Source organism: Periplaneta americana, chromosome 13, assembly GCF_040183065.1.
Source record: "Periplaneta americana isolate PAMFEO1 chromosome 13, P.americana_PAMFEO1_priV1, whole genome shotgun sequence".
In the NCBI taxonomy this organism is placed as follows: domain Eukaryota; kingdom Metazoa; phylum Arthropoda; class Insecta; order Blattodea; family Blattidae; genus Periplaneta; species Periplaneta americana.
Window position 1 is genome coordinate 47510337 of NC_091129.1, and position 72089 is coordinate 47582425.

Sequence of the window (72089 nt, forward strand, 5' to 3'; positions counted from 1 at the left end):
GAATGGAAGTTGAGTGTTGGCTATTGTGATTGGGTTGTTCTGGAGGACCCGAGTCCGGAGTTTTGAGCGGAAGACGCATATCTGTGATTTGTCTGTGTTGACTGTGATGCGCCACGTGTTGGTCCAATTTAGATATTGCCTGAGTGTTGCGTTTAGTAACTTCCTAGCGGAGGGGAGTCGGGGGTATGTTGCCCAATTTGCGACGTCGTCTGCATATTGTGCCAGTCCTACTAGCGGGTTATTAGGGAGGGAAATATCTGCCACATAGATGTTATACAGAGTGAGAGATATGACACTGCCTTGGGGGACTCCAGCTTCTATTCGGAAGGTCCGAGAAAGTTCGTTCCTTCCGAGTCTCACCTGGCCTGTTCGGTTCGATATGAAGCTGGAGAGCCAACGTGTGATTTCGTGTGGCAGGTTTAAGGATGTGAGTTTATATTTTAGGACATCTATCCAAACTGTGTCAAAGGTTCTCTTGGCGTCTAAGGCAATAAGGATGCTGTAGTGTCTACGTGTATAAGCCTCTTCAATGGGAGTGAGGACTCGTATCAGCTGGTCGTGTAGCTGCGCTCCCGGTCGGAATCCGGCTTGAGTGGTCGGGATTAGAGTGCGGTTGCGCATATAGACGTGTAGTCGTGACACGATAACTTTCTCCATTGATTTGGCTAATGTTGTTGTCAAACTGATCGGTCGGTAGTTTTCTTGGTCAGACGCGTCTTTGCCTGGTTTAGGAAAGAGAAGAATGTGAGAGTGTTTTGTGGCGGCGGTACGATCATCCACTCCTCCTCTTTATCTTTCTTATATTGGCTGCTTTCGCCAGGTGGACGGCACATTGGAAGGATTGGGTGTGCGCAGTGGAAGACTTTTAGAAATGAGTAGTGTGAATTCGTAAAACAAATATAATTAACAATAATAAGTAACAATATACATAAATGGAAAATGAAATAACAATAAATATGAAATAGGTGAGTGAAAATAGGACAAAGTAATCTGAAATGATATCCCCAGGATATGTAAATCATGTAAGTATCACAAGGCTGAGGCCAACACACTTATAAGTGATAAAACAATCTAATATGGCCGTCTCTCGACAATCAGTGACTAACCTATTAAGCATATGTTCATGAACCACTCTCTAAATATATATATATATATATATATATATATAAACTATCTGAGTATGAATCTGAACACAGCACTTTAACTTAATACATGATCCATTCAACCATAGATACCACTCAATCTGAGTAACCAAACTATGGATACATGTACATTCAATAAGAGAGAAACTCTACCCAGCAAAGGCATTACATGACTGATCACTATACATTACCCATTGCACATATTGCTCACATAAACTGTGCAAATAGCACTAACACAAATCTCTGCATTTTACAAAATGAACACCGAACGGAGAGAGAGAGATGGAGACAGATGCACGTAATAAGTAACGGACGATAATTCCAATCTCAACGATCATTTAACTAGCAACAAAACTCGACGCACATGATAACAAAATAGCGGCGAAGGAAACCAAATAATCAAATGGAGCAGGGATTACACTAAAACAATATGTGAGACCGTAACCGCTGCTTTATCACTCTAACCGTCTCGGAACATGAACTCACGTTTCAAATCAAATCTCATTACATAATTCCCAAAGCCATTTACCTCAAACACATATATCTCACAAATATGTTACTCAATGCAAATACTAAAACTTGCCCCCAAGACGTATCACTAGCAAGCGATATTTCAAACTACGATCCCCTGAAATCCCAAACACACACGACGCAATTTAACTTCTCCACTGATCTATCTCCAACACGTACGAAGCCCGAGTCACGTTGTCTATATATGCCACGTACCAAAATCCTAAGTCTTGTTAAATGTTTCTGCCGCGTACGAGAGCTTGAATCTGAGCCAACTGTTTCCGTGTATCTCCCGCGTACGAGAGCCTAAGTCTTGTTAAGTGTATCTGTCGCGTACCGGAACCCGAGTGAGGCTCCGTGTATCTCCATTAAAACAGGTAAACTCTCTCCCCCTCTATCCTCGTGAGACGTAATGAACCGGCCAATAGGGTTATTTGGAAAGAACAAATGAAGGGATTAATAGCGCTATCCATACTTTGACGTCTGAGAGCGCTCTGACGGATGAAGTGAGGTACTAGGTGAACGGCCGTGGTCGTGGGCACGGCTCAGTTTCCAGCGCATTGGTGTGTGTCCTAGTGATCTGAAGGGATGAAGGAGAGAAATATGTTTTTAAAGGGTGCACAATGGATTGTGATTGTGGATCTGCTTTTCATTAATTATAGTGTCTTGTTGTAATTGTTGTTTGGTGATGTAAAATTCTTCCGCACTATTTATTAATTTGACGTCGGAACATGTATTTAAAATTTTGAAGGTGTCTTTTCTAGGCCCTAATTTGTGTCTCGTATCCATTAAATGGACGGCATATTTAGATTTTCTACGGTTGTTCTTAAAGTCTGACACATGTTCACTGTACCTAATTTTAAAATTCCTACGGGTTTGACCTATATATTTATTTTTGCATGTTGTGCATTCCAAACTATAGATGTCATTATTAAATATTTTATTATGTTTATGGATATCATTGGCTAAATTATTGTTAAGTTTATTGTTGGGTTTATGTGCTATATTAATTTTTTCTTTTGCAAAAAATTACTTAATCTGATAGAATAATATTTATTATATGTGAGTGTTGCATATGTTTTGTGAGTTTTTTCTTTAATAGTAGTATGGGTTGTTAATTTTCTTTGCTTTATTTGTCTCTGTTTATTCTGAATTAATTTTGTATTATATCCATTCTCATTTGCCATTTTTATAAAATTTTTGCGAATTTTCCTTACTTAATGTTATGTACAGGAGTCTATCAATCACAAAATTAAACATAAGCTTAGTATACGCGGATACACGAAGGTTCAAAACACGTTACACTTGGTTAGTAGAAAGTAAACACCCAAGCCTACAACTACATATAGTTTCATCGCTCTGTACGTAAGTAAATTTTGAATATTCCTTTTGACCCCTTGTCAAGTCTTCCATTTTTGTAATATATAGTCTTTTTTTTTTAATATTCGTCGACCAGCAAACTTGCTATCCAGACCACTGTTAAATTATGGAATATGACATGCAGAATATCATGCTGAGGTTGGCTCTAAAGGCTCCTCTAATTAATTTAAATTAATTAATCCAACATTTTTGTGAATTATGTGAAAAAAATGATGATTTTCTGTGTTAAATTTATGAAGAGTCATTAGTATCACTAAGAAGGATGTCTTGAGGTAGTTTCCTTTTTAAGTCTAGATGGCTGACAAGATCTTGCTCCAATGTTATATGCCATAGCTCCAGGAACACCAGGAAGTTTGTTGAAGAAAGATTTTGACATTGAATGGATGTACTGTTCTAGTGGAAGAATTCCCGATTCTTGATGCAGTTGTTGATTTCTTACAAACCAGGGGGCATTTGTTGCAGTACGCAGGAACTTGTTCAGGAGAAGCTGTAGGCGATGCATGTGAGTCTTATTTGCAGTCCCCCACACTGGCGCTGCATAAGTTAAAAGAGGTCGTACAAGCAAGGTGTAGAGTAGCATTGAACAGTTCAGTCCAATTTGTGAACGTCTATTAACCAAAGGGTATAATTTTCGAATTCTAGAAGAGGTTAGTGTAACAATGCGAGTTATATGGGTATTCCATGTAAGTTTCGTATCTAATAATATTCCCAAATATTTGACAGCTTCTTGACTAGAGAGCCATGTTACTTGTTCATTTAGAAGAACCAAAGGAGGTGGATTATGAATAGGCCTTAAAGAGAAGACTTTAGCTTCTGTCTTGGTAATGTTGAGTAGTAATCTCCAATCAGATAACCATTTAGACAGCTCCTGTAAGGATGTCTGAAGAGTGCTGATTGCAGTATTTAGGTTACTATGAGAATAAAAGAGAACTGTATCATCAGCATACATAGCTATGTGTGACGGTTGTAAACATGGAATGTCATATGTGAAGGTATTGAAGAGAATTGATGACAATATAGATCCTTGTGGTACTCCGGCTAAAACTGGACGAAGCGTTGATTTAATGCCATCTATACGTACTGAGAACTGACACTCAGATAAAAAACTTTTCACGACACGTGTGAGATAGTCAGGAAAACCAATTGTATATAATTTTAGCAATAAACCATCATGCCAAACAGTATCAAATGCTTGGGCAATATCCAGAAACACAGTGGCAGTATACTGTTTTTCTTCAAAGCCTTTTATAATTGATTCAGTGACTCTTTGCAATTGGTGTGTTGTAGAATGTTTTGGACGAAAGCCAAACTGAAAATCTGGTATTATCTTGTTTTGGAACGTAAATTTACAAATGCGATGATGAATAACCTTCTCAAACAATTTCGATAGCGTGGGAGTAAGCTAATAGGTCGATAACTTGATGGCAAGTGCTTAGGTTTGTTAGGCTTATGAAAAACAATGATTTCAGCAAGCTTCTAGGCTCGAGGAAAGTACCCAATTAAAAGGGCAGCACTGAAAATCATCGTCAAGTAAGTAAGAGCTTTGTTGGTAAGCTTCTTTAGTACAATGTTGGGTATAAGATCATGGCCTGGAGATTTTTTATTTGGAAGCCTTTGAATGAAGTGAGACAATTCTTGTGGAGTAGTATAGGAAATTTTCTCTGGGACAGTCGGTTTATTAATATTTTCTATAAGTTCTTTTTCAAATTCAGAGATAGTCTGTTCATTTTTATTCTCGTTTGGGGTGAATACATGTTGATAATGAGATGCAAGAAAGTTACATTTCGACTCTGTGTCTGTGGCTATTTGAGAGTCTAACCGAAGTGTCGGGATGACTGTTAGCTCGCGTAGAAAACGCTTTGTAGCGTACCAAAGAGTATTATCAGCTTCAGATAGGGATGATAAGTAAGACTGATACGACTGCAGGCGATTTGTTCAAGATTTGTCTTGACTAATCGTATGAGATAATTCAGCTTCTTCCGCTGCCATGGTTGCCTCTCTCGTTGCCATTGTCTACGAATACGATGTTTTTCCTTCATTAATTGGAGTATGGAAGATGGTAAGTAGTAGCGCGTTAATGACCGCTTGGAGCACATTGTAGAATAATTTACACATGAGCATATTGTGTCCGTAAAATGTTAAACATTATTGTCAATATCTGTTGCTGTTAGTGGATGATATTCTGTGACTAACATTGAGTCTAGAGTCAACTGAAATTTATCCCAATCAACAAAACCATTAATAAGGCGTTGCACTTTAGGTGATACATTAGGAGACAAGCGGAAAGTAATCAACACTGGACAATGATCTGAATCAAGTGCTGTAACGATGCAATATATGTTGGTAAATGCATATTCTTTTGAATTCCGATGTCAAGTATATCGGGAAGATAGGCGGGATTATATGGATAGTTTGTTGGTTCAGTTGGTGCGAGAATATGAAGACCAAGGTTGTTAATGCATTTGTAAAGACGATGTCCATTTGGTTTCGTTACTCTGCATCCCCATGATGTGTGTTTACAGTTTAGATCGCCCACAATAAGTGTTGAACCGACTGAGGGAAATAAAAGAGCAAGGTATGCAGTATTTAGCAGATATTTTGGGGGCTTATAAGCACAATATAAAACAAAATCATGGTTATTTTGACACTTAATTTTGATTCCGACTGTTTCTATATCAGACGTAGAAGGAAGGACTTGATGATGTGTAATATTTCGTTTAATTAAAATGGCAACACCACCAGATGCAGTTGAAGCATTCCTATCATTTCTATATATTTTATATCCTGGAACAGTGAAGACTTCGTTTGGAAGAAGGTGAGTTTCTGTGATGCAGGCTATCATAATATTATGTGTTGACAAAAAGGCAATCGGAGAAGATCGTTTCATTCTAATACAATCAGCATTCCAATTGATTATAGTGAGTTGATGAATAGAAAATTTATCATTTGCTGCCATTCTGGAAGTAAGGTGACAGAGAAGAGATAAAGTAATCTTTAATTTCCGACAAGTGATTTTTTTAATTGGGTTATTTTACGACGCTTTATCAACATCTAGGTTATTTAGCGTCTGAATGAAATGAAGGTGATAATGCCGGTGGAATGAGTCCGGGGTCCAGCACCGAAAGTTACCCAGCATTTGCTCGTATTGGGTTGAGGGAAAACCCCGGAAAAAACCTCAACCAGGTAACTTGCCCCGACAGGGAATCGAACCCGGGCCACCTGGTTTCGCGGCCAGACGTGCTAACCGTTACTCCACAGGTGTGGACAATAAAGTGATAATGTGCGGAATAACCTTAGAGAGTGGATCAGTTAAGAGACATGAAGTGGAAGATTCTGGAGCAGGTTGACTTATAGGGCGACGGTGACTCTGATCAAAGGATCCTTTCACTGCATTTGCATACGTGTTAGATCGAGAACTTTGCTTGAAATTTTGACGTAGATGGTTGAGACATTGAAGGATTTACTTGATGTTGAGAATCTTCTGTGCGTTGAAGTGATGGTTGCGAAGATTCTGGAACATGAGTCCGTTTTCTTGTCTTAACTGAACACCAAGCGAGAGTTTTTCCTTCAATTATAAGTAGTGTTCACAGCCTCTGTAGTTAGCTGTATGTTGTTGTTGATAGTTCACGCACTTAGGCAGTATTGTTTTAGGATTAGGGCATTGAGAGAAATGATGAGGCTCTAGACATCGTACGCAGCGTGGTTCGAGTTGGCAGTAGTTCTTAGTATGACCAAAATTTTGGCACCTTGTACACTGAGGAATCTCTTTGGATTGGTGTCTGATTTCGACTTTATCTACACTGTAAAATAGGTGACTGAGATTTAGTATTGATTTACCTTGGTCACTGTTGTCTAGTTCTATTGCACAAAGTGAAGAGGGCTGTTTGTTCTTTCATAGGAGTCTCGTTACTTTATGAACTGGATAGTTAAGTTCTTCAAGGGCGAATATTATCTCTTGATCACTGAGAGAGTAGGGTACATTTCGAGTAACAGCAGAATATTTCTTTTCAGAGGGATTTTTATAAGTATAATATTGCTGACATAATTGAGTCAAAGTAAGTAGTAAGTGATCGAAAATCATGGGATGTCGATGGGTATACTTTTATGATTGAACCTTTCACCTCTGTATGAAATTCTGATTGTACATAATTCTGTATGCTTTGTAATAAGAGCTGATAGTTCTCAATGTTCTTTAAGCAGATAGGTGGAATTTTTTCCTTTTGAAGTGTAGAAGTAGTAGAAGGTTCCTCCATGCTGTCTTCCGTAGCTAAAGACTGTTTTGAGTTGGAATGTTGGTGTAACATGTCATATTCTGTGTTATTTCTTTATTTGAAATTGTGCACGGCCGCTTATTAATTTGCATATTAGAAAGGGTTGCATTCAGATTAGATACTGGAGAAGCATTCTTGTTCGCAGTATTTAAAATAGTAACATTTTTACTTCCAAGAGGAGTGAACTTTACATGCTTAGCAGAAAGAGATTTGAGTGATTTTTAGGTAGCTGCATAAATATTCTTTTTTGATCTTCTTTTGCTTGTAACTAGGCACGAAGGAAATTCTTACAGAACCTGTGTCATTTCCATAATTATTAATATTTATATCGCTACTCACAGTTTCCACTTTATCAACCACAGTATGAAAATCATGTTCAAAAGCGCTAGAATCTAAACCTGAATAACCGGATTCATTTCCAGAAGAACCACTAATTTGAACTGTGTCCATGCTTGAAGAAAGTTTTTCACGCACTCGCACCAATGAATAATAATGTTAATTTGAAAACTAATTAAACAATTATTTTAAGTAATTAAATAACACTATAACAAAATAAACAACAATTAACACTAATATTGACATTTCAGGTTGAAATAATCACAGTTAAATCACTCGAAAAACCAATACTCTATCTAACACAAGGCACATACACCCAATCACCTCGACGGTTCGCGTGCGAATATATAATATATAGTCTAAACGTGTGTTGCAGATCAGGCTGAATATTCGACCATATTTGGTCACCGGGATGCAGTTTATTCAATTAAACTGATTACATGTACAACAAATACATCCCATCATTTCAACAACCTGTGTACGGTGTTGATTTAGATTTTTCGCATATTTTGTAAGTAAATTCATATCTTCATATGGCATTTCAATATATTTCTCTATTTTACCTATCATAGATATATGTTTGTTTTTCAGATAGGAGAGCACAGAACACTTCACAAGAATTTGACTCGCTCCATCGAAATAATCCAGTTCATATTTGCTTTTACGACTCTACATTTAGTAATACCAGGTTTTATTATATTTCTAGTAATTTATTGATTTTACTATGATCAGCACATTGATTTCTACTCTCTGTCTGCTTCTCTATTCACTTTCAACAAGTTATTGGCAACAGTACAATATATTTAGGACATGAATGTATTGAGATCTACTTTGTGTGCTAACATCGCGTATTCAGTATTACTTCATAGCTATGCAATCTTACGTCGTTTTAATTTGTTTTTAATTTGTGACAAAATCTTTTTAATGTTGTTTTGGATGATTAATATTGTCACTATGTCATATTTTACTCTAGTTAGGTCATTTCCAAATGTAAAGCAAAGTTTTTGTAATTTTTTTAGATGGATATCTGTTATATCTCGTACCTGAAGAAGACGTAAAAAGGGCGAAAACGTTAGTAGTAAGACTAAATAAGATGTAACACATCAGTGTTTCTTTTATAATATGTAATCAATGCTCAAGCCATAAGACGGAATAAATAATTAATAATATTTTGATATACGTTATCTCCAAAACTGTTTGGATTCGTGACTGGTTGAAAGAAGAACTGATAGTACGTCTTATGTTCAAGAGACGGAATCAAAGTTTGCCTGTTAATTGACGTCGAATTTTGATATATTATTTTCTCCGGAGAGTTATCGAAAATATATCTGACAAAAGTTTACTACATTTTATACTAACCACAGAGGATAATACGCACGGTATAGAAACGCCCACTACGTTGGCCATTAGTCACCGTACTATACCGAGCCGTGTGAAACAAAAGACAGTCGAAATGGTGATACTAAGTTCGCGACTATATTCTTAAATAACTGACTCCACTAGTCTAGTTCAAGTTTTACGGAATATAACGGCGATGTTTTGAATACACTGAAAGAAAATGCAAATGTTGTAAAATGTTATAGTACGTTGTATCAGAAAGAAATAAAGGGGAAAAATTTGGGGTTCAGGGATTAGGGGAGTTAGGCCTAAAATGACATACTTGGGTAAAATGACATACTATGTGTTTTGTGAAAACACTGTAAGCTGAGTTTGAATTTACAGCTCTATAGTGCACAGAAGTGGAAACAGTGGTTACATCCAAATTTCAGCAAGCGAAGGCGCTTTCTAGTGAAGCAGGTGCAACTAAAGGAAAAAAATGCAACACGATATAATATTGTTGAGGTATGTTATGAATTTTTTGTCCTTTTAAGCTTCAGATATTGCTGAAACAATGTTCATGACTGAAAACATGAATATTTCCCTCTATAGAAAGCATTACAATATCCAAACTCATAAAAAGGTTAGGTCGTACTAGCACTACTTCTTATTCTTCTCCATTCCGGGTAAAATGACATACCACCTACTTGGCTAAAATGACATACTATGTCATTTTACCCAAGTGTATGTTTCTGACTGGAAATGAGAAGCCATATATTATGGGCGGTAGCGATATGCAAAATTGGTGTCAAATTTGTTTACAATGGCTGATTAGTGATTACTTCTGTAAAATTATGTAATATATAGTGGCATCTCTCTCATTGCTCGACTGAATTTTTCGTAAAGCTAACTGATTTTAAAATAGGTGAGATGGGGATGTCTTTAAAATATATAAAACCCTAAAGTTTCTAAAATAAATCTATTTTCAATATGTATATGCACTGAATTTTGTTACTCTGATTCATCCTCTTATGAATGAGCTAGGGTTTGCGAATCTGAAGTTTACTTGCACCTACTTCACCAAAAAGCGGTTTTGTGAAAACATTGTAAGATGAGTTTGAATTTACAGCTCCATAGTGCACAGAATTTGGCAACAGTGATTACATGTCATGTTAGCCTTCCCTCGTCACTACACCCACCCTACTTGATGTGTCTTTCTTCGGGCCTTTGAAAACATATGATCAGGCCGTTACAAAGTGGCTGAAGAACCATCCTGGATGGGTGATTACACAGTTTCATATTGTGGATCTATTTTCTGAAGTATATGGAAAAGCTGCAACCATCACCAATGCATTGGGTGGATTTTCTTCAACAGGAATTTGTCCACTCAATTCGGACATATTTCCTGATCACTTATTTAGTCCTGCAGCGTCCACTGACAGGCCTCTAACGAATGCAGTCCCTACAGACGGGCCAAAAGGTGCAACGCAGAATAGAAGTTCAACACCAAGAAATGCAAAAGAAGATATGATAGATCTATCACCAACAACTGCTCCAGCAGCGGAAACGTCACAAATGAGGCCTTTACATCATGTGACACAGCAAGAGATCTCTCCGTTTCCCTCTGGCACTAGATCTGTGGCGAGAAGAAAGAGAACACATAAAGGGTCCCAAATCGAGGATCTCTTTTATTAACCAATTAAAATTAAAGGAAGCTGAGAGAAGAGCTGTAGAAGAAAGGTGTTCAGCAAACAGAAGAAAAACACAGCTTCAGTTTGATCTAAGCAATGGGGACCAAGATGAAGACAGTGACTTCGATGGTGATGTTGAGAACGATGCAACTTGTCTGTACTGCAATGAATTTTACGGCCAATATAAACCAGAAGAAACATGGCTACAGTGCAAGAAATGTTTCACATGGGCACACAATGAATGTGCAAGTGTATCTAAGAGAACATTTTTTTTAACTATGTAAAACTTAACTTAAATGTGTCATTTTATCGTACTAACTTGGGTAAAATGACATAGTTTGTCTATTTTCAAACATACCTTTCAGTTAAAGATTGTCAGTATTTTCCACTTTCTGTTGATCTTAATATATGTGTTAATGTTGTAGTATCAGTTATATATAATTGACCAAAACAAATTTGGTAAGAATACATATATTTTTCAAGATTTCCTTAAGGTATGTCAATTTAGGCCTATTTCCCCTATTATTGAAAATGAATGAACGTAAATTATCTGTTAATAATCGCCAATGCGTTAAGTATGTAATTATGACCGCGTTGCAGTTTGATTTTTGGTCTAGAGAAAATATCTCGTCATATAACATTTTTCTACTACATACGAATAATATTTAAATTAAACACTCTATGCTTAAGGTTACAAATTATTTAAGTACGCCTATAATTTGATATAATTTAAATTATTACGTGGAGAAAGAAATGAAATATATTTTAACTAATAAGATTTGTCACGTGGGGTTCGTGACAGAAACAGTTTGGCTGTGATGATAATTGCGCATGTGCGGACTTCGTTAACTAAAACCTAAACTAACCAAACCTAACCTTCGTATATGCAAGATGTGTAACCGGAGAAAGAAGAAAATAAGAAAAATAAGAGTATCTAATGCTAACGTCACTATATTTGAAAGATGTTGATATTGATAATTAGCAACGTATTTCTAATGAGAATATACATCAAAATCATTTGAAAAGCAATATGATCCTTACCTATATTTAATAATATTAAAAAGTCTTATCACTTTCCGTGTGTCTAATATAGACCAATATATGTATTTTCTCATCAAACCCTAACTAACATTGTCGCTAACAGTGGTACTATCTATCAGTAGTGTTCAGAACGAAGGAGGTACAAAGAGAGGAGAAAAACCAAATTTCTTCTTCTAACGACCCCACAGGGCAACGTCATCCCACTAAGTTGGCGACATTTTGTATTTTGTTCTATTTGGTCGTAATCGTAACGGCACTGTTGAAAGCTACCGTAGCTAATTCTCCAATTTAGCGCCAAAGAGATATCACGTCTACTGTGAATCTGGGATTCTGAAAAATACACAACTGACAAAGAAAAATGCTACAACATACTTTATAGATATAAGCAAGGCATATAATAATAATATCGGTTTCTATAATCTGAAGTCGATTATTAAATGGAAGCCTATATGAGAAAAATTACATACTGCTATAACAAAAAGTTTCCAAAAGTAATAACAAGGTTTATGAAGAATCTAATCAACGATGACAAGCCATACCTCTCCACCGAGAAGTGATCAGGGTTCACCATTGCCTCCTATTTATAGCACTTGGCAAAAGACGACATTCTTAATGAATTATTGAAACACACGAATGCTGGTAAATATGGCTATAGCATCCAGTCTGATCTACTAGGCCTAAGAGGCCTAGATTTTGCAGAGAACACTCTTTTATTTGCAAAAGAACTTACAAGAGCTTTAACTGTTCACCATAGCTCAACATTTATTTAAAAAATTAGGTCTAAATTTAAACTTTTATAAGAACAAGGTATGGAAATTAACTACAATGAAGCCAAGTTGGTAAAGTCAACGCTATAATTTTCAATCTTGAACCCATAACTTCAAAGAAAATATAAGGTATATATATATATATATATATATATATATATATATATATATATTTGTTTTTCAATGATAAAATAAATAATTGTTTAGGAAGCAGGGGTTATTATTCAACAATTAAATCATAGATCATTGCATCTAGTCTCAACTCTATTATTACTCGCAGATATAAAATTAATAATGTGAACTCTTATATCTCTCCAATATTAGTAATAATAATAATGATAATAATAATAATAATGGTAATAATAATAATAATAATAATAATAATAATAGTAATAATAATAATAAAACCCGTAACCCCCTGTGGGGCAAGGCCTCCTGCTTGGGCAGGGTTGGCTCAAGTCTTGACCATCAGAAGAGTCGTCCTGATGGTCTATTTACATTCCTAGTTCTTTGTCCACAATTTCACTAGCACTGGTTGTTGCCCCCGCTCAAAGTTGGTTGACTGCGTCCTTCCACCGTGTTCTTTGGCGACCTATTCTGGTCCACAGTCCTCCTAGCTGCAACTTGAACTTGTCCCCCATCTGGTCCTCGGTCGTCCACGGTTTCTCCAGCCAATTCTTGCATCCCACAGTGTCGCCGTGTGTGCCCATCTGGTAAAATGAATTCATACCACGTGTCCTCCCCAGCGCCATTTCATCCTATTAGCGAGTGTGACCACGTCCTCTAAGCCGCTTCGTCGCCGTACTTCTTCGTTTCTGATTCTGTCCTTCAGGCTTATTCCGAGTATTTTCCTTTCCATTCTTCTTTGGCATCTTCCTAATTTTAATACCTTTTTCTTGGTGAGTGACCAGGATTGCGCTCCACATTGAAGTACAGGTGCAATGCACCTGTTGAAGTCCTGTCTCTTGTTCTGCAATTTCTGGCTCTTGTCCATTAGGATGAAGGACAGACTCCAAAACTTTCTCCATGCCGGTGCTATTCGTCTATCAATTTCTTTATCCATGCTGTTCTGAAATGATATGGTCTGGCCAAGGTAAATGTATTGCGTGACAAATTCGATGTTCGCATTGTTGACGATCATCTGCCCTTCTGCGTTATTTGTCAGTACTTTGGTTTTTAGGCCTACTGCCATGCTTTTTTTCGCACAATTCGTTCAGCATCTCTTCCAATCGTTTCCTGGATCTTGCAAACAGAACCACATCATCAGCGAAGCGTAGATTGGTCAGTTTTCTTCCGTCGATAGATATGCGACCCCAAAGATAACTTGCGAAAGACCTCCTCCAATACACAATTACAGATCTTCGGTGACAAGGGATCTCTTTGTCTTACTCCTCGCTGTATGTTGGTGTTCCTTCTGTACCCAGTTTCACTTTTGTTGTGTTTCTTATGTATAGCACGCCAAGCAGTCTAATATATTTGATTGGAACCCCTGATTCTTGAGTCCAATATTAGTATATTCCCTTAAATCAATTGCAGCTTATAAATTACCATCGTCTTTCTGAAAAATATTGATTTACTTCTGAAGTTTATTTTTGAGCAAATTCTGGATTTACATACTGACATTCAAGATAGTATGATCTAGCCTACAGCTCACCGACTGCCGAAGAATTAGGATTATTTAAGGCAACGCGACATTAATCCAACGTTTCAATGAGTGCATGACATTATGAACGAAGAAAATTCTTATGTCAACCCTGTTTCAAAACTACTTTCAAAATCTGTTCAATGTCTCTAAAACTTAGACTATCTATAAATTATTTACAATCACATCCATGTCAGTAATTTCTAATAATCTTAAGAGATATTCTAAGAAATGAAGAATACAAGAAGTCTTGTGTATTAAAACAAAAAGGACAAAAGAATTTGAATTATTTCAAGATTATTTTTGTTTTAAATATTCCTTTGTATTCTAAATGGGCGATTTACATAACTTCCCAAGCCAGAATTTCATATGTTACCGATCATTTTCTTCGTGAAAATTATCCAATGTACTCTATGTTGCACGATGATATCTCCTATATAATAGAAATTGTACGTTATCGTGCTGACTTTATTTCAGACTACTTCAATGTGCTTAGCCCATTTAAGCCGTTCAATGTGAGTTCTACGATTACTTGTACTTCATCAGAAAATAGTTGCATTCCTGAAGGGACACGTTTCCAAATCTATATGTGTTGAACTTCAGAACGATCTCGAAAATCTCGAATTCTTGAAAAACTTGTGTTTTTCGCAGATGTTACTGTGCACGTGAATGTTCTATATTTTCTAATTATTATTAATTTTATTTGTATGTTTTGGTGATAAATGACAAATGTCCACAAATCTAATTTTGGTTTATTATATTAAGCGCATCACAACTTGTATATCTCCTTCATCATCAATAAAACTATAATTGAATTCTGTAGATTCAAAAGCTCCTATATCCACCTTCATGAATTGAAAAAAATTGACAGTAACTCATAATAAATATAGGGAATTTTAAACCTTAGACTAACTTTTAACAAACATTTCTTTAAAAATTAGTGTGTTTTTGAATTCAAACTACATAAATCATTTGATTTCATTCTTAGCAAGCATTATGTGGGCATAAATCAATTATGAATAAATGGGCTTTGTGGGCTTTTCAATCTGGAGGATTCACTTAAGAGATGATAAGTCGCTTATGGAGTTCTCTAAATTAAATGTGCCCTTAGAGATGTAATAAGTTGGCCAACCCTGAGCTAGTCGGACTTTAATTTACATACAGGGCAAAAAATGTACGTAATTGAGACTTCACAGATTATCGAAAGATAAGAGTAACATGAGTGCGTTGCGTGGAAGGTTAAAGAATTACAATAGCTAATTATTTCATTCTTCTCTTTATGACATGCAATGTATTGTTGTTCCCTGTCTACATAATAAACTTCTTTTTGGCACGAGGTGTGTAGTTAGTGGGGTTAACATCTTGTTTGTTACAAGTTACCTGACAGGTTTTTTCCGGAGTATTCTCCCAATCCAAAAAGAGCAAATGCTGAATATTTATCGGCGATGGACCCTGTTTTATGGTAATTGGTTTTAAATAGGCTACATTTTTGTTCTTGCCATAGCATTAACAAACTCTGAAATATGAAGATACAGAATTAAGTGCAATGGGAAAGATATTGCTCATGTAATTGATGCTCCAGCATGTGCAATACCTCATGCTACGTGTCAGTAGAATGTTCTTTCTTGACAGATACTGTATACTCAGAAAGTAACCTTGTCTCTAAGTCGCACTTCTCTGTTATTTCGCTGCACTCTGGTAGCGCAGTAAGGAACGAGCAGACATTCATTTAAATGTGTTTAGAACTTAATAGTATAATATTGCAATGAGTGTGTTTAATGTGTCACCATTACTTTTTTAGTTGTGAAATTTTTGAAACTGTTTAAGAGGTTCTGATTTTTTTATAATTTCCAATTGAATGAAACACAGCTTATTATAATTTTTTTCTTTTTTAATCATTATACCACATAATTATAATAATTACGTATTAGAACATATTTTTTAATTTATGGCTATAGAGCAAATAGAAAAATTATTTTGGGCAACTACTAAATACACATAGGCCAAATAGAAATGATCGGGAGGAAATTGAAATAAAAACTGCTGAGCCATTTATACCCGAACCCACAGTTTCTGAAGTCGAAACTGCAATAGAAAATCTGAAAAATTATAAGTCTTCAGGTATCGATGAAAGTCCAGCAGAATTAATACAAGAGGGTGGAAGCGCATTATCTAACGAAATTTATGAGGTTGCACTTGGTATCTGGGAAAAGGAAATTGTATCAGAACAATGGAAGGAGTCCATAATCGTACTTATCTTTAAGAAGGGGGAGAAGGCTAACTATAGTAACTTTCGAGGATTATAACTATGGTTGACGTCGTACAAAAGTTTGTCCAATATTCTTTTGAGAAGATTAACTCCGTACGTAGATGAAATTATTGGGGATAATCAGTGTGGTTTTAGGCATAATAGATCAACTATTGGTCAGATATATTGTATTCGACAAAGTATATGATTACGTCTCGTGACGAGAATATTGTACGAAATGGAAATATAAAAACTGGAAATTTATCTTTTGAAGAGGTGGAAAAATTCAAATACGTGGGAGCTATAGTAACAAATATAAATGTTACTCGGGAGAAAATTAAACACAGAATACATATAGGAAATGCCTGTTACTATCCGGTTGAGAAGCTTTTATCATCCAGTCTCCTGTCAAAAAATCTGAAAATTACAATTTATAAAACAGTTATATCACCGGTTGTTCTTTATGATTGTAAAACTTTGACTCTCACTTTGAGAGAGGAACATAGGTTAAGGTGTTTGAGAATAAGGTACTTAGAAAAACATTTGGGGCTAAGAGGGATAAAGTTACAGAAGAATGGAAAAAGTTACACAACACAGAACTGCATTCATTTTATTCTTCACCAGACATAATTAGGAACATTAAATGCAGACGTTTGAGATGGGCGGGGCATGTAGCACGTATGGACGAATTCAGAAATGCATATAGAGTGTTAGTTGGGAGGTCAGAGGGAAAAAGACCTTTGGGGAGGCCGAGACGTAGATGGGAAGATAATATAAAAATAGATTTGAGGGAGGTGGGATAGGATGATAGAGACCGGAATAATCTTGCTCAGGAGAGGGACTAATGGCGAGCTTATGTGATGGCGCCAATGAACCTCCGGGTTCCTTAAAATTCAGTAAGTAAGTGAGTAAGTAAGTATGTAAGTAAGGAAGGAAGTAAGAATGGGGTTGAGGATCTAGGTAAATCGGGTCTCGGTAAATTTCCGAACCTTATGTGTTCGGTAAATTAGGTCCGAGACCTAGGTCTTGGGTTTTTCCAGACAACATTCTCAAATTTTTCTATCTCTATCAGTTTGATTATTTCTGACTAATAATTATTTTTACAAATTGAAATACGTTAATATGTAAAGGAAAATAAAATAAAAAATTAGTAACTATAGTAAATATTTGGATATTTTAATGAAGTGAACAAATTAAGGAAATATGCATAAACGAGTATTCCAATACTGTATAAACACCAAAATATTGTGCTTTCAATTCAATTTGATAGAGATCTCACTGACGTCTGGGCGCTTCCTGTAACACCATTTGCAATTAATCTTCGTTAAGCCTCAGAGAAAAAACGTACTGTATTGCATTAGGAAGGTGGAAGTGGTGATAAGTGGGAGAAACAAGCCAGTGTTAGTAGTAAATGGTTACAAGTTCTCATTCCGTAAGACTTTGAGGAATGGGCATCAACGATGAACTTGGTGAACTTCAGCATGTAAGCGTTTTATTAAAATTAATTCAGATAACATTGTCGTTGAAAATTTCTAAAATCATAATCATGAACATTCCGCCGAGTTAGCTCCGTAGTAGCGCGTCTGCCTCCAGGTTAACTGGCCCGGGCTCGATTCCCGGCGAGATAAGCAATTTTCATGTAAAATTACACCTCAGGACTAGGCGGTGCACAATTTCTAATCACTAAATTGCGCACCAATATGCCTGGCTTAAATCCAAAATCTCTTCGCAGTGCATTTGAAGAGCAGGCATGTATGACTGTTGATAGTGCTTTATCGTCGGATGGGGACATTAAAACTAGCAGCCCGCTTGGTGCTCTTCGATAGGATTAGGCTACGTGCCGGCACCGATTTTCCCTTTGTCCCTTCATCACCTTCATCGTTATCCCCATCCATTCCCTAGATTGTACTTACACCCGCCAAAGTGGTGTGCAACTCGAAAATGGGTCACAGTCCTGCCATCTATCCGCAGTATGTGGAACCGGAATCACGCAAGTGAAGTGGGTAGACATTAGACACACACATATAATGCACACAGGTTATGTTAACATGGAAAAATCTCTCTTCACTTCAAGAAGCACAGTTTTGTAAGTATTCCTGCAACATAATAATATGCAACAACAAGTAAATGGAACTTATGCACATAGGGTAAACTAGGGTCTGTTGGACAGTCGGGCATGTTGGACACTCCGTATTTTAACGTGTTACCATGCCACTTGTGGGCACCACATTCAGCTAGAAGTCAATGACAGAAGTAGCTCCAGTCGTGGCTACTTCCGTCATTGACTTCTAGCTGAATGTGGTGCCCACAAGTGGCATGGTAACACGTTAAAATACGGAGTGTCCAACATGCCCGACTGTCCAACAGACCCTAGTTTACCCTATTATACTTAATAAAACTGAGCACTAATACGCAATAAAGTAATATATTTCACAGAACTCCATACACTCAAATAAAAAAGCCCGACTCTTCTAGTGACGTCACACAACCCACGGCCTGGTCTAGATCGAGAAGGCATTGCCAGTAGCAACAGTGCTGCGTTGCCGCGTACGGACATTCGTTTACGCCGCTTGTAAAAATAATACGTACCCTCGGACAAGTTTTTCGTGACAGGGTATCTATATGTGTTTAGGTTGAATGACATTATTTTTCTGAATATAGAATTTCATTTCTAAGCTAAGCGGTTCGCATTTTATGCGTCTTAAAGCGTAGGCCTATCATATGAATCATGGTTTTATGATCTTTCACGAGTGATATTTATACAGCTGCTTGTCGATAAGAAAGTACCAAGACTATTAACCATAAACAGTAAGTGTCTACCCATTCATAAATATAAACTCCCGAGAAAAATAGTTTTATGAAACGAGAGCCAAGAATGTCAATTCTATTTCTGTTTGCGTTGTGTGTTGTGTTCAATATGCTTTGTGTCCTTCAATGAAATCAATAATTCGTTTGCAATAACCATTTTTTTGTGTGTTGTTATCAGTTTATTACTTTATTTGTTTATTAGTAGCATAAAATTCAATTATGTCGTTCAGCAAGGCCAGTACTAGTGAAAGTAATCGATCCAGTGGATATAGTAGCAAAGTTCAGAAAATTGTATTTAGTGTCTACAGTTTCTGCAGAAAATATTCGTCCGGATAAAACCGTAAAAAATTAACTTTTATTAAATGTCAAGTACTAACTGCCTAGACGTGTTGAATAAGTTTATCAACAGTGCCACATGTATGCAGAGAAGTGCAAATAGCGGAAACACAGGGTGCTAAGAAATTGTTTGTCTCGCCTAGAAAACATATAAATGTACCTAAAAGAGTGACTTTCAGAAAGACGTTGTACGACGCACCATTTTTTAATTCTATGATAGAAGAGAATTTCCCACAACTAAGAAATTAACCTTTTGCTGAACGAAAAAGTAGGTTACAGTGATTCTGTTTCTTTCACTAAGAGATTACTGAAACAACTCGGGTTGCGACACAGAAAAACTGATGGACGAAAATTCCTAATGTAACGAAACGACATATTTGCGGCTAGATGGAAGTTCTTGCACACAATGCCTCACATCAAGAAATCAGGCGACACTCGACAGATATTTTACTTCGACGAGACGTGGAAGAATCAGATCATACTAAAAAATGTGTTTGGAAGGACTCATCTGGAAATGGGGATCTGAAAGTGCCTATAGGGAAGGGAGCATATTAATTATTTGTCACGCACGATAAGCGAAAACTGATAGAAATGTGTGTTTAGGTCTAAAAAGACTAGCGATTATCATAGGAAATGACGTCAGATTCATTTCGTGATTGGTTTTTAAACAAATTTTTTAATTTTTTAAAAGAAGTGTAAATACAGCACCATATGTTCGCTTAAATAAAATACCCAATATGTCCAACACAAAACACGAAATCATAGAGTGGCTGGAACATAGCCTAAAGGGGAAACAATTTATTGTGAGAGGGAGGAAGAATAGGGATAGAAGTTCGACAGGAATGACCATTATGACCTACAGTTTTCTACATTTACTAGCAGCATTTAGTAAACAACTGTTCTTAATACATGATAGCGGATCATATTTGGGGAAGAACGAAAAAGTGCACAAGATTTCCTGTTGATATCCCAATGTTAGCATAAAAAGATATGATATTCAGGGACACTATACTGGAGCAAAATCAGTGCTGCGAGTAGTTTGGGATGGAGATAAATGAAACAAAACTAAGACGATGATTATCGAAAGTAAAATAATGAAGTTAACTTGTGAATTCGAAATGAGACTGTAGAACAACTAACAGCAGATACTTGACATATAGAATACTATAAATAGTAACATGAGATGCTTCCAGAAAGTCGAAAAAGGAGAGTAATGGCAAAAGAAGTTTTAATAGGAATAGAGCTTCTTGTGCGGACTTGTGGAGAAAGAATAAGGTATAGACTAGTGAAGTGTTTTCTTTCGATTGTTGCATTTTATGGACAGAAACATGGACAATATGATGAAGAAAAGCAACTAGAAGCATTTGAAATGCGGATATTGAGAAGAATGGAACGCCTGAAATATACGGCCAAAATAAATGATTTTGTGCTGGAGGAAGTGGATGAAGAAGGATTAATGCTGAAAATGATAAGAAACAGTAAAAGAAGTTAGCTGGTCATTGGCTACGAAGAAACTGCCTCTGAAGTATGAACTGGAAGAAATGGTGAACGGGATAAAAGTTCGACAGAAATATGAATTATATGCCATAGAATAATGAGATATGTGGATTTTAGGCGGAGACTAAGAAAAAAGCGTAAAATAGGAAAGATTGGAAAATTCTGAGTTTGCAATGAAAGATCTATACTTAAGTAGATAACAATGAAAGAATAAATTAATATGAATATTCGGATGTTGATGAAACCAATATACAGCTAAGCAATTATATTTATTATGCCTAAATCCTATATCCCTGTGGCGTGCTATATACATATTAGCCCTGAGGGTTTTTAGCGATACACTCAAGGGAATGTTTTTATAATACGTGGGTGCGCGGACAATAGGGTATAAGCCACAAAAACTTAGTTGTGAGATAATTTCAAAAAAGACTTTGAAGAAATATGTGGGATCATTTGTACAGATTTATCCACATGGAAATTAAATAAGATTACAGCTCTTTTCTAGTATCTTCAACTTATCAATTGTGTTTCACAGCAATGTTATGGTAACGTCGAAAGGACATGGGGACCCTTTTTGCATATTTTCATTAATTGATTTATTTACTTTTTCACATAATACTTCTCATTTTTAAGTTATAATAAATTGGTTAAAATAAGTTGATTGACACAAAATATGTTATTTCAATGTAAATCACAGTAGTATAAATACACTGCAATATGTTTCAGTTGTATGGTGCATTTTTTCATATTATGATTCATAATAATTTATGAATTTTTAAAATTTTAAACAAAACTAAAACAATGACTTGGTATTCAATTATATATGATGCAAACCTAAAGTGAAAGCGTAGTTACGTTTTTAGTTGCAAATGTCTGTGAAAGAATTTAGTGTACAAGCTTCTTTCGTTTCACCGGATAGATGCAGAAAGCGACAGAGGCAAACAGGAAACTGGAAAAGAAACAGAATGCACGAGAAAGTTAATTAAATTGAACCTCTTAACATGACCTCAACGTTCGTTTACATTCGTTTTTATGTACACCATTTCACTCATTTGATAACTTTTACTATTATTATTATTATTATTATTATTATTATTATTATTGTTATTATTAGTATTATTATTACATACTTTAAGACTCTAGAGTAGATAAGAAATGAAGGCAACCCCAGGAGCTAGGCAGGAGCGAGGGGGCGTGGCAAGTGACTTCACAGGTGGGCGTGGCAAGTGACGTCAGAAATGGGCGTGACATCATGGGCGTGGCTAAAGTATGACGTCACGAAGGGGGTGGGGGCTTAAAGTATGACGTAGGATAGGGGCGTAACTTAAATTACGTCATAAGAGTTCAAGGTTAAAGTGTGACGTCATGCGGGTATGTAATGGCATGACAAGTTCATACATGTTTATCTCCTCAATGTGGGGGGCTTAAAGTATGGCGTAGGAAAGGGGCGTAACGTCATAAATGGCAATCTAAGAGTTCAAGGTTAAAGTATCACGTGTAGGTATGTAATGGCATGACAAGTTCATACATGTTTATCTGCTCAATGTAATGTCTGCTATGTGTGCAAATATTATGCTGATTCATATCCGGCAATTGTTCTCGGGTGAAAGACACAAGTTCATACATGTTCGAAAATCCCATCTGCTATGTGTGCAAATATTATGCTGATTCACTCGCACTGCTATGTATGCAAGGTCACATCCGGCGAGTGTCCAAGAATTAATCTATCACACTTAAACACATACATTCTTTTTCTTAAGATTATAATGTAATGGTAATTTAATTGATTGGGGAATGGGTGTTGGAATGTGTGACATAAATGGTTGTATAAAAAATTAATCTAGCACACTTGTAAATTAAACAGGATGTGGCTGAAGTTGGAAATGGGGGAGGGGGGTATTAATTTGCAATACACACGGCATAACTTAAAGTGTGACGTCATTCACAAGTGCAGGTTGGGGTGTACCGTAATAATTTGAATTACATATGTTCATATAAGTTTGTATAGTTGAAATACACAAGTTCATTCAAGTTTGTATAGTTGAAATACACAAGTTCATACATGTCTAAGATTTCATCTACACAATGATGTGATTACGCGTGCAAATATTATGCAATCTCACATCCGGTGATGCAATTGCTGCGTAATAATAAAAGCATGTTTTTGAAGCACCTGCAACGTGTCATATTACACAAATATTGCATAATGCAAATAATATACCAGCTGTTAATTCACATCCGGTGAAGACGCAAGTGCTCAATAATGGCCAGCTGTCCAATGGATGTCCTGAAACTGGTTGTACTTTAAGCCTATTGTTGAGTAATTGATAAAATATATTAAGATTCTAATGTACTGGTAATTGAATTGATAAATAGTAATGGGAAAAGGAAATTGGAATGCGGGAATTATTGATGGCGTAAATGGTTGTACTTTAAGCCAATTGATAAAATAAATAATCCAGCACATTTGTGAATTAAACACATACATTCTTCTTCTTCTTCTACTCATTATTATTATTATTATTATTATTATTATTATTATTATTAATATTATTCGACATAAAGAAGATTAAAGAGTGACGAGCCAATTGTTGAGTAATTGATAAAAAATATTAAGATTCTAATGTACTGGTAATTGAATTGATAAATAGTAATGGGAAATGGAAATTGGAATGCGGGAATTATTGATGGCGTAAATGGTTGTACTTTAAGCCAATTTATAAAAAAATTAATGTAGCACACTTGTAAATTAAACACATACATTCTTCTCATATTATTATTATTCCAGTGTAATACATTTTGAAGTAAAATTGAGTGATTTGTTTAGCGTATTTAATTTAAGCCATACATTATTACCAACATTAAATTCATCAGAATGTGACATTATTATTTCGTAATGCAATAATTGTAGCAGATAAATCAATGTAGATGTATATGTTGTGTAATGCATAAGTGTGCAAATATTATGCAAGCTTGCTGAATCACTTCCGGCGACGATGCAATTGCTGAGTAATGATAAAAACATGTTTTTGAAGCACCTGGAACGTGTTATATTACACATATATTGCATGATGCAAATATCAGGCGATTGTTCTCGCAGCGTCTTATGTTACACAAATATTGTATAAGCGCTTTCTGCTATGTGTGCAAATATTATGCAAGGTTGCTAATTTTACATCCGGCGATGAAATTGCTGAGTGAAGAAAAAAAATATATTACACTCTATTCGTACATGATATTAGATTAAAAAACAATTGCAGAACATGACATTGTTATTTTATATTATTATTATTATTATTATTATTATTATTATTACTATTATTATTATTATTATTATTATTATTATTATTATTATTATTATTATTATTATTATTAGGGTTTTCCAATTTAAAATATTTTGAAGTAACATTTATTGGATTGATTAATATTTAATTTAAGCCATACATTATTACCAACATTAAATTCATCAGAATGTGACATTATTATTTCGTAATACAGTAATTGTAGCAGATAAATCAATGTAGATGTATATGTTGTGTAATGCATAAGTGTGCAAATATTATGCAAGCTTGCTGAATCACTTCCGGCGACAATGCAATTGCTGAGTAATGATAAAAATATGTTTTTGAAGCACCTGGAACGTGTTATATTACACAAATATTGCATGATGCAAATAATATGCAAGCTGTTAATTGACATCAGGCGATTGTTCTCGCAGCGTCTTATGTTACACAAATATTGTATTGATTACAAGTAAATAATAGCTATCTGCTATGTGTGCAAATATTATGCAAGGTTCCTACTTTTACATCAGACGATGAAATTGCTGAGTAATGATAAAAAAACATGTTTTTGATAATGACCTTGGAGGTAATATGGCTGGATGATGAGGTGAATTATTTAGAAGTGTAATGAAACAAGTATTGCAGTTTGGAATAATTGACATTGAACAAGTTTAGACAGCAGTTGGAGGGGGTCAAGATGATGAATAATACGCTCGAATTTATACAACTATTACACTATCATATATTTTATAATACAAATTTTATAAAAGATCTTCGTCAAAAAAACTTTGGTAGTGTAATAGCAGCCATAGCGTTAATAATGTCTCACAATATTTATTTTTTATTTTAATTTAGATTATACTGCACCTCCAGTCTCGGTTTGAGCTCAAGAAGAAGAAATCGCACAATTTAAATGCTCTGAGTGTAAAAAACAGTGACCATGATGAAGCGTCGTGAATGTTAAGCTTGATTATGAAGAATGTTCGAATTGTAATAAATGTTCTTTTTGGAAATAGTTTTGCACTGTAATTTCTTCTATGTCTTAACTATCCATTTCCATCCCACATAACCAAAGGGTTGGGTTCGTTTAGAGAATTAACCTATAAAACTTTCCTTTCAAATATTACTAATCCTTTTGCAATATTAAGAATTAGTATATTGGTTTTCAAATATTAATAATCTTTAAGAATTGGTGTATAAGTTGAGATTATTCTAAACATATATGTTACCAGAATATAACATAATTCCAGTGGTAGCTTATTGATTTGTTAGTGGTAGATTTGAAATGTTCATTACATGTTTGTATGATAAAACCTGAGGATGATTGAGAGAATGTCAATGATTAAACTGAATCTAGTCATTGGGGATGGGGATGTGCTTGGTAAAACAAAGTAGTAACAACATAAAATTATGCGTATATATTTATTCATAAAAAGAGGCGGCACTTTTACAGTAAATTTCTCGGGGTCCAATTCCATAGCAATTTTCGTCATATGACCACCAGTCGTACTTTCTCCTGTCTTATGTTTCTTATTAGTTTTAACTGAAGGAGGAGAAGAAGAGCGCGTAGAAGCCATTTTGAAACTGGCCCCCCCTACGGAACCGTCGGCGTCAGCCTGCCACCGGGGAGGGGGCGGAAGAAAAAGACACCAAAAAAAGTCTTCTCGGTCTGTGCCGGCCGTGGGGACCCCCCCACAGCCCGATCCCAAGCAACCCACTTCACGCAAGTTACCCTTCAAACTGGTCATTACACACCTAATGGCAAGTCTTACACCAGAGGCGTGTCGCAGTATTATGCCCCTACCACGGGAATTTCATCGCCGAATGTAAAATTAGCAACCTTGCATAATATTTGCACACATAGCAGAAAGCGCTTATACAATATTTGTGTAACATAAGACGCTGCGAGAACAATCGCCTGATATTTGCATCATGCAATATTTGTGTAATATAACACGTTCCAGGTGCTTCAAAAACATGTTTTTATCATTACTCAGCAATTGCATCGTCGCCGGAAGTGATTCAGCAAGCTTGCATAATATTTGCACACTTATGCATTACACAACATATACATCCACATTGATTTATCTGCTACAATTATTGCATTACGAAATAATAATGTCACATTCTGATGAATTTAATGTTGGTAATAATGTATGGCTTAAATTAAATACATTAAACAAATCACTCAATTTCACTTCAAAATGTATTACACTGGAATAATAATAATATGAGAAGAATGTATGTGTTTAATTTACAAGTGTGCTACATTAATTTTTTTATAAATTGGCTTAAAGTACAACCATTTACGCCATCAATAATTCCCGCATTCCAATTTCCATTTCCCATTACTATTTATCAATTCAATTACCAGTACATTAGAATCTTAATATTTTTTTATCAATTACTCAACAATTGGCTCGTCATACTTTAATCTTCTTTATGACGAATAATAATAATAATAATAATAATAATGAGTAGAAGAAGAAGAATGTATGTGTTTAATTTACAAATGTGCTAGATTATTTATTTTATCAATTGGCTTAAAGTACAACCATTTACGCCAACTATAATTCCCGCATTCTAATTTCCATTTCCCATTACTATTTATAAATTCAATTACCAGTACATCAGAATCTTAATATTTTTTATCAATTACTCAACAATAGGCTTAAAGTACAACCAGTTTCAGGACATCCATTGGACAGCTGGCCATTATTGATCACTTGCGTCTTCACCGGATGTGAATTAACAGCTGGCATATTATTTGCATTATGCAATATTTGTGTAATATGACACGTTGCAGGTGCTTCAAAAACATGATTTTATTATTACTCAGTAATTGCAGCACCGGATGTGAGATTGCATAATATTTGCACGTGTAATCACATCATTGTGTAGATGAAATCTCAGACATGTATGAACTTGTGTATTTCAACTATTCACACTTGTATGAACATTGTAATTCAAATTATTACGGTACACCCCAACCTGCACTTGTGAATGACGTCACACTTTAAGTAACGCCATGTGTATTTCAAATTAATACCCCCCTCACCCATTTCCAACTTCAGCCACATCCTGTTTAATTTACAAGTGTGCTAGATTCATTTTTTATACAACCATTTATGTCCCACATTCCAACACCCATTCCCCAATCAATTAAATTACCATTACATTATAATCTTAAGAAAAAGAATGTATGTGTTGAAGTGTGATAGATTAATTGTTGGACACTCGCCGGATGTGACCTTGCATACATAGCAGTGCGAGTGAATCAGCATAATATTTGCACACATAGCAGATGGGATTTTCAAACATGTATGAACTTGTGTCTTTCACCCGAGAACAATTGCCGGATATGAATCAGCATAATATTTGCACACATAGCAGACATTACATTGAGCAGATAAACATGTATGAACATGTCATGCCATTACATACCTACACGTGATACTTTAACCTTGAACTCTTAGATTGCCATTTATGACGTTACGCCCCTTTCCTACGCCATACTTTAAGCCCCCCACATTGAGGAGATAAACATGTATGAACTTGTCATGCCATTACATACCCGCATGACGTCACACTGTAACCTTGAACTCATATGACGTAATTTAAGTTACGCCCCTGTCTTACGTCATACTTTAAGCCACCCACCCCCTTCGTGACGTCATACTTTAGCCACGCCCATGATGTCACGCCCATTTCTGACGTCACTTGCGACGCCCACCTGTGAAGTCACTTGCCACGCCCACTCGCTCCTGTCTAGCCCCTGCCTAGCTCCTGGGTTTGCCGTCATTTCTTATCTACTCCTTAATCACAGAAAGATGTGTAAACATTAGGTATCTGTATATAAATAAAAATAAAAATATGTTATTACACTCAACATCGATGCTATAATTATTTGGCATTGTAATGGTTACTGGTAATCTCTTCCCATTCTTACACACTTCCCAACTTCCAAGCACATTATAAAAATATCCTATTGTACAACATTACGAATAAATGATATAAGGCTAATATCAGATGACTGGTGGGCAAAATAAGAACATCACATTCATTGGTATAAGGCTCCACTTAATTTAAATAAGTACAACTAATTTTTCCTGTAATTGGCCACTCCTGTAGTTTTGGCACACATTGAAAAAGCAGCACGGAAGAAAGAAACAATTGTTGGTCCTGAATAATATTGCAAAATCTACAGCCAATTGACATTTCTAATTTCAACACTGTAAATGGTTTTTTATCAACATAACTAAATCTAATGTCATGATTTATGATTCAAGGGAGGAGCATTATGCGAGTGAAATGAATTATGTAAAATGTGTGATTAAAGGGGTGCCACTGTTAAAGATATTATTACGTCAGCAGTACTTCCTATAACAGTGAAAATCAATCCCAAGAAATTGACTGGTTTTAATAATCTTTACGTGAAACATAATGTTCAAAACTGGAAAGAGTTGTATAGAATGAAATTGAATAGGAATACTATTATATGAACTGGAAACGAGCATGTTCATAATGTTTGTGATTATGAAGGAGCTCCAGATGACTTCTTGCTATAACTTAAATGTTTTGTGTTTTCAACCATACAGAACATTTAGTTTGTTTGATGCTTGGGGGTTCGCGGCAGTGTACCCTATCTGTAAAGTAAAAGCCATAAAAAACCATGTGATTTAAATCATTAACCATCTCCTCCAAGTCGCCTCAAGAGATAAGTTCCATGATGAGCTAAATTTACAAACCATTTACGAATTCATCGCTCGACATGTTTGAAAACTATACACGGAAGCTCGATTCCTATCCAATTTGTGTTTGTGGAGATAAACTCGGTTACAACTAGCCTAGAAAGACAATCGGAATGACTTGAGAAGTAACAAGCAATGATAATTTGTTCGAGTTACAAGGTCTTGTCCCACTCCCAGCTCAACATTGGACAGAACCATCCCCAATTCCTGTCCTCTCTCATTTCAGGTTCACGGAGAAGAACTCGGTGTTTGGCGACCTGGAATACAGCATCGGGAGCGACCAGTGAAGCGGCGAGCATCTATTGCCTGCTCGAGTCTCGAGATCAGGAATCATCTCCAGTTCATCTTATTCTAGATCCAATTCAATATTCTGGCTCGTGGTGGAATGTAATTCGGGCTATTAGACAGAAGAAAAATGCGCACCCATCTCCATATTATGTCCTCAGGGCCCAGAGTGCCATAATTTATTAGAGTGATCTCATAACCGCTTGGCTATTATCCTAAATTGAGACAATTCATTCTGTCTATTGATACATTAAATATTTCATATTATGCTAGTCTTGGAACAGATAAATATTACTGGTATGTCTCCTATAAAAATAAAGAATAATAATATTAGAATCTAAATCTTCGTGATAACAGTCCTCTTATGTTAAATAAAATAACTGGCTAATGAATAAATTTCATAATTCTAAATCTGCTATTTCATGTTGTTTCTATAAGAATCTAAGACAAATGACAGGATGCGCAATAAGATAAATGGGCCACGGACCTTCATCTGCTTCCGGTACAATAATTTCCACATTTTCCATATTAAAACCTTCTGGAATCGGAGCCTTAACTCCAGCATGTCACTTTCGTTTCTCCAATGCGAGTTTCTCGGAGTGTCATCAGCACAGCACAAAGGCTTCCCTCCTTTTCCTACGCTCTGTTTAGACTCTTAACATCTTCAGATAACCTGCACTGTTGATGTTCTGTCTTGCTTCTTCCCACATTAATTTGGTAGCTATTATGTTACGTCCATTTTCGCCATCCCCCTTCATACTTCTCCAATATTAAGTTTCATGCAACGGTGAGAATTGGAGTGAGACAAGTGGCCGACAGGCTTCGAGATCACATAGATACTTCTTCTAAGCCTCAATTTCTGGACCAAGGATTATTAATAATTATTAATATTATTATTATTGTTATTATTTTATTATTATTATTATTATTATTATTATTATTATTATTATTATTATTATTATTATTATTGGTCCTATTAATATGTCTTATTACATTGAATATTTTCATGTATTTACAGGTCCTCTGCACATTTACATTTTATTCCCATACTTACTAATTCCCAGCACCTTGCCTGGCTTTGTGCTAGAAAACAGCAGAATTTAATTCTTGTCTACCATAATATGAATAATCATCACTTAAGAATTGAGTAATAATAACAATTTTCTAGTGTTTAATTCTTAAGTAAGCGGAAAATTACTAAAATTGCACCCGAAACTAGCCAACTGAGATAATTTTCATTTTAACACAACACGGTTTCATTATAACCAAATTATTAAGTGATGCAAAGTGTTAGAAATGTATGAATAATTATACAAATATTAATAACTGTATAAAACTACCAAAACTGTATAAAATAATACAATTAACTCAAATTACAGTTTTACTTTGTACATATCGGACTCCAAGTAAAATAATGCTGTAACTAAACAATTGTGATTTGTAAAGATATTCTAGTTCTTCGTAAAATAGTGCTATAAAATAATTTATTAAATAAGTGCCAAAACCTTTGATAATTTACTATTTTACTATTAGAATTTCGTACGTACAATCAGTAAAACGGCTTGAAAATAATTTACGAAATTTATATATGATTTTTGACATACCACAGAATTTTACTGGGTGCGCAATATGTGCATGGTAAAACTACTTTGGTGCCATTTTCTTTAACAGTCTCTGGATTGAACAAATTGAAATCACTTTCTCATTTAAAATTAATAATCCACAACTCATTTTGTAAACTCTCTACAACCTGTAAATGCCCTTGCCTGAAAGAATCTGTAGATGTGAAATACCTGGGAATTATTGTTGATCAGCACTTGAAATGGGATAGACAAATCACCTTTTTATGTAACAGGATCCGTAAAACAATTGACAAATTTGTAAGCCTTCGCCATTACATACTCGTACCTAGTCATGTATTACGTTTGGTTTATTTGCCTATAGTTGAATCTGTTATCCAATATGGTATAACTGGATGGAGAGGCATTACACAAACTGCTTTTCTTTCTGTGATTATGTTGCAAAAACGTATAATCAAAATTGGTTTGAAAAGGCGACTGGATTATCCAACAAATTTGATCTATTCCGAATTGAATGTTTTTAGAATCGACCAAATTTATAAATACTATTTAATGAAATTCTGTCATAAGAATAGAATGAATTTTGTAGCTCAGCCACATGATCATAATACAAAACGAAATGAAATTCTTAAATTAGTTGAACCTAAATTTTTCATATCTGCTGCTTTAGTACACAGTACAAATTATGGTCCATGTCTATATAATTCGATAATAAAATTTCATCCAGAATTGACTACTTTAAGCAATGAAATTTTCAGATCTAGAATTAAAAAATTTATATGACAGAATTCCCTGTATTTATATTATGTACCATGCATTGTAAAACAAGTTTCTTTATATCCTAAGTATTTTTTCTATCTTCTCTTGATTACTATTTCATGTACTAATTATACTACTAATAACAATTTTATACATCTTGATTACACAACTTTTAACACTGTATCATACATATTCCGAAATAATTTTATATTAATTCACCAATCTCAACATCGTCTCTTTTTTCACTCAGTTATTACTAGTATTATTACTTATTAAATTTATTATCATTTATATGTGATCATATCTTGAAGTATTTTGTCTACAAAGTAGGTATATCTATGTAACGGAACTGTCCCCGATCACGGGTTTTGCTCTTTCGGGGTATTTTAATGTAACGTTTTTATGTATGTGTTAAATAAATAAATAAATAAATAAATAAATAAATAAATAAATAAATAATTAAATAAATAAATGTATAAATAAATAAATAAATCAGTAAGTAAACAAATAAATACATAAATAAATAAATCAGTAAGTAAACAACTAAATAAAATAAATAAATTAGAAAATATCTTTTCTTCTTGTTATCGACAGTCTGCATTTAGTTTTGTTACATCCTGGTCTCATGAAATTCTATATGATCGTGTTGTATGCAACTTTGTTTAGGCCTTCCATGTCTAGTTGACCACGGTGTTTGTAATTGAAAGCAATTCTGTGTAATAATATGATGTAATTGAGTTAACAGTTTAAGTTCTACACCGGATTTGGGAATTGTCATTTTCTTCTACAGTATGTGATCGAAATGTTACGGAGTTGTCATAATAAGTAAACTAACTTGTTGTTAACATTAATGAAAGTTCTTGTAACTGTATTTCTCCTGCTTTTATAGGACGATTTCAGAATTAAAAATAAAGAATTTTATACGTCTCTCCTTTATGTGTACTCCTGAAACACAATATGACCTTTACTGTGATCGTATTTCAGTCTTGTAAGATAGTTCCATTACAAAAGAATATTATTATTAACGTAACCTTCGACTGTTAATCTCTTGTAGGAAAAGAAACTTGTCATATCAGTAGAATTTCACAATGATGTAATATACGTTTTAAGGTCTTTTTTCTAACAAAAGATATTTACGTCACATTGTTGATATCCGAATTTGACACGTAAGCCAGTAATCCCTATATAAAGAATTGAATTGGGAAAACAGTCACATTTTTGTGCCATTCTTCAGGAACAGCAAGTGGCATTGGCAACAATATACACCCTCCACGATGATGAAGATATCCATTTTCACTCTGCTGGTTGCTTATGTGGTTTTGCTCGCTTTCGTAGGTAAGTACTTACAGTCATAAGTTCAAATATTCAGATTATTGAAACAAAATTGAACTATAAACTCTTAAAGAAAGTTATAGTCATTTTAAATGGCTTGCAATGGACAATTTCCACTACAAAATTTTAATGTCGATACGAATTTCACTCGAAAATTAAGCTGCATTAATTTGTTTCACAAACATGTTGGCAAAATTTCCGTATAGGAAAACTTTGTTTTCAGGAAGAAAGAAGATACAGTTATTGTTTGTACTTTTTGTAGTATATTTCTTTGCAAGACATTAAAATTATGATACTTTCTGATTTATGGGATGAAAGGGACGCTGCAATCCGCATGACTTCTTTCACCAACTAGCCGAAGCAATTACTCAGGGTAAATTTATTATTTTTCTACAATTCAAAGATCGGTTATTGAAAAATATACAGATGAATTTCGAGAACTCTATGGAGAAATAATCATTTCGGCTAATTGACAATAAATAGTTGTTCATTCGTTCAATCACCGATCCACGGGGTTAACCAATCACGAGCAAGGAAATACTAATTAAACTAAGTTAAGACGTGCTCTGTTATGCTGTGAAATTCATAACAACGGAGAATATAAAAGTGCTGCATTTGAATAGCAAAACTGTTACCAGATCCAAAATTAATACGTATTCTTCCCATTAAGGTACACCATTTCAGTATTTAATACAATTCATATAAATATCGCACAGCTCTTCAAATTTATATTTCTGCTAGATGTAAGTATACAAAATTTTAACGTTCCTAATTTTGATGGATAAACGAGGATGCTGAAATGTAATTCTTTCGCATTCTTTAGCGTGAAGTATGATTAGTGGACAATTATTAAATCCTGTAGATTCAAAATCCCATATATATCCACTTTCACAAATCGAAGAATTAAGAGTAACTGGTGGCAAATAAAGGGAATTTTCAACCTAACAGTGACTTTTGCTTTAAATGATTGAATGTTTGGTTTCAAACTGTATAAATCATTGGAATTCATTCCTGGTAAGAAATATGTGGGCATAAATCAATTATGAACAAAATGGCCTTTAGAGAGTTTCGAATCTAGAAATTCAATTGCTGAAATATAATTAATGAATGTTACACCGAAATTAACCCATATTCTGCTAATGTCGAATGACATTTTACAAATTTACAATAATAAAATGAAGTTTTATTATTTTTATTTCTTTCTGTCAAAGAGTAGGCCTAAATATAACAATAAGAGTGTTTATTTGCTCAATCATAATGAATGAAAACATAAACAATCTTAAACGTGCATTTTCATTTATTAATTAATGATAAAAGGATAGAGGTTTGTCAAATCATGTTTATTAATACACTTTGCCTTGGAGATATGTATGTCCACTCCATTGTCCTTCTCTTATACGTTCATTAACATTCATTGTGCACTGATTCAGTAGCTTCATTTTTCTTGGAAGTAGGGCTATCATTTTTCACAGACTCTTACATATTCTTCCCTCCCACTTCTTTGAAAAAGTCAGCAGCTTACTATTGTCGTGAAGAGTTCGTTCATGGTTAGACATATCCTTTATTTACAGACGAAGTTAAGAATTTCTGATGTCAAAAGGGATGTCATAATGAATAATTGTCCTCTTTTTCACGCTCTATAAACACCATTTCTGTGTTTGACTCTCAAAGTTCAACTGTACCGTAAAATAGGATGAATAGGGGCGAAGTTTTATTATTTTTATTTCTTTCTGTCAAAGAGTAGGCGTAAATATAACAATAAGAGTGTTTATTTGCTCAATCGTAATGAATGAAAACATAAACACTCTTAAATAATAGTTCCTATTCACCCCCTGCGTCCCTATTCACCCCATTTTACGATATAGCATAACACATAAAGAGGATAGATTTATCCCGTTTACTAGATAATCATGTAGAGTACGTTTTCTATGTATGTATGTATGTATGTATGTATGTATGTATGTATGTATGTATGTATGTATGTATGTATGTATGTATGTATGTATGTATGTATGTATGTATGTATTAGTGTATTTATGTATGTACGTATGAATGTATTTTTTTGTTTTTTTTTATACTGTATGCTCCGTTACATCGTAACACTACATACAATTCTTGAACTACTTTAAACTATTTGAACTACAATTAGGATTACGAATGAACTATTTCGATTACAATTATCATTACAATTCCTCTAGTTATAATAAAAATTAGTAATGTCATTTGCATTAAAGTTTGTCAAAGTCAATTCTGGTTACAAATATTAGAAATTCTTTTAAGTAGACCTTGACGAGATCGCAGTTAGTTGTCGGCCATGTGACCTACTTTTAGTTTAATGCTTAGTTTTAATGCATTTCTTTCAATGTTCAGTAAAGAACACTCATATATCAAATGATCCACTGTTTGGTCTTGTTGATTGCACTTACACCTTGCATTTTCAGCAATTTTGAATCTGTAATAGTAATCCCTAGTCTTACCGTGACCGGATAGGATGGCTCTGATTTGGACGTTAAGTGGGATCCTCAGTTTTAGCCGTTCCTGCATTATCGGGAAAAACCCTTTGCTGGAATTTGGTTTGGTTGTCTTCTCCCATTGGTCCTGCCACCTGTATAGTCCTTTCTCCTCTGCTTCCCGAATGATGTGAGATCTAGGGATCTTATTGTATATTACCTCCTCACTGTCTTCCTGTGCAGCTTCCTTCGCCAACTGGTCTGCTATTTCGTTTCCGTTCAGCCCCACGTGTGCCTTCACCCAATCTATGTGGATAGTCCATCCATTTTCCTGCAGACGTTTGCTCTTAGCCTTTATTTGTTCTATCGTTGTGTTGCAGATTTGACTGTTCTTGAGAAGTGCTACTATGATCTGGCTGTCTGTGTTGACGACACCTAGTTTCTCTCCCATCTGCAGTTCCCTGTTGACTTCTATTTACTTCAGTGCCTGTGGAATCGCTATCTGTTCTGCTTGGTTATTTGAGCAGTGCGGGCTTAGTTTGTACTTCAATTTTTTTTAATCAATTCCCCTTTTTGGAAGATAACTGCTGCTGCTCCGACTTTCCCATTTATCTTAATCCCGTCGGTGTATATTTCTATGTTGTATTGTAGGTTTTCTTGTGCCTCTTGGACTCTTGATCTGACTGTTGGGTGGGCCCACTCGTTTAGTTTCGGGGCATCTTCAGTGGTGTCAGTGCAACATTTTCGCTCGGCGACTTGTGTACCTTTATGTTTCTCCAGTATTTCTTGAATTGTTATGTTTATTGGCTTAACTGCTGCCAGAACACAAGATGCTTCATATGACACTGTGCGATAAGCTTTCGTTATTTTAATATTCATCAACCTTTGCACTCTCTGATATTTAAGCATGTTCTTTCATTTGAAGTTAGCTTCTTCCCACAATTGTACTCCACATAACAGTGTAGGCAGTATAGCGCCTTTGTAGTAAGGCTAGCTGTCCTAATCCCCAGTTAATCTTAGCTGATTTCGCTAGTGAGTTTATGAGCGTTATGCATTTCTCTGAGGCTTGTTTTATGTGCATGTCGAAATTCATCGTGTTGTCAAAGACTATACCTATATACTTCAATTGCTGTACCAGCTCTATTTCTCTGTTGCTTATGAATACACTTATGTTGCTTTTTCCTTCTTCCTTTTCCTCGATATGAGTAACGTTTTTGATTTACTGTTATTGAATTGGAGCTTATATAGGTTTGACCAGTCTTCTATTAGTTTTAAGTCGGTATTCGCGTACATTTCTGCCACTTCCTTGGTTTCCCCTGTCGTCATCAGTAACAGATCATCTGCAAACGCTATTAATTACCTTCGTTGTGTATAATATTGGGTAAGAAGAGAGTTGTACAGGACATTCCATAGTCCTGGGCCGCAACATAATCCCTGAGGGTAACCTATCGTTGCTTCCTTTTCTACTCTGCTGTGATTGATGCAAAGTGTGGCGATTCTGTCACTGAAGTAATGTCTAACCAAATGATATAAATGTTTTGGGAATTGTACTTTCCTTAAGTTGTAGAGGACGCCGGGCCACCAGGCAGCGTCGAATGCTCCCTTTACATCCAAGCTGGTTATTATTAAACTCCTTTTCTGGTCTAGGTTCTTTTTTTATGAACTTTCTGAGAGCGAACGCTGCGTCTATGGTACATTTCTGAGGGATAAATCCGTATTGGTTCGTGCTGAGCAGGTTGTTGGAATATGAATGGTGATTAATCCTATCAATCATCAGCTTTCCTAGGATTTTCTCCTGGATTTTTAGGAGACTTATTAGTCGGAATCTTGCAACGTCCTGACTTTCCTCCTTCCCTGTTTTAATCACGGGTATGATCTGTGATGTTTTCCATATTTTGGGAAAGCATCCTTGGCTTAACCATTTGTTATAAATGGCTGCTAGAGATGATGGAAATCCCGTAAATGCTCTCAGATTTATGTTCTTCGTTATTCCATTTTCTCCCGGGGATTTCTTGGGATTGAACTTTTTAAATTATCTGGAATAATTTTTCTGGTGTGAATTCTACGTCGTCTGGTGTACTAATTGGCTCCTCCTGTTGTCTTCGCATCTCAAGGTGTTGATTAGTGTCACTTTGTGCGTCATCTTCGGGCGTGAAGTAGTCCAACATATGTATGTATGTATGTATGTATGTATGTATGTATGTATGTATGTATGTATGTATGTACGTACGTACGTACAGTGTGTATGTATGTATGTATGTATGTATGCATGTATGTATGTGTATGTGTGTATTTATTTATTTATTAACACTACAATTGGGTATACACCCGGTGGCAGTGATATATAATATAAAATAAAACTATTACAATAATACAATAATTAGATAAAATAAAATAAAATGAAATAAATTAACGTCAATTTATTTCTAACTGTAAATAAGTAGATGCAATAAATCTAGGACTATGAATAAAAACTATTCTATAATGCTTAATACTGCCAACATAAGAACTCATTTTTGCCAATATTTCACGCGCACCCACGAATTACAATATTGGTATATATCTCACTGGGAATAATATTTCACTATATGAAATTAAACAAAAATATTAACATAAAACTACATCGAAAAATATCTCATAAACTATATGATCGGTACCGGTACTGCTTTTGTATTTGAGAATTAATACATTTAATTCTGCAACTTATTTGAATTATATGTAATATGCAATATCAGGAGTGAGTGTTATTAAGTAATTTATTCCACTTTGACTAGGATACTATGAAGTTCAAGCAGCAGATGCAACAGCAGCCCCAGGAAATGACAAATCTGGTGGAATTATGGATACTGTATGTATATTAATTCTTTCATTTTCATTTCAAGCTTTTAACTTATTTTTACGAAGATCTTTTAACTTGTTTAAAACGAAAGAGATATGGTATGACTTATATTATATATTCTGTAAGAAATATAGGAGATATGTAGAATAAGCACTACATCGCACCCATAAAAATTACTGCAGTAACTACAAAAGTTATGTAGAAAATCATTTTATGGTCCTAAAGAATTACATGTGATGCTTACCATTTCTTATTACCGGAGAAAAATTCACTCTGGCGCCGAGGATCGAACCCGAGTGTCCCAGTTTTACGCATTGGGTGTTCTAACCACCGAGCCAAGCCGAAGTTCAAATCACCTCATCGGATCGAATCCCTCCCCTTTCGTGGCCTTACTCCTTGTTGACATATATTTTAAGTCAACAGTCATCACACAAAGAGCGCACTCATAGATTATCCAGTTCACAATGCAAATTGTAGGAGTCCCGGCCGCCAAGTCAATCAATATTGAGTTTCATTTGTTCACTTTCAAAGGAAATGCTCACTTTGTTTATAACAAGACACTATCATTGTAAAATAATTCTAACTAGAAGGTAAAGACGTGTTCTGTAGCTGGGGTCATCCACGAACCCGAGCAGTAAACACGAAAAAATAATCAATATGATATTATGAAATAATAATTTTAATTGTAAAGGAAACTAAAATAACCGAGGATAACATTCTTAGGTTACTAGAAGGTCCCAGAGTGTATGGATATAGTCCCCAAGTAAGTGTCGAGGGTTAAAGTAGCAAAGGACATTATTAATATTCACGTCAGTCTGAGTACACTTCAAGAATTTACAGTATTACACTTTTTCTGAATATGAATTTGAGAAATATGAACCACTTCATCTGAATTGTTTCAGGCTACATGAATATACTTTTTCGTGAATAACAAATGCTGATGAATATATATCCTAATCATTTTTGCGCATTTTTTTAAATAATGTAAGCGTAATGTAGTACATATCTAGTGAACGTTTATGTGAGAAAACATCCGGTGCATAAAGTATAAATATTGCGATTTTTGTCAATCATCGTGGATATTTATAAAGAATTGAGAAACTGAAAATATTATTAAGTATTATTAATAAAATGAGAAGAACATCCTGTTTTCTTCAATATGCCATCGAGTATCTCTTTCAATGTGTTCTACATATTTCAGATTTATAAATTATAATAGAAATTACTTCAGGCACTATATTAACATAATTTTACTTCACCTGGCGCTTATGAATTTACGCCGTCTTAAATTAAAGTTTCCAATTTCTCCTAGAGTATAAATTATGTTTCTTATCTAACGAGGGGTCTTCCGTCGCCGCATGTGAAACGATATGTAATATCTGATGATTTACCTTATATATTCCGATTACTTTTCCAATATCCATACACAATATGTTCACTCAGTTCCCTGCATAATTTGATAAATGAGATTTAATGGTATTTTTTATACACTTCACATCAATTCACATGTTATTGCTTGCACGTTACGTAACTTAAAAAGACATATAAGTAGACTTTGAACTTTTAGGTTATAAAAAGCTTTATTTTACACATGTAAAATACATATGCTACTTACTTGCTTACAACTTCTGGTTCCGAAATCATAAACCTTAAGACGCTCAAGACAGCTTAGAACATCAACTGTTGAAATATATGATGCGAACTGACGAAGAGATAATGATAACTATTAAATTATACACTTTTATGCCTGTTTCTGTGTTTGGTTAAGATAAATGATGTAATGTGTTCTGTTTCTAAGCATACCATTTCCATTTTAATCTGTGTGTGTGTCTTTTTTTAGAGATTGGATGGATTTAATCATAGTTGAGGGGGTGAAACCTGCGAAGTAGGAATTGTTTTGTGAAGCACATACGATGAAAAGGCCCGAATATTGGATTTAAGAGCAAATTCTAATAGGGTAGTGCATCTGTATGTATAATATTGACGAATGAATACGACTGTATATCTATTTACTTACGGATTTTAAGGAATGCGGAGGTTCATTGCCGCCCTCACATAAGGCCACCATCAGTCTTCATCCTGAGCAAGATTAATCCAGATTCTACCATCATATCCCACCTCCTCAAAATTCATTTTAGTATTATCCTCCCAACTACGTCTCGGTCTACTCAGAGTTATTTTTACCTACGGCATCCCAATTAACAGTCTATAAGCCTTTCTGAATTGACACATCTGTACTACATGTCCTGCCCATCTCAAACGTCTGTAGTTAATGTTCCTATTTTATTACGTGAAGAATAACTTTCGGCTATTTTGAGATAGGACTGGATGAGAAAATCTTCCCACCAAAAAATAACACGGAATTCGCATAGTTATTATTCTATTAATTTATTTCCGACTGCCATTCATATTTGTTATTGCTGGTTCAAGATATTTTAATTTTTCCACCACTTCAAAGGAAAAATTTCCGAATATGTATTTCCATTTCGTACAATGTTCTGGTAACGAGACATTATTACATACTTGGGTTTTCGGAATTTACTTTCAAACCCATCACCTTATTTGCTTCAAGTAAAATTCCCGTTTTTTCCCTAAATTTTTTTTAGAATATTTTCTCCTAATATATTCACGTCATCCGCATAACAAGCAGTTGATGTAATCCGATCAATTTCAAACTCTCTCTGTTACCCTGCACTTTCCTAATGCAATACCATAGTGCAAAGTTAAAAATTTAAGGTGATAATGTATCTCCTTACTTAGCCCTCAGTGAATTGGAAAAGCATCCGACTGAAATTGACCTATACGTACTCTGCCGTACGTTTCACTGAGACACATTTTAAATAATCGAACTAGTTTCTTGGGAATACGAAATTGAATAAGATATTATACCAAACTTCTCTCTTAACCGAGTCATAAGCCTTTTTGAAGTCTATGAATAACTGATATACTGTATCCTTACAATCTCAGTTTTTCTCTCAGTAACTGTCGAACACCAAGTATCTGATCAATAGTTGATCTATTACGCCTAAAATCACACTGATAATCCTCAATAATTGCACATGCATACAGTATGTAGTTAAACTTCAAAAACGAATTTTGTGTGGTGTCAACAAAAGTGATATTCTTCGAAATTTACTACAGTAATCTTAGTATTTTCCCCTTCTTAAAGATAGGTGCAACAATTGTGGATTCCTTCTATTGTTCTGGTAAAATTTACTTTTCCTAAATAGCAAGTAGAAGCTTATAAGTTTTACTAGATAATGCGCTTCCATCTTCTTGTATTAATTCTGCTGGAATTTGATCCATATGTGATTACTCGCACTTTTTCAGATTTTCTATCGCAATTTCGACTTCAGAAAGTGTGGGTTCTAGTAGAAATGGCTCAGCAGTTTGTATTTTAATTTCGTCCCGATCATTTCTATTTGGCCTAAGTACATTTAGCAGTTACTCAAAATAGTTTTACCATCTGTTCTGGATTGAATGAGAGTCTGCAAACAAGTCACCACTCTCACCCTTGATAACGTTTACCATTACCTGATAATTTTTCTTAAATTCCTTTATGATCTTATATAAATCTCTAATGTTTTATTCTTACCATTTGTTCTACCTTATTCAGATTTTTCTTCAACTAATCTCTTTCTTTCTTCCTAAGTGTACGACTTGCTTCCCGTGTTTCATTTAAATAATTACCCTATCTCTATTCACACGGCTAACATACCAAATAGGTCAGAAAAACATTAAAGTTTACTCCAAAAGACCATTTGTAGGCAGTAATAATAGCATTTTATTTATAAAAATACCCAAATAAAAATATTATATTATTAAATAATATTACAATCATTAAAGCCATGAAGTGTATAAATTAAAAAAACACATTTATTAATATTATTTATCATGAAACATTTTATAAATTTCTTTTTTAAAAGCTTAAATTTTAAAATATTTCAAATTTGGAAAATGATTTTTTAATTTTCATATAAGTCTTGGCCGAAACTAGGACCATGTTTAAGAGCTGCACTTGTATGACATTTAGGCTCAATTAACCCATTTCCTACCATTGTCCCTTTTTTGGGACATTTATATTTTATTTTTTCTACACAAGATGAACAACAATGGGCATACTTTTTGTGTTTATATTGGTAGTACTGGATATTGTTAAAGAGAGGGAAACAGTTTTTGCATTGTTGATTGCCCTTATGTAGTGTAGCAATAATTAATTAACATGTATTTCTCTTAATTTTTGTTGCTTTTATTTGAAGTGGGAAATTGGCATTTGCAAATACATTATAGTACTTCCAACTGTGTCAGAATCATTAGTTACAATTCTACGAAGTACTACATTACAACACTTCGCTCATTTTAACTCATAGGTAATTATTATACATGTTTTTCTATAACGTCCCATTTTTGGGACATTGGCATAATACACTTGCAGTTTCAGGTTTCATTATTTATTGTATTGTACGAATGATTTTGCGATATTTTATCATTATTTTAAATTTCTTAGACCCATTAACGAGACATAAAGGAGTCAAATTTACTATAGACTAATATACTTCTATGGTAGGCCTATATGATATACCCTGACGGTCATTATATTTCTTATTACAGATAAGTAAACAACATTATTATACTTCTTATTTCAGATAAGTAAACGACATGGTCACGTTATTACACTAAGAGTCTAACAGTCAAAGAGATACAGAGTGTTATGGAAGACTTGGAACGAGAGGAACAGGCTGTGGATGATATTGAGGTTGTAATTGTTCCCTCAGATCCAGATGAAGTAACGGACGAGGAAGATGTGCGTGAGAATGACCTCACTGAAAGTGAAGTGCAAGATGTAGCTGTAACATTAAAAGTATTTGTAAGAACTGAAGAAGTATCAGTAAATAGTGGAACAGATGAAACTCTTCCATCGGCTTCAGAAATTCCTCATAATAAAAAGACAAAAACATGTGCTGGTACTGAAAAACTAAAATCATCAAAAAAACAAATTAAGCTACAAGTGACAGCGCAGCCCAAATGGATGAAATGTGAAGCAACATACAGTGCAGACAGTACTTACTGTGAAACTGATGACAGTTTAGATTATATAGCCTACATGTGAAGAGCGTGGTAGATATTTTTGAGGAATTTTTTTCTGACAAAGTGTTGGGAATGGTTATAAATCAGAGTGAAATTTATGCTAATCACAAGAATCATCCTGGTTTTTCTATAAGTAAAGAGGAACTAAGTCTCGCGCCGTAGCGTCGTGGTCTAAGCCATCCTGCCTAGGACTCGTGTCACGGAATGCGCGCTGGTTCGAGTCCTCGTGGGGGAAGAAATTTTCTCATGAAATTTTGGCCAGTGTATGGGACTGGTGCCCACCCAGCATCGTAATGCACTTGGGGAGCTACAATAGGTAGCCAAATCCTGTTACGCAAACCAGCTATAACGGCTGGGTGGCTCATTGTGCTAACCACACGATACCTCCATTCTAGTTGGATGATCGTTCACCTCTGCTTTGGTATGTGGCCGTGAGGTCAGCAGCCGGCTGGCAGGTCTTGGCCCTTTATGGGTTGTAGCGCCAAGGGTTATTATTATTATTATTATTATTATTATTATTATTATTATTATTATTATTATTATTATTATTATAAAAAGCAACTAAAGGCACTTATAGGTATTTTGTTACTTTCCGGCTACCATAAACTACCTCAGGCAGACATGTTCTGGGAACAAGCTCCAGATGTAGAAGTTGCATTAGTTTATAAATCGATGCCAAAAAATCGTTTCAGAGAAATGAAGAAGTTCCTCCATCTGAATAATAATTTAAAAATTGATAAATGTATAAATTGAGGCTATTTTTTATACTGTTCGAGAAGAATTTTTAAAATTTCAAATTTTTCATTAGATGAAATAATGGTTCGCTACTTTGGTAGACGCCCGGCAAAAATGTTCACAAGGGGCAAGCCAATCAAATTTGGATAGAAGATGTGGTGCTTATGTAGTAGAATGATTACCTGTATAATTTTTTACCATACTGTGGAAGAACGGACAATCAAGCAGGACCTTCAGGCCTGAGAGTAATTTCTGAGCTCACTAGTGTAATTCCAGAGGAGAAGACACAACAAATCATGTTGTTTTTGACAACTTTTTCACTAGTGTAGATGCATTTACGGCACTAAAAGCCAGGAACATCAAAGCGACAGGAACAATGAGGGACAATCGCAGTAGCAAGTGTCCAGTCATGTCTACTAAATATACAGACAAGAAGGAACAGAGAGGATTTTGTGACTTCAGTTTCGATACAACAAATGAGATACTGATTCTAAAGTGGAAAGATAACGAAGTCGTCACTGTGGGTACTAACTTCAGTACAGTAGAACCGTTCACTAACGTTCGTAGATATTCTCAGAAAGAGAAGAAAGAAATACATATACCCATCCCAAAAGCTATACAAGAATATAATCTGCATATGGGTGGAGTGGACTTGCTGCATAAACAAATATCATTGAATCGATTTCGGGTCCACTCAAAAAAATGGTGGTGGCCTCTTTTACTCAGATGATTGAAATAATGGTTGTAAATGCTTGGCGAAACTATCAAATTGCCAACAAAGAAGAAAATGTTTCACTTTTGGATGTTCGAAGGAAGTTAGTTCTAGCATATCTCAACAAAACGACTGAGTCCACACCAAAGAGCAGAGTTCTCAAGGTAGTAAATTTTTGGGTGGAAGGGTGAGCATGGACGTAAGGTTTGACCCACGAAATCACCTCATTCAAGCAATAATCACGCAAAGTTAAAATTACAGTAATGTATATCTATATGTAAATTTTGCTAATGCAATGTGCCAATGTCCCATTTATGGGACGGTCTTTAGTAAGAACTCTATGTACAGAAAAATTATAAAATTTGCTTTTACCGTGTATTATCATCCCACTGAATAGGAATATGTCAATTATTAATAAAAAAAAATTATTTGGAATAATTTTGGCGGGTAATGGGTTAATGGGAAAACAGACTTTTGTCTTCGACTACGATATTCATCTCTATTAGATTTATGTTTTATTTGATTTCTGTGCTAGTATGTGAGTAAACTATAATTATATATTTCTTCGAAAGTTGATACTTTAAAATCTATATCAATTAAATTTGTTGGGTAATCCATATTTTTGGCTACACAAATTTTTATTAATCTTCTATGTAAGGAAATTAATGGATTAAGTACAGATGATGCTACTCCACCCCAATTTATTATACCATATTGTATTAATGATTGTACTAAAGCTAAATATATTATTCTCAATGCCTACTTAGTGATAAAATTTCGAAGTATTATAACTTTATAAATTGTCTTTCTTATACTTGTACACATTAAATCAATTTGTTTATGCCAACTTAAATGCTGATCTATAATAATTCCTAAATATTTAACTTGTGTGGAAAGTGTGACATGTGGGCAATTACAATAATTATTTTTTAATTTATTACACGAAATATTATGTATTACTAAGTGATAATTATTCATAGGTGGAGGTAAGTTTTCGTTGTTAAAGAGAATGGAATACAGGTAGTTTTATTAGTAATTAAGGATAGGAGATTAGAGACAAGCCAATTTTTCACTGCTTTAATTGCATTGCTATCATTAAAACAAGTGTTATCCCAATTTTCCCCATTATATGTTAGTACAGTAACATCTTTAGAAGAAAATATATTACCACCATATTTTTAGTTCAATTTTCAACAAATTATTAACATATTTTATAAATAAGATTGGTCCTAATACTGTACCTTGTGGAATTCCAATATCGAACAATTTATAATTGCCATAATAATTGTCAATTTTAACTTTTTGATATCTATTTTCTAAATATGAACGAAAATGTCTGAGTACAACTCCTCTAATACCAATGTTTTGTAATTTTGAATGAAGGATATCGTGATTAATTACTTAACATATTACTTGTGGAAGAATGTCTCTGTACTAATATTGTTTACAAAATTCAATTATTTGTTTTCTGTCATTGTTTTATACAATTTTTTCCCATATCTTACAAATATTTCATCGCCATTTCTTATTCCCTCTTTTCCATGTAGGTCTCCTGATACAATATGCTGTGGAATCAGTTTCACACTAATAATTTCCCACTATACTGTGTGATAATTTTCTTTTTTATATTCTGCAGTATCGCCAGAATATTTGAGTGTGAAGAAACACCCTTCAATATTTCTCTTCACATACTACATATTATATAGAAACCCATTCATGTTGTGTAATAAGAATTAGGTAACAAAAATGTCATTCTTTTTTGCAGATTATGGGGTTCGTGAATGTAATTGTTAATTTTATTACTTCACTTGCAAAACTCCCAGTCAACATAATGGAAAGAGTTTTTGGTGGTATTTCCTCTATACTTTCTGGAGGCAATTCTACGGCATCATAGTTTAAATCATCGGTTTCGTCGTATTATGGTCATAGTTATACTTGTGTCTACACATGTGTATTTCATAAAAATGTAATGTCGCAAGTATTCAGCAATTATCGAATCTGACTCTAAAATAAGATTGGTGGTTTGATAATACTATATTGTATTTATATTTCAGTAAGTATTGTGAAACCTCAGTTTAACGTTATGAAAATAAAAAAATTCAGTATTTATCTTTATTATAATAATTCTCAAATTTATGTCATAAGATCAGACTTCCATTCCACTATAACACTTTTATTTTTAATATCATGGAAAATTTGCCTACCACAAGTATAACTGAGGTTTCGCTGCTTCCATTTCGAAGCACATTCCAAAAATAGTTTATTGCACTTTAATGTAATCTTCTGGTGTCAGTGATCTGCTATAAAGTGAATAAAAGAACATATTATGAACTTTAATTCGAGTCACATTAATTGATTTTTCTATTGTCCTTCCTCCGTGCCAAATTAATTTCCTATCAATTCATTATACATAAATATTAGATACACTAGTATGGGAAATATATTATTATTACAAAACATCGGAAAATTAATAATAATAATAATAATAATAATAATAATAATAATAATAATAAAAGGTAAAGGTATTCCCGTAACATGCCATGAAGGCACTTGGGGGGCATGGACGTAGAGCCCCATGCTTTCCATGACCTCGGCACTAGAATGAGGTGGTGTGGGCAGCACCACGCTCTGACCGCCTTTTACCCCCGGGAAAGACCCGGTACTCAATTTTATAGGAGGCTGAGTGAACCTCGGGGCCGTTCTGAAAGTTTGGCAACGAGAAAAAATTCTGTCACCACCTGGGATCGAACCCCGGACCTTCCAGTCCGTAGCCAGCTGCTCTACCAACTGAGCTACCCGGCCGCCAATAATAATAATAATAATAATAATAATAATAATAATAATAATAATAATAATAATAATAATAATAATAATAATAATAATAATAATGCTTAATTACTTCTGGCAGGGTTATGGCCGTGAGGCTTTCTCTTTCACTCATCCAGAAGAAAATAGGTAATAAATGATAATATTATAATGTTAATGAAATGCATTAATCTTTAAAGGAAAATAAAATAAAAAATTATTAACTGTAGTAAATATTTGGATATTTTAGTGAAGTGAACAAATTAAGCAATTATCCATACACGAGTATCCAGATACTGTATAAACTTCAAAATATTGTGCTTTCAATTCAATTCGATAGAGGTCTCACTGACGCCTGGGCTCTTCCTGTAACACCATTTGCAATTAATCTTCATCACGCCTCAGAGAAAAAAGGTACTGTATTGTATTAGGAAGGTGGAAGTGATGATAAGTGAGAGAAACAAACCAGTGTTAGTAGTAAATGGTTACAATGTGTGATTCCACAAGACTTTGAGTAATGGGCGTCAACGATGGACTTGCTGTGTTCTATTAAAATTAATTCAGATAACAGTGGTGTTGAAAATTCCGAAAAATATAATCATGAACATTCCGCCGAATTAGCTCCGTTGTAGCGCGTCTACCTCCAGACTAGCTTGACCGGGTTCGATTCCCGGCGGGGTAAAATTAAGTATAACTACTACCTCGGAACCAGCAGAGATGGCGGTGCACAACTGCTAGTCACTAAATTGTGCACCAATTCGCCTAAGTTAAATGCCAAATCTCTCCGCAGTGCGTATAAAAAGCAGACATGTGTCACTGTGGATTGATTCGTCCGTCGGATGGGGACATTAAGCCTGAAGACCCACTTGCTGCTATTTGACAGGAGTAGGCTACGTGCCAGCACCGGGTTTCCCCTTCTCCCTTCATCATCATCCTCTCCCGTTCCATACACTACAGGTTACACGAACATTTATACATAAACTCACCCTAATACATGACATAACGCCCCACAGATACACATCATGCATAACGTGACCCGCCGAAGTGGTGTGCAACTTGAAAATGGGTCACAGTCCTGCTGTCTATGCCCAGTATGCGGAATCTGAAACACGCAAATGAAGTGGGTAGATACTAGACACAAACATAATAATGAACAACCAGATGGGGAAAACATTTCAAGGCAAAACTGAGTAATTCGTTAAAGAGAAACACTATTGAGGATATTTCAAGTGAGTCTTAAAAACTTTTAATTGCAGCATTGAAAAAAAAATGATGTGCCCTACTTAACTGCCGTGATGCTGAATTGGTGGAAAGAGACTTACGTAATGCTCTGTCAAAAATGCATCCTAACTTAACTAATAGTGTTGAAGAAAAACACAGTGTGCTTTCAAAACTTAACATAAAAAAAGCAAACAGAGACTATCCATTCATTATGGTCAATGACAATAATGGAAAAGTTGTATTTTGTACTACTTAAAATCTCTGTTTAGACTCTTAACATCTTCTGATATCCTGCACTGTTGCTGTTCTGTCGTGCTTCTTCCCACATTAATGTTGTAGCTATTATAACGTCCATTTTCGTCATTGCCCTTCATAATTCTACAATATTATGTTTTATGCAACGGTGAGAATTGGAGTGAGACAAGTGGCAGACAGGCTTCGAGATCACATAGATACTTCTTCTCACCCTCAATATCTGAATCAAGGATTATTAATAATTATTAATATTATTATTGTTATTGTTATTCTTATTATTATTATTGTTTTTATTATTGTTCCTATTAATATGTCTTATTACTTTGGATATTGCCATGTATTTACAGGTCCTCTGCACATTTACATTTTATTCCCATACTAATTCCCATCACCTTGCCTGGCGTTGTGCTAGAAAAGAGCAGAATTTAATTCTTGTCTATCATAACGTGAATAATCATCACTTAAGAATTGAGTAATAACAACAAAGTTTCTAGTGTTGAATTCTTAAGTAAACGGAAAATTACTAAAAGTGCACCCGAAACTAACCAACTGAGATAATTTTCAATTTAACACAAGACAGTTTCCATTATAACCAAATTATTAAGTGATAAAAAGTGTTAGAAATGTATGAATAATAATATAAATATTAATAACTGTATCAAACTACTAAAACTGTATAAAATAATACACGGATATAGCAATTAACTCAAATTACACTTTTATTTGTACATTTCGGACTCAAAGTAAAATAATGCTGAACTAAATAATTGTAATTTGTAAAGGTATTCTATTTGCTAGTAAAATAGTGCTGTAAAATAATTTTAGTAAATAAGTGCCGAAACCTTTTATAATTTACAAATTCATTATTAGAATTTCGTACGTCCAATCAGTAAAACGGCGTTGAAAATAATTTACGAAAGTAATATATGATTTTTTTACATACGACAGAATTTTACTCGGTGCGCAATATGTACATGGTATTTAATTAGAAAAAATATCTTTTCTTCTTGTTATCGACAGTCTGCATTTAGTTTTGATATATCCTGGTCTCATGAAATTCTATGTGATCGTGTTGCATGCAACGTTGTTTAGGCCTCCTTGTCTAGTTGACCACAATGTTTGTAATTGAAAGCAGTTTTGGGTAATAATATGATGTATTTGAGTTAACACTTTACGTTCTACACCGGATTTGGGAATTGTCATTTTTTTCTACAGTATATGATCGAAATGTTACGGAGTTGTCATAATAAGTAAACTAACTTGTAGTTAATATTAATAAAAGTTCTTATGACTTCATTTTTCCTGCTTTTATAGGACGATTTTTGAATTAAAATAAAGAATTTTATAATTCTTCCTTTAATATGTTCCCCTGAAACATAATATAACCTTTACAGTGATCGTGTTTCAGTCTTGTAAAAGAGTTCCATTACAAAAGATTATTATTATTATTATTATTATTATTATTATTATCATTGTTACCTTCGACTGTTAATCTCTAGTAAGAAAAGAAACTTGTCATATCAGCAGAATGTCACAATGATGTAATACACGTTTTTAAGGTATTTTTTTTGTAACAAAGAGATATAGACGTCACATTCTTTATATCCGAATTTGACTTGTAAAACAAGTAATTCCTATATAAAGAATTGAATGGGGAAAACAGTCACATTTTTGTGTCATTCTTCACGAACAGCAAGTGGCACTGGCAATACTATAAACCCTCTACGATGATGAATATATCCTTTTTCACTGTGCTGGTTGCTTATGTGGTTTTGCTCGCTTTCGTAGGTAAGTACTTACAGTCATAATTTTAAACAACATTCATTTCAATTCGAACTATAAAGTCTTAAAGAAAGTTATAGTCATTTTAAATGACTTTCAATGGACAATTTCCACTACAAAATTTTCATGTCGATACGAATTTCACTCGAAAATTACACTGTATTAATTTGTTTCACAAACATGTTGGCAAAATTTCCGTATACTAAAACTTTGTTTTCAGAAAGAAGGAAGATACATTTATTTTCTGTACTTTTTGTAGTATATTTCTTTGCAAGACTTTAAAAATATGATACTTTCTGACTTATGAGATAAAAGGAACTCTGCAATCCGCATGATTTCCTTCACCAACTACCCGAAACAGTTACTTTGGATAAATGTTATTACTTTGAGAGGATTCATTGATCGGTTATTGACCAATATACAGATGAATTTCGAGAACTGTATGGAGAACTAATAATTTCGGCTAATTGACAATAAGTAGTTGTTCATTCGGTAAATCACCGTTCCACGGGGTTAACCAGTCATGAGCAAGGAAATACTAATTAATCCAAGTTAAGACGTGCTCTGTTATGCTGTGAATTTCAAAACAACGGAAAGTGCTGCATTTGAATAGCAAAGAGAGAACACTGTTAACAAATCCAAAACTAATATAATTCTTCCCATTATAGTACCAAATTTTAGTATTTAATACAATTCACATAAATATAACACAACTCTTCAGATTTATATTTCTGCTAGATGTAAGTACATAAAATTTTAACGTTCCTACATTTGATGATTATACGGGGATGCTAGAAATTAATTCCTTCGCATTCTTTAGCGTAAAATATGATAAGTGGATAATTAGTAATTCCTATAGATTCAAAATCCCATATATACACTTTCGCAAATCGAGGAATTAACAGTAACTGGTGGCAAGTAAAAGGAATTTTCAACCTAACAGTGACTTTAACAAACCTTTTGCTTTAAATTTATTGACTTTTTGGATTCAAACTGTATAAATCATTGGAATTCATTCTTGTCAAAAAATTTGTGGGCATAAATCAATTAAGAAAAAAATGGTTTTGGAGGGTTTTGAATCTAGAATATTCAATTGCTGATATATAATTAATGAATGTTACACCGAAATTAACCCATATTCTGCTAATGTCGAATGACATTTTGCATTTTTGCAATAATATGATTAAATTTAAACCCTTCCAGTTCCAGTAATTTCACTGATAGTAAAGCAACAAAGTCATCGCAAGCGTTTCTAGAGATTAAGTTTCTATGGCAAGAATTCAAGTTTGAATTTTTATCGTAATTAGAACGTAAAAAAAAAACATTATGCCACTTATCACTGATACCATCGGAATACACGTATACCTAAATAAAGGTCCGCAGTTGTATTAGTTTGATTAGGTGACTATAATTCTTATTCAAAATCTTGGATACAAATTTATTTTCAGAATAATAAGCTCCATATATTATATCTAACTTTTTAATTAGATTATTAGAAGTAATGTTACAGCTAAAATGTGTAATCCATCATATTCATTTATTTGTTGATATATTTTCAGGCATTAATTCGTAGGGGCGTGTGAAAATGGTGATAACTTAAAATTCTTAAAATACTATATCGGAAAATTAAAAGTTTTTGGGTTATTCATGATCAGTAAATGTATGTATGTGGATTATAACCATATTTATTATATTATTAGTGATCTATGATACAAGTTTGAATATATTTATTTTGCGTTAATGTTTTGATAGTAATTATAAATATAACAATAACATTATACAGTATAAACATTTAGACTTTGAATACAATTTTGACTTATCTCGATTTGCTTAATCGATATACATTTTTTACTAACATTTTGTCATTTTGTTAGGGACAAGACGTAGGTTCATTATATTAGTCACCCAATAAATTATGGTAGATTACCGTATTATCTCGATTAAAAATTTAATTGCGTTTTATGAGTATTTACTTGTACCGTTCAGTAGGAAAACATGAATGAATTGAAATGATATGAAGAGCAAATTATTATTTTGAAGAAATATTAATGAACGAGTATATTTTTATCATATGTAATGTTGAACCTGTGTAAACCAACATAGCGTCTTTCTGGTCTTAGGGATAGTTTTACTTTCCTCTTTTTAGTAAGTAAAGTTGTCTAAATCCGGCATCCTCAATTAAAATTATCTTGAAAAACGGTATATTTTATGATTTTTTGTAGTGCAGTCACTTAACTTGTTACCAGTTTACTTCATTACCTTCAAAGTCCTCCTTAAGCAGATAAAGTGCAGTGTTAAAGCGTCCTGCATAGTCAAAAAACTCTACAGAAATGAGCTCTGAATCAATAATTTGCATTTTATTCCCACACAGACGAATGAGTTGAGCCAAATCATGGGGATGCTGAAGAGGAATGACAAAGTTTGCATTTTTCTTTTCTATAAATCTGCGATCAGTAGGCTATCACTTTCCACATGAGTGCCATGGGGTACGTAATTTGCAGTCGATCATAATCAGATTTGAGGAGATATGTATTTCCACTTCATTGAACTTCTGTTATACGTTCATTACCTTTAATTCTGCACTGATTCAGTAGCTTTTTTTTTCTTGGAAGTAGGCCTATCATTTTTTCACAGACTGTTACATATTCTTCCCTCTCATTTCTTTGAAAAAGTTAGCAGCTTACTATAGTCGTGAAGAGTTAATTCAGGATTAGACATATCCTTTATTTACAAACGAAGTTAAGAATTTCTGATGTCAAAAAGGGATGTCGTTATGAATGACTTGTCCTCATTTTCACGCGCTATAAACAACATTTCTGTACTTGACTCACAAAGTTAAAGTGTACCGTAAAATAGGATGAATAGGGGCGAAGTTTTATTATTTTTATTTCTTTCTGCCAAAGAGTAGGCCTAAATATAATAACAAGAGTGTTTATTTGCTCAATCATTATGAATGAAAACATAAACACTCTTCTTATTATATTTAAACGTTGTGACAAAGGAATAAAAAATTATAAATCATCGTTCATATTTACTCCCTGCGTCCCTATTCACCCCATATTACGATATAGCATAACACAGAAAGAGGATAGATTTGTCGTAGGGTATGTTTGTATGTCTTGATTAATAATGCTAACATAAGAACTCATGTTTGCCAATATTTGAGTTACCCTCTTTTTCACGCGCACCCACGAATTATACATATACATATATGTATACATTTCACTGGGAATAACTTTTCAATATATGAAATTAAACAAAAATATTAACATGATATTACACCGAAAAATATCTCATAAACTATATGCTCGGTACCCCTTTTTTATTTGAGAATTATTAGTACATTACATTCTCAAATTTATTTCAATTACATGCAATATGCAATATCAGGAGTGAGTGTTATTAAGTAATTTATTCCACTTTGACTAGGATACTATGAAGTACAAGCAGAAGATGCAACAGCAGCCCCAGGAAATGACAACTCTGGTGGAATCGGGGATACTGTATCTATACAAATTGTTTTATTTACAATATAAGCGTTTAACATATTTTTACGAAGATCTTTTAACTTGTTTAAAACGAAAGAGATATGGTATGACTTATATTATATATTCTGTAAGAAATATAGGAGATATGTAGAATAAGTACTACATCGCACCCATAAAAATTACTGCCGTAACTAACAAATGTTTGTAGAAAATCATTTTTTGGTCCTACAGAATTACCTGTGACGATTACCATTTGCTATTAACTGAGAAATATTCACTCCGGTGCCGAGGATCGAACTCGAGCCTCCCAGTTCTATGCATTGGGTGCTCTAACCACTGAGCCAATCCGAAGTTCTACTCACCTCACCTTTCATTTTGTTTTTCCCTTTGTGTCTTTACTCCATGTTGACATATATTTTAAGTCAATAGTCATCACAGAAAGAGCGCACTCATAGATTATCCAGTTAACAATGCATACTGTAGGAGTCCAGGCCGCCAAGTCACTCAATTGGGTTTCGTTTGTTCACTTTCAAACTAAATGCTCACTTACTTTACAACAAAACACTATCATTGCAAAATAATTCTAACTAGAACGAAAAGACGTGTTCTATAGCTGGAGTCATCCACGAACCCGAGCAGTAAACACGAAAAAATAACCAATATGATATTATGAAATAATAATTTTAATTGTAAAGGAAACTAAAATAACCGAGGATAACATTCTTAGGTTACTAGAAGGTCCCAGAGTGTATGGATATAGTCCCCACGTAAATGTCGACGGCTAGAGTAGCAAAGGACATTATTAATATTGACGTCAGTCTGAGTACACTTCAAGACTTTACAGTATTTCTTCTTTTCTGAATACGAAGTTTAGAAATAAGAACCACTTCATCTGAATGGTTATAAGCTACATGAGTATACTTTTTCGTCAATAACAATGCTGATGAATATATCCTAGTCCTTTTGCGCATTATTAAAAAAATATACAGTATGCGCGTATGTAGTATAGGGACATCACTTTATTTTTACCAACATTTTTAACATTAACCTGGCTATACTCGGAAACACTGTTACCCCCTTCCATTACAGGAGTTTGGTGTTACTAGTGCAATATGTAAACAAATAATTTACTAGCTATAGGAGGAGTGAAAAGTAGTGTATCCATTTATGTTACAGGGAAATACGATATTAGGATTTTCAGTTTGATTATTACTTTTACGGCATTTTATCAAAATACAGTAGAGTAGTAACATTTTTGTCACAAACTTAACTCTTCAGGCGGTTTTATTCATTATATAATGGCTATTTTATTCAGCATATTACCGTACTTTCGGTAACTCTAATCTTCACTTCCGCTCAGTCCACACAGATAAAGTTATTCAGTCATGCTACACACCGTACATGTGCGAAATAAGCAGCGGTAGGTATTTACGGAGATCGCGAAAATCACGACATAATAGATATAAAATAGATTTTTAATAATCTTTACGAATTAAGTGATTCTGATTAATAACTTGCGGATAAAACAATCACGATAAATCGCGAAATAAAGTTCTAATAGCGAAATATGAACACATTCGCGAATTATTGCGTTGTTTTATAGCGAATTTCATATTCTGAGTTCCTTTTCGCACTTTTTTTCATTTGAATTTGTTGCACATTCAAGTAGGCTACATTACATGGTAATCCAGGTGTTCTGATTACATTAGTTAACTCAAAAGACGGAGAATTCAACATTTCACTAATAATTTGAAAGTATTAATTTGAGGGCTGCAAGTTTTTTTTTTCCGTTTGTAATGAATGTGTGTTAAATACAGTCTCAATCCAACAGATATTGTCTATTGGTCATACCGCACCTTTACCATAATCAAATGAACCTTTAATGTTAACTATTTGGAAAGTAATATTCATACTGAGTTAATACTCCAATTCCAAAATAATTGTATTTTCAAAAATTTCCACTAATAACCAATAAGAGTAGAAATCAATCTCTAACAATCTTCGCCGACACCAATATTAAAAAACACAAATGATAAAATTAATCTCCATAAATACCTGCGCCTGGAATTAAGCTTCAATTATATAGGCTCTTTCTTCTATAGAAAACGCAACCTTATTTCTGAAACACACTATACTCTGTAGTGTTTACTTCATTGCTAGCAGACTTCGAATGCAACAGCGGCTGTAAGTTTGTGTGGCTGACGGGAGCAAGAACATTAGTGAAAGGGGTGGGAGTCAAGTACATTCAGAAACGCAGGTACAATAAAAATGCGAGTAAAAATAAAGTGATGTCCCTGTACATATCTAGTGAATGTTTATGTGAGAAAACATCCGGTGCTTAAAGTATAAATATTGTGATTTTTGTCAATGATCATGGATATTTATAAAGGAGTAAGAAACTGAAAATATTATTAAGTGTCATTAATAAAATCAGAAGTACATCCTCTTTTCTTCAATATGCCGTCGAATATATCTTTTAATGTGTGCTACATATTTCAAATTTCAAAATTATAAAGGAAATTATTTCTGGCACAAAATTAACATAATTTTACTTCTCTTGGCACTTATAAATTTACTCTGTCTTAAGTTTGATTTTCCCATTTCTCTTAGCGTATAAATTATGTATAAGTAATTGATTAACTAGCAGACTTACTCGTGTTAATTATGTAAGTCTCCGCGGCTTACAGCTGTTTCGGTGCTTCATCACACCATCCTCAGAGCCTACTAGATCTCGGCGTCATCTTGAACTTCTCTGCCTGTTAGGAGGGTGCGTTTGATTGTTGCAAAGTGTTGAAAAGTGGAGTCAAATAGTGTGTGTGTACTGAAATTTATCTTTGTGTTGAGAACTTGATCAGAGTGTGTTTTAGTGTGTTTGTATACTTCATATTGTTCTAGTGTGTTGAGTTTTTGGTTCTTGGGTTGTATGCGTAGGATTCCATGTCCGCATTTATGTTATTGTATGTATGGTTAGCATTGGTTATGTGATCGGCGTTTGTAGTTGTATTGTTTCCTCTGGTTATTGCTTTAATGTGTTCTTTGTAGGGTGTTTGGAATGATCTGCCTGTCTGTCCAATGTAGAACTTGTCGCAACTATTACATGTGAGTTTGTATACACCTGTGTGGTCGTATTTATTTGTTTGTGTTTTTTGCGTGTTGAGATGTCTTTGTAGTGTGTTTTCTGTTCTGTATGCTGTGTTGTATTTCTGCTTTCTGAATGAAGATGCGATCTTATGTGTGCTTTTGTTTTCTTATGTTAGTGTGATGTATTTCTTGTGTTCTTGTGTTTGTGTTGTGTTTTGTTTGTTAAGTTTTTGTTTTGTCTTTCTTATGATGTCTATTATTTTTGGACTGTAACCGTTTTCTTGTGCTATGTATTTGATGGTGTTCACTTCTTCATTGTAGTGTTGTTGGCTCATGGGTATATTGAGTAATCTGTGTACCATTGTCCTGAATGCAGCATGTTTGTGTTGTATGGGGTGGTTAGATGTGTTGTGTATGTATGTGGTGGTGGTGGGTTGGTTTTCTGTATATTTTGAAGGTGTGCTTGTTGTCAATTTTTGTTATGGTGATGTCTAGGAAATTTATGAAGTTGTTGTTTTTAAGTTCCATTGTGCATTGAAGTCTTTGGATGTATTTTGTTTATGTTTTGGTGTAGTTTGAGTATTTGTCTTTTGTTTCCTTTATATAGTATGAGTATGTCGTCTACGTATCTGTGCCAGTATATTATGTTCTCTGCATATTTGTTGTGTTCATTGTTGAGTATATACAGTATGTTTGTTCTATGTTGTGTAAAAATATCTCTGCTACTATGCTAGATATGGGTGATCCCATTGGCAATCCTTCTGTTTGGGTGTAGTATTTGTTGTTGTGTGTGAAATAGTTTTGCTTTGTTATGATGTCTGTGATTTGGATGTTTTCTTCGATGTATTCTTGTGGTGTGTTGATGTCTATGAGCATTTGTTTTAGTATCTGTAATGTGTCTTGTATCGGTATGTTAGTGTATAAGTTAGTGATATCGAAAGATGCTAGTGTTGCACTGTGTGTAATGTGTTGTTGTTTTGTTTTGTTGACTAGGTCTATAGTGTTTTTTATTGTTTTGTCTTTTCTGAATTTTCTGTTATTTCTGATGATTTTGTCCATGTGTGTGGCTAGTTTGTGTACTGGTGCCTGTTTGTATTTGATTAGGGATCTGATAGGTATGTTTTCTTTATGTATTTTGGGTAGTGCATTGCGTTTAGGTGCTGCTGGTTTGATTGGTTTGAGTTGTTGTTTCATGTTGTGCGGTATTACGTGTTTGCTTTTGTTGATTGTGCTTTTTACTGTGTTGTGGTATTATGTGGTGAGATCTTTTTCGAGTTCTGTGATGTTGTTTTCTTTAAAGTATGTTTCTATTTTGTTGTGTAGGTCTTGTTTGTGTAGTATTACTGTGCAATTGCCTTTGTCTGCTTTGGTGAAAATGACGTTATGTTGTTGTTGTTGTTTTACTTTTAGTGTTATTATTGTAATCTGTTCTCTTTTTGTATTAGGTTCGTGTATTTTGTTTATGTGTCTTATGACATCTTGTCTGATGTATTCTTGGTGTTCTGTTTTTGTGTTTTGTATTGCTGTTTCCGTGTTGATGATTGTCTGTGTTGTTTGTTTTGGTCCTGTGTTGTTGTGTGGTATGTTACGTTTTAATCCTTTTTCCAATAGAATGGTTTCGTTGCGGTTGAAGGTTATGTTGCTTGTGTTGTGTATTTCTGGGTGGAATTTGTGTTCTGATTTGTGTGTTTTCGTTTGTTGTGGTTTTAGTTGTGCTATCTTGGTATTGTGTCGTTTCTTTAGTTTGTGGCTGACGTTCGATATTATTTCGTTGGTGTGTGTTATGATTTCTTCAAGTTCTGTATGGTGAGTGATGTGTGCTGGATGTAGATATGTTTTGTATGCGTTTGTGTTATGTTTGTTTTACATGTAATGTAGGTGGTTGATGTTGTTCTGTATGTGTAGTTTCTGTGCTTGGGTTTTAGTTTTTTGAGCTCTGTGTGATGTGTTTTTATGTGTATTTGTGCGTATTTTGGTGTGATCTGCTGGTTTAATCAATTACTTATATTCAAGTGTTAAAAGTAGTGTACGCAAAATTCAAAATAAATTATGTATCTTATCTAACGGGGAGTCTTCCGGCGACGCATGTGAAACGATATGTAATATCTGATGTTTTACCTTATAAATTCTGAGTTCGTTCCCAATATCCATATGCAATATGTTCACTCATTTTCCTGTATAATTTTATAAATGAGATTGAATGGCATATTTCATACATTTGACATCGATTCACATGTTATTGCTTGCACGTTACGTAACATAAGTAACTTCTAGGCTATAAAACGATTTATTTTACGCATATAAAATACTTTCGCTACTTACTTACTTACAACTACTGGTTCCGAAATCAGAAACCTTAAGACGCTCAAGATAGCTTAGAACATCTGCTGTTGAAGTTTATTATGCGAACTGAAGAAGAGATAATAATAACTATTAAATTATACACTTTTATGCCTGTTTCTGTGTTAGGTTAAGATATATGACATAATGTGTTTTCTTGGTAAAATTTCTATTTTAATAATTATAAAAACATTACTGTGTGTCTTTGTAAATGCTAAGCTGAGTGGTGTCACTGAGCATTTTCTAACAGTAACAGAATTTATTAAGCACCATTCTGCTACTTGTTGAGCTACTCGTTGACTCATAAATGATAAAATTTTACCTTAAACAAATGGTAGTGTATTTGAAATTCTGATTTAGTGCCTTTTATATTTCAAAAGTACGGATCAATAGTTTTGATTGCGACTACCATGAAAAACCTACACTATAGGTCAAAAGTTTTCGATCACCTATGAAAACAAATATATATTAATTTCAATGTATAAACACATCGGAAAAACTAAGTAGACCCATAAAATAAATATTTTCTCTCTCTAGTATTATGATGTGATAGAATATTCAAAACGAAATCCCTGTTTTAACCAAAAACCCATATTTGACCGGTGGTGTACCTTGAAATTTCTCTCAGTTCTTTCAATACCTTTCAACAGTCCGATGATTCAGATCCACCCAGCATTCTATAAATTTCTAATTAAGCATAAAAATTTAGTCACAATTTCTTGGCTTCATTTCTTTCAATTATTCTTCTTCAATTAAGCTATTTCTTCCCAAAATATCTGTTTTTCTCCTTATATATTTCTCGACATTCATGTGTTCTCAGTAATGAACTCCCTAAACATTTTCTTCCACCCCTTTATTTCCCACTTTTTAGTATATAAACTAGGAACATTTTGCGGTTTCGTGGACAGTTTACAAAAACAGGCATAAAATAATTCCGAATCATGTGGGCCTACCATCTCATCATTTGCTTCTCTAAAGAATTTGGTGTAATCGTCTCTGTTGCGGTTTCTTATATTAATTATTTTTGTACAATATGTCTGAGCTATAATGGAACTCTATTATATATTGTTCTGGCATTATGATACTTGGTGCTATTTTCAATAATATTAACAATATTCCTATCAATAAGTAATGTCCCCTCTGACTACCATACAACATAATACTTTTCTAAGCGTTTTTAAGCAGTATGTTAAGATGAGTTATTCACGTTTGAATCTTAGATATTCATTCTCAGTATATTTGGGAGATATTTATTTATTTTATTTTTATTTAACTAGCTAGCTAGTGAGTACAAATTAAATTTATAGAACAAATAGGTTCTAGCCAATACCATATGAGCCAGGCTCGTGTACGGTGTGTTCTTAGTCAATAATATAACATAACATTTACAAGGACAGTTAACTAAATACAGTAATTAGTAACTTAATTCAAATCAATAAGTAACACAAAAAAGGAGAAAGAGAAAAAACACATTTAATATAAGTAAATTGACAATCAGACAGAAGCCAGTAAATTCAATAATAATATGAACATTAATATAGTCGATATAAATGAAAGGTAAAAAAATACATTTGTTAATATTTTATCATGAATAATTTTATAAATTTCTTTTTTAAAAGCTTCAATTTTAAAATATTTCAGTTTTGTAAAATGGTTTCTAATTTTATTATAAAGCATTGGCCGAAACTAGCACCATGTTTAAGAGCAGCACTTGTATGACATTTAGGCTCAATTAATGGGAAAATAGACCTTTGTCTTCGAGTACGATATTCATGTCGATTAGATTTATGTTTTATTTGATTTCTGTGGTAGTATGTCAGTAAAGTATATTTATAAATTTCTTCAATAGTTAATACTTTAAAATCTGTATAAATTAAATTTGTTGGGTACCGGTAATCCATATTTTTGGTTAGACAAATTTTTATTAATCTTCTGTGTAATATAATTAATGGATTAAGTAAAGATGATGCCACTCCACTCCAATTTATTATACCATATTGTATTAATGATTGTACTAAAGTTAAGAATATTATTGTCAATGCCTCCTTAGTGATAAAATGTCGAAGTATTAAGAATTTATAAATTGTCTTTCTTATACCTGTACACATTAAATCAATTTGTTTATCCCAACGTAAAGCTGATCTATAATAATTCCTAAATATTTCACTTGTGTGGAAAGTGATAGATGTTGGCAATTACAATAATTATTTGTTAATTTATTACACGTATGTATTACTAAGTGATAATTATTCATAGGTGGAGGTAAACTTTTCGTTGTTAAAGGAAATGGAATATAGATAGTTTTATTAGTATTTAAGGACAGGAGATTAGAGTCAAACCAATTTTTCACTACTTTAATTCCATTTCTACCATTTAAATAAGTGTTATCCCAATTTTCCCCATTAGATCATCTGCAAAAGAAAATATATTACCACCATATTTTTAGATCAATTTTTAACAAATTATTATTACATATTATAAATAAGATTGGTCCTAATACTGTACCTTGTGGAATTCCAATATGGAAAAATTTATAATTGCTATTATATTTATCAATTTTAACTTTTTGATGTATATTTTCTAAATATGAACGAAAACGTTTGAGTACAAATCCTCTAATACCAATGTTTTCTAATTTTGAAAGAAGGATATCGTGATTAATTACTTAACATATCACTTGTGGAAGGAAGTCTTTGAAATAATATTGTTTAAAAAATTCAATTATTTGTTTTCTGTCATTGTTTTATACAATTTTTCTCCCAGATCTTACAAATACTTCGTCATTTCTTATTCCCGCTTTTCCATGTAGGTCTCCTGATACAATATGCTGTGGAATCAGTTTCACAGTAATAATTTCCCAATAAACTGTGTGTTAGAAATTTTTTTTTTATATTTTGCAGTAGGCTATCTCCAAAGGTATTTGAATGTGAGGAAACATCCTGGAATATTTTTCTTCATATACTTCATATTATATAGAACCCTTTCATGTTGTATAATAAGAATTAGGTAACTAATATAATGTCATTCTTTTTTTCAGATTATGGGTTTCGGGAGTGGAATTGTTAAGTTTGTTACTTCATTTGTTAAACTTCCACTCAACATAATCAAAACAATATATGATATGATATACAGTCCTCTTTGTCATTAAGTACTTTCTTCCCGTGATATGGCTCTTCACATATTTGTATACAGTGCCATCCACCTTATTACATAGCAAATTTATGCAAGTCATAACTTACTCCTTCTCTTTCCACTTATGTTCTCTTTATATGTATCTTGTCACCTCACGTTCACCGGCCTATCCATTTATATTTCACCACTTCTCAATTGCTGACCTCCACACTTATATCCTCCCATCACTTCACTTCACTTCACTTCACTTCACTTCACTTCACTTCACTTCACTTCACTTCACTTCACTTGATGTCCTTGTCCCACCCCTATTATTTTCTTGTATTTCCCCCCATTACTTCCCCACTACACCAACTTCTTAAATCATAATGTTTCTTTCTACTATTCGCCTTTATTCCTTCATCGCTGCTCCCTGAATCCGTTCCATTTTTCTTCACTTGCCTTGTCGTTGTTTTCCCCTGACTCCGCAACTCACGTACTCGCCTTGGAATCGCCTCAAAATGCTGATTGCAGGAATTATGACGCGTTTGTAGATTTCTGATACGTGTTGATATTTCCTCCTCAGGTGACGTCATAGGCTTTACTCGATCGCTTGACGTTGCTTCTTTCCGCATTCCATGTCTGATGAACTCCGTGTCGTGCTTGCCTTTCTATTTTCATGAATGTTGGCCAAGCTGATATCATTTCGACACTAATCCCCTAATTTTCTCCTTCAGGACTCTCCTATTCCTCTCCATTTCTTCCGAACCTACTACCGGCTCCTTGATGCTTTCGAGACATTCTTCAACACTAAAGATCAAATTGTTAATCTTTAATTTATCACCATACAGTCTTCCAAATTGACCACTTTTCCTAGCTTCTTTCAGGAAATGGACCAAAACTCGTCTTCTGCTACTTACGTCATAACTCCAATCATTGTCTATACTGATGGAAGTGTTCCCTAGCAACCTTTTGTTTCTCACGATCTTATCCTTCGTTGTCATGCTCTTGAATTTCACTAGTATGGGCCTAACTTGATCTGGATTGCGATTTCGATTTCTTCTCCCTATTCTAAATAAATCCACAATTTCTCCGTCGCTCAAATCCATTCGAAAACACTCCCAGCACACTCCTATTATCTTCTCGTATGTTTCACCACTGTGTTCCTTTTCCTTTTCTTCCACTCCAAAAACTATCAAGTTCTTTCTCCTCTTTTCCTTCTCTAAGTGCTCCCATTTGCTTTTCAAACCTTCATTTTCGTGTTGGATTTCTTCCATCTTCTTCCTCATCTCCGCTATGATCTCCTTCAAAGCTACTAAATCTTGTTTCATTTCAATATCCTCCATTTCACTCTGACTTCTTTCACTTATTACACAGGTCAATGCCTCTGCTACGCTTACTTCCACTGACTTGCACAATTGAACCTCCACACTCAGCTGCTTGCTTAAGACTGACATAATCAAAACAGTTTTTGATATAATTTCCTCTGTACTTCCTGGAAACAATTCCAAGGCATCATAGTTTAAATCATCGGTTTCGTTGTATTATGGTCATAGTTATACTTGTGTCTACTCATGTACAGTATATTTCGTAAAAAAATGTAATGTAGCATGTATTAAGCTTATTGTCGAATCAGACTGTATAAATAAGATTGGTGGTTTGATAATACTATGTTGTAATTTATATTTCAGTAAGTATTGTGAAACCTCAGTTTAACGTTATAAAATAAAAAATTCAGTATTTATCTATATCATAATAATGCTCCAATTTATGTTATAACACCACACTTCCAGTCCAATATAACGCTTTTATTTTTAATATTATGGAACATTTGCTTACCACAAGTATGACTGAGGATTTGCTGCTTCCATTTCGAAGCACATTTCAAAAATAGTTTATTGCACTTCAATGTAAATCTTCTGGTGTCAGTGATCTGCTGGAAAGTGAATAAAAGAACATATTATGACCTTTAATTTGAGTCACATTAATTGATTTTTTATTGTCCTTCCTTCCGTGCTGCGAGTACATCAATTTCCAATCAATTCAATATACATAAATATTAGATACACTAATATGTGAAATATATTATTATTAAACATCGGAAAGTTAATAATAATATAAATAATAATAATAATAATAATAATAATAATAATAATGCTTAATTATTTCTGGCCAGGTTAAGACCGTAAGGCTTTCTCTTTCACTCATCCAGAAGAAAATAGGTAATAAATGATAATATTATAATTAATGAAATGCGTTAATCTTTAAAGGAAAATAAAATAAAAAATTATTAACTGTAGTAAATATTTGGATATTTCAGTGAAGTGAACAAATTAAGCAATTATCCATAAACGAGTATCCAGATACTGTATAAACGTCAAAATATTGTGCTTTCAATTCAATTCGATAGAGGTCTCACTGACGCCTGGGCTCTTCCTGTAACACAATTTGCAATTAAACTTCGTTACACCTCAGAGAAAAAAGGTACTGTATTGTATTAGGAAGGTGGAAGTGATGATAAGTGAGAGAAACAAACCAGTGTTAGTAGTAAATGTCTACAAGTTCTGATTCCATAAGACTTTGAGTAATGGGCGTCAACGATGGACTTGCTGTGTTCTATTAAAATTAATTGAGATAACAGTGGTGTTGAAAATTCCGAAAAAACATAATCATGAACATTCCGCCGAATTAGCTCCGTTGTAGCGCGTCTACCTCCAGACTAGCCGGACCGGGTTCGATTCCCGGCGGGGTAAAATTAAGTATAACTACTACCTCGGAACTAGGTGAGATGGCTGTGCACAACTGCTAATCACTAAATTGTGCACCTATATGCCTAAGTTAAATTCCAAATCTCTCCGCAGTGCATATAAAGACATGTGTTACTGTTGATTGATTCGTCCGTCGGATAGGTACGAAGACTGACGAACAACTTGCTGCTATTTGACAGGAGTAGGCTACGTGCCAGCACCGGGTTTCCCCTTCTCCCTTCATCATCATCCTCACCCGTTCCCTACACTACATTTATACATAAACTCACCCTAGTACAAGAGATAACGCCCCCACAGATACACATCATGCATAACGTGGCCCGCCGAAGTGGTGTGCAACTTGAAAATGGGTCACAGTCCTGCTATCTATGCCCAGTGTGCGGAACCCGAATCACGCAAGTGTAGTGTGTAGACACTAGACACAAACATAATAATGAACAACCGGATGGGGATAACATTTCAAGGCAAAACTGAGTAATTCGTTAAAGAGAAACACTATTGAGGATATTTCAAGTGTCTCTTCAAAACTTTTAAGTGCAGCATTGGAAAAAAGAAATGATGTGCTTTACTTGATTGCCATGATACTGAATTGGTGGAAAAAGACTTACGTAATGCTCTCTCTAAAATGCATCCTAACTTACCTTATAGTGTTGAAGAAACACACAGTGTGCTCTCAAAACTTAACATAAAAAACAAACAGAGACATCCATTCATTATGGTCAATGACAATAATAGAAAAGTTGTGTTTTGCACTACTTCAAATCCGAAGGTTTTGTGCAGAGCGTCTATAGTTTGTGTTCATGGAATTTTAGGTTCGTTTTACAACTACGTACTATCTACGAACTTGTTAATGATATGTTGATCCTGCTTATGTTTTATTTAATTTTCAACAAGAACATTGAGAACTATATAAAATGCATTCCGACATGTTGTGGAACATTGTGTCTTAAGCGGTTTAATTCTGCAGCCATAGCGTATGTTTGTGCACTTTGAAAGAGCCATACATTCCACGGCCCAAACAATTTGGCCTTCAATTAAAATAAGATGCTGTCGTTTCCATCTCGGACAAAATTGGTTGCGGGAAATGGAATTGTCAAACACATACAAATATAATTCGGAGAGAGGCAAATATCTAAAACACTTCTTGGACTACCATATTGCCTCTTGATGACGTAAAAAACTGCTTCGTCGACGACTTCATGTCGATCCTACCAGCTGGTAATCTAAAAAAATTAAAAAGTTTCCGGATTATTTGTTCGAAACTTACATCACTCCAAATTCCACATTCCCTGTTCCTATGTGGTGTGAATTTTCTGATTCCTCAAACGGAACTACCTATGCATGTGAATCCTTCCATTCTCGCCTCAAGTCCTGTTTTTATAACACTCATATAACAATTTTTAACTTTATTGATGTATTGAATGAATTTCATTCCGAAGTTTACATTTTATGTAAAAGTTCAGGAAAGCAGACTAAAATGGGAAGAAAAAGAAATAGTTTATTGCAGGATAAATAATGGCATTGTTGACAGCGGGACAAATTAGTACGTTTGAATTTGTGGGACTAAAATCAGTATGTTTTAATTTATAACTTAATACACCTTTGGCGGACGATCCAGCCAACCTCCACGCTGTGTTCCCTGGGTAATGCTAATACGGTGGGATCCATTTAACGTACTACGTTTTCGAACTCGGGATCCAATTTACCTTATCATGGATGATGATCTGGACACGTGTATCTAAGCAGGATGAATGTTATTTTATTGACACCGAGTTAGTGCACAGTGAACGTGACTATTGTGTCCGCTAATGATACTGGAACTATTGCTAACACTTAAGAAACACTGATTTTACTGCAGTCTACAGCAAACAATAGGCTGAAGTCTGTGATAGAGTCATTAATAGGATTCATAACAGGAACGTAATTACACAGTCAGGAACTAGAAGTGAATGTAGAAACTTCGTTCATTCCATAAGCTGCACAAAAGAAAACATAAACCCAAGGCTTCCTGCTTAGAGATATCCCAGAATCATTGTTTTTTGATCGTGTATTATTGTAACTTTCCGGAAGAGGAGCTGTTAGGCGCCATTACAGAAGACAATCCTATAGTAAGCAGTGTCAACAAAATTAAAATCCTTCTAAACAAATAATGAAGCGGAATATAAATCGTTTACTTAACGGACGAACACAATACGCAGTGCTTACATTTACATCTAAAATCTACAAGGCCGCAATGGACAGCGCTATGCTGTAGATTGTTTACAACAAAAATTTATTGCACGGTGAGAAAAGAGTAGACGTGTTGTGCTGTCATAAATGTTCTGTATTCGTACATGAAGCTAAGGATTGTGGCGCACAGAAACCACGCCCATATTACTCTGAAACACGTAACTTAACTGAATGACAAAAGGCTAAAGTGGAATGTGCAATTTGCAAGGCCAATACTAACAAAATGCCATAAAGGCAGAATTTCAAAATCAATATCGACCATGCAGTTATCTCCGACGAATGTCTGATATTTTAAGAATTGTGAACATAATCATAAAAAAATATTTTAGATAAAATAACAGTCTATCAGCATAATTTACATAGATGTTTACTACCTATACTATATCTTGTCTGACAGGAGAAATAAATATTGATGGCAGAGGAGAACAGAATGCCAGAGATGTCATTCCACGCTGTTTCGAAGTTGATCGCGGGTAGAACTCAAGCGTGGAGTGAGACTTCTGCCATTGGTTAAATAGCAATTAAACGTCTCTATTTCTATGCCAAAATGTATACATCTCTTATCAGACGTTATGGAACGAAATATAGAATTGTTGGAAATGCCGAATTATCTTCAAACGATAATGCACATAGTAATTCAGTTGAAAACATTTACTAATATCAGTAGCACATACATTAACGTTAATTAGGCAGCATGGTACGGATTAGTTAAAGATAAAACAGTCAATAAACTGAATAACTTTGCTGTTCCCATCGGTTCAGTAGTATACTGAACAAATAGGCCTACTGCGGAGAAAATTCATATAGCTTCAAAGAAATCACCATAGTCCTAATATGTATCTCTGCTCTCTTGCATTCTGTATGCGATTGTCATTTCAGTGACATGGAAACATTCTCAGATCACAAACAGATAAACGCAAAGATCTCAAGTGTGCGTTAAAATTCTAGGATTCCTACTTAACATATCGCCAAATATAAACTTCACCCACTAGACTTAGAGGCATGCGATCTATTCAACAAATACTCGAATCACATACGCCTCACTCGAGACCGTGGACACAACAGTACAGGAAGAAATGAAAGAGCTGAAGGGTTAACCAAAGAAACAACCTTCAATAGTAAAAGTCCCTCCTACAGTCTGTACCTCATATCGCACAACAAGAAAATATATATATATATATATATATTTGTCTCAAAATTAAAACAATACCTGGAAGACAAGCAAAACCGGACCATTATCAAGAGACACCTACCTCCCAACAATCTACAAATGACTCAGAAGCTATCACCTCACACCCACATACGTATCTACACCGTTATTTCTGTAGCCTACATGGGAAATTCGGAACATAATTCGATAGATTCAACATCAGAGCAGGCATCACATACGTGTCCCTGCCTTAAAAACCCCCAAAATACGAAATATATCCTGTTTTAATGTCATATTTTTTTTATCTAGACATATGAATTCAAACACATCATTTGGACTCTAACTCAGAGTACAGCACAGAGTTCTAGAAGTCATGCTACTGTAGCGAATATATATATATATATATATATATATATATATATATATATATATATATATATATAAAATATGTAGCTACTTACAAGACTGTAGGATAATCATTCGCCATTATTTTTTATGCATTAAGTAGTGTATATATTCATATATGCATACATACACACATACACACATACATAGAAACACACATACACACATACACACGTACATACGTACACACGTGCACACGTACATACGTACATACATACATACATACATGCCGCGAAACCAGGTGGCCCGTTTTCGAATCCCGATCGCGGCAAGTTACCTGGTTGAGGTTTTTTTCGGGATTTTTCCTCAACCGACATTATCACCGTCATTTCATTCAGACGCTAAATAACCTGAGATGTTGATACAGCGTAGTAAAATAACCGAATAAAATAAAAAACATACATACATACATACTTAAATACATAAATACATACAGTCCACACCTGTGGAGTAACGGTCAGCGCGTCTGGCCTCGAAACTAGTGGTCCGGGTTCGAATCCCGGTCGGAGCAAGTTACCTGGTTGAGGTTTTTTCCGGGGTTTTCCCTCAACCCAATACGAGCAAATGCTGGGCAACTTTTGGTGTTGGACCCCGGACTCATTTCACCGGCATTATCACCTTCATATCATTCAGGTGCTAAATAACCTAGATGTTGATACAGCGTCGTAAAATAACCCATTAAAATAAAAATAAAAATACATACATACATACATGCATACATATATACATACGTACATACATAAAGATAATGATAGCTTATTTTGTCCCATGAAGGGCAAAGGCCTCCTTAAATAAACGAAAGCCCTATTTGTCTAATGTGATGAGCTAGTTCACGTGATATTTACTATATTACTGAACCATGTAAAACAGTTAAAAATTTGCGATTTAGTATCTAGAGGAGCGAAATAAATCAACCCCCATTTAATGCCACGGAGGCAAAACGGTGTAATTCTAAGAACTTGAATTCCTTTAACAATGGTTCTCTCACTGCCTTTCACAGCTTCCTGTCTATGCACAAATGTCCCTCGAGTAGTTTCCACTTTCTTCTGTCTCTTGCCTCTCTGGACCATTGTCGACCTGCCTCTTCTCTGAAGAAGTCTGGCCATCTGTGCCGAGGTCTGCCCTGAAGTCTCCTTCCTATGCGGGGTCCCACATGGTAGCTCGGTATGTCCATCTGTCGCACGTACATACATACATACATACATACATACATACATACATACATACATACATACATACATACATACATACATACATACATACATACATACATACATAAATACATACATACATACTAAGACCAATCATAGTACTGAGCACATGAAAGCTATCAATAAAAAGAATGTGAACCCAATTGAAATGAAGGTAGGCATCAATTCATTCAAGGGACTACACAATGGACAGTTACTAATAGAGTCAGGAATTTAAACGGACATTGATACAATTTGTAAAACTATGAATGACAAGTGTGGAGAAGAGCTTTAAGCAAGGGCATCAAAACTAAGGAATCCCAGAATAATTATATTCAACGTACCAGATGAAATTATTGCCGACAACATAGTAGAGGCCATTACAACACAGAACCCGGAGCTGGGGCAATACGGAAAAGAAGTGCAGCCAAAGTTTAGTTTTGAAGACCGAAAGAAAAGCACAAACATAGTTATTGAAGTGAATGCAGAAGCACGAAAACAAATTATAGGGCGAAAGTTGAAAATTGGCTGGAATATGTGTAACTGGGATGACTATATAAAAATAAACCGTTGCTTCAAATGCCGCAAATATAACCACAGTGCTCAAGAATGCAAAGGAAATCAAACATGTCCAAATTGCACCCAACCTCATTCACTGAAGGACTGCAAAGAGAATAAACTAGATTACAAATGTATCAAATGCGTAAACTATAATAAGCATAATAAAGAGTATTTAGTTAACGACAATCACTCCACGCTCGATTCGAACTGTCTTATCACCAGGCCGCAATATTAAGGTATCAACAAAGCATTGGCTACTAACATGGCTCATAGGAATAACCATAGGTTTGCTCATAGCCATGGACAGTAATTCTAGAAGCAGAATGTGGCATGACACTGTAACCAACCAACGTGGACAAAATCTGGAAGAATTTTTTATTTGTACAACCTCTATGTTATGAATGAAACTACCGATGCTGCAACTTTCCAATCCAGTAGAGAAAGTAGTCGCGTTGACTTAACAATAATTAATAACAAATTACTTCTTTGTTTTTCTGAGTGGCAGTGCGGGGAGGAAGAAATTTGCTCGGACCACATCATAAAATTCAGAATTGCAAGTTCTAATACTGGAGAACGCAAGACGAGCTACTTCGGAGTACGTTACATCACTAAGTAGGAGAATTACAAGAAGTTTCAAACTAGTCTGGCCAACAATATATCTACCTTCAACTGCTCCAACAAACTAGAAGTAACGAAACTCGACAAGGAATTACAAGAAAAAACTAAACAGTACAACGCTGAAGCATTAATACAGGACTGTTTCTCGTGTATAAAATCAACATGCAATACAGCTTTTAGAATCTCAAGAAGTAAAAAGCAAATAACAGGTAGAACTGTTCCATGGTGGTCCACAGAACTGCAAATACTACGGAAAAAGAAAACAAATGCACTACGTCGAAGAT

At 34.4% G+C, this 72089-nt stretch overlaps 1 long non-coding RNA gene across 1 annotated transcript; it reads left to right on the forward strand.

Annotated features, from left to right (window-relative positions):
* Positions 1–32857: 32857 nt before the first annotated feature.
* Positions 32858–47138, forward strand: LOC138711566 (uncharacterized). The gene is made up of 3 exons (XR_011335388.1): positions 32858–32980; positions 38202–38275; positions 46567–47138. It is a non-coding gene; the product is annotated as an uncharacterized lncRNA (long non-coding RNA).
* The last annotated feature ends 24951 nt before the right edge of the window (positions 47139–72089 follow it).